At 42.7% G+C, this 68,743-nt stretch overlaps 2 pseudogenes; one reads left to right on the forward strand and one right to left on the reverse strand.

The window, feature by feature from the left end:
• Positions 1-21,568: 21,568 nt before the first annotated feature.
• LOC129472245 (polyubiquitin-like) lies at positions 21,569-22,211 on the reverse strand (annotated as a pseudogene).
• Positions 22,212-25,446: 3,235 nt separating this feature from the next.
• LOC129472176 (tigger transposable element-derived protein 1-like) lies at positions 25,447-45,367 on the forward strand (annotated as a pseudogene).
• Positions 45,368-68,743: the final 23,376 nt, after the last annotated feature.

The following is a 68,743-nucleotide window of genomic DNA, read 5'->3' on the forward strand; positions in this document are numbered from 1 at the left end:
TCCAGGGTGAGTGACTAGGCATGTCCAGTTGTGTTCCAGTGGCAGGTTGCATTGGCTGCTCTTGTGGTGCATGTTTCCTTGTGATCTCCTTGCAGAGAGAGAAACTTCAGAGAAGGCCAGTGTCTGCTGATAGGCCTTGGGGAACTGGGGAGTGCCCACTCCTTCTAACATGAGTGCAGGCACACCATGCTGGGGAGAATGCAGCCATTGCTGATCTCCATATCCTCTCCAAAAAGAGAGAATTGATTCCATAATTGCTTATTCTGGGGCATGATCTGTTCGTCTTCTTTAAGAACTTGCATTTTTATTGGGGATTCATTATGGATTCACATGATCCAGTAAGGATTTTGTAGGGCAGGGGGACTCTGTCAACAGTATTTGGGAATATCAGAGGGCCTGGAACATTCAGAAAAGACCTAGTGAGAAGGATAGGGTTTGAACCAGTCCTGGAAGAATTTAACTAGGCAAGGAGGAAGGAAGAATCCAAGTTCTTTAGCTTTCTAGCATGAGGCCATAATCGGCCTTTTCCAGCCTCAGATCCAGGAAGGCAGCTTAGTGTAGAGAAAGTGAACAGACTGGAGTTGGGAAGACTTAGCGAAAAGTCCTGGACCTGCCACATCCTAGCCTTTGGGACCTAAAACAAGTCACTCAATCTCTTTAAAGCTCTGTTTTTCTGCCTACAAATAGGAATAATTCAACCTATTGAGGGTGATGGTAAAGATATCTGAAAATATATGTGCTTACACATAGTAGGTGCTCAACAAAGGTTGGTTTCCTTCCTTGTCACTGCCCTTTCAGATCCTTTATCAGACCAATCAGGCCTGCAGGCGCAGTCAAGCCAGTTGTTCTCTCATCCTCATCTCATGCCCATCCTAGTCTCTTGAAACCCTCCTTCAAGACACCATTGCTGCCTCCTCCAGGAAGCTTCTCCCTCCCTCCAGCCACAGGAATCTCTTCTTTCTTCACACTCTCTCAGCCACTCCATCAGGCACTCATCCCACTATAATCACTAGCTATTTACTGCTGGAATTCCATCTGCCTTACTGGGGACCAAGTGCCTTGGGAGTATTGATCATGTCATGTTTATCTTTCTAGATCCGTAATGCCTAGCCCAGTGCCGAACCCCAAAATGTGTTCAAGAAATCTTTATTGTATGCCAATCAAAGGGCTGGAAGGAGGAGAGAAGGCAGTTCTGGAAGGGAAGGCACAGCAAGAGCAAAGGCATGGGGACAGGCACACCAGTGTGTCCAGGGAAACAAGGTCAACTTGTAGGAGGGAAAGTTTGTGTTAGGACAGTACCCAACTCGGCAGCTTGGGAGCATCAGGGTCTTTGTCCCTTCTCTACTTGACCACCTCCACCCGCTTCCCTGCTTTTGGGGTTGACTGGATAAACATCTGAGTTTGGTTCACTTAAATTTACTTAACACTCAAGCTGGAAAATCTCTTTCCCACAGAGCTAGTTACATCAGCTCTCTGGAGTCGAGGTGATGATATCTGGGGCACAGTTTTAATGGGGAGGGTCTAGTCTAACAGAAATGCTCTAAAAGAGAGGTTGGCTATGTCTATCTCTGCCAAGAAGGAAGGAGATTCTGGCTGTCTGAAGTCATACACGTCGTGTTTGTTAAGCCCCCAGCAGTGTTCATATTGTAGGCCACTCACTCCTCACCTGTTCATGGAATGAAAACTCAAGAGCAAGGAGCAGAGCTGCCTGAACCTCTGCCAAAGAGTCACATTTCCTCTCCAGAGCCAGGATGCTTTGCAGGGAAAATTCTAAAGTAGCTCTGAGACTACCAGAGTGGGAAAGGGGGAAGAAATGTGGGACGGCAACACTATTTAAATTGAAGCTGAAAGAACTAACTCCAGACGATTAGGTACAGAGGATACTGTTGAGTTGAGCACCACCTTAGCCATACAGAAAGTACTTGGCGATTTTTAATTTTTGTTTGACATTTTTTTTTCTTGAGACAGATTCTCGCTCTGTTGCCAGGCTGGAGTGCAGTGGCACGATCTTGGCTCACTGCAACCTCTACCTCCCGGGTTCAAGAGATTCTCCTGCCTCAGCCTCCCGAGTATCTGGGATTACAGGCATGCACCTCCACGCTTGGCTAATGTTTGTATTTTTAGTAGAGATGGGGTTTCACCATGTTGTCCAGGCTGGTCTCGAACTCCCGACCTCAAGTGATCCACCCGCCTCGGCCTCCCAAAGTGCTGGGGTTATAGGCGTGAGCCACCGTGCCTTTTGTTTGACTTTTCACGGGATCGTGGAATTTTTGGAAGGGACTTTGACAATTATATGCACAGTCTGCTCGAGCACACAACTAGTTGGTGTCAGAACTGAACCTTGTGATGATGTCTTCCACTTGCTTTATGCTTTTTACATTTTTAGAGTCTTTTTACTAATATTTGTACTTCTTGCAACCAGTGATATAGGTTGCTATCCCCATTTTAAAGATGAGACCATTGAGGTTCAGAGTCAGAGTCAGTTAAATGGTAAACCTTCCATTGAGAGCTGCCTTCCCTTTTCTTCTTCCCCTCTTGTTTCAACTTACTGCAGGGAATAAAAATGAAATGAGTGCTAGAACTAAGGACAGGTGTGCGCACAGCTGCTGCTTTGGGGCTCTGCTTACGCGACAGGAGGAGAATGCTTAGGAGTCCCCGACAACCTTGGTGGGGAGGAATGTCACCAGGAGCATCACCGATTCATCACCCCACCCTGGAAATCCCCAAGGCTCTGCAGCCCAGGGGACCGCTGTGCATTCCCCAAGAAGTTCTGACTGCAGCTCTCCCGGCAGGGTATGAAAAACTTCAGGCACATTTTTTCAGACAACCGTTAGCAGGCCACAGAAGTTCCCTAAGACACTTGGTTAACCTTTGTCAAATCTGTTCTGACGTGTGGGTGGCTGAGTTTCATCAAGAGAGTGCTGAAAGCAGCAACCTGGAAGGTCGGAATCTGGACCCAGGAGATCCTCAGGTCTTTGCCCTCTCTCCTCCTTTCTTTGCCACTCCCCGTTTCTGAAATGTAAACTCTGACAAAATACTTACATATTACACATGCTCCTTTATTTGCAAGCTTTGCCAGGATTTATGAGATATTTTCTCTAAATGTGTGTTAAGCTCTAGGTTCTAAAATCCAGCGGAGTTACATGTGAGGGGAAATCCACTGTGGGATCTTTCAGTTCTTAAAACACACACGAAGAGATGCCGTGCTCACCGGGCATTGCCAATGGGTTCAGTCACATTTTGGAATGATTTCTGCAATTAGTACTAAAATGAAGGAAGACCGATTCTAGTTTTGAAAATTAAGGCAGGAGAAACTTGGACAAGAAATCTTTACTTGCTTTATTTCTCATTTATCATCAAGTCCCAGCTTTCCCAGGAAGTTATTGAATCTTGCTGGTTTCACTAACTTAAAAAAAAAAAAAAAAAAAAGCTGCTCTTCTTTTGTCCACAGAGTGAGCTGCTGGTAGCTGAGATCGGGTCGCCAGCATGGTGACTTTCAGAGACTAGCCAGATGGCTTCATAAACAGATTCCCTGAGTGGCGAGGGCAGAGGTGAGGACAGACAATGAAGATGGGGAGTGTAAGCACGAAGCCGGAACATCTCTTGGAGACAGCAATGGGTAACAGGTAAGCAACACATCTGACTTGATGTTTAAGAAATGTTAAGCAATGATGCTACTGGTATCAGACTATTAGTCCCTAGAGAAGACCTCAAGAGATGCGTGTTTAAAGTTTCCATAAACCCCAGATGACAAATCTTCTTGTCTTTCTTCCCAACTTTCAAAAATGGCGCATATTACTCAAGAAAAACCACAACGCTTTGAGCTGGCACTAGTTAGCTCAATTTAAGGTCAGATTTTGCATAGAAGATTCAGAGACAGGAAATTCACTGGCGTAAAAGCCATCAAGAGGGTATTGAAACAATACCATCCTTTCCACAATCTTCACACCAAGATGTGCTGTGTCATCTGTGGGTGTCTTTCTGGATGATTTGCTTGTAAAAATGACTACAGCACCTCTGCATTGCCAGGGAGACTCTGCTGTGAAATTCCATGGAATGAAAGAAAAGGGGAAATTTTGCTGTGTAGCCTGGAGTCTATTCTCGGTTAGGAAGGAGGAGGAGGAAGCTGCTGGTCTGACGGACGAGTCTGTACTGTGACCTCCACAGTTAAACAAAATAAAGTACTGGTTTCTTCTCTCATTAGGAGTGGTGTCAAAGCTGTCCAAAAGAAAACACTGCTATCCTTCCACACACTTTAGTAAACAGATCTTTGGGACAACCTCTTCACAATGTGCCTTTTACAATTTATGCCCTTAAAGCATCATTCATTTCTGACAAGTCAGCCAGGTTGGCTTGTTACATTTTAAACTATTAGATTTTCATAATATTTTTATAAATGAATATACTCCCAACTGGCTGTTACTCCTGGGAAAACTAGGAAGTGATCTGAAAAAGATGATAATTTATGATAATATAAGGCAAGACCAATTGTTCCTCTTTGGATTAACAGTTCACAGTTGAACTGAAGTCCAGGGACTTGAATTTCTAATCAGTATTATCCCCCTGCAATGTTAAAACTTCCTGGGCCAATTTTGCCATTGATAGAACTTTCATTTAATAAATATTAGACTGCATTTCCTAAGAAAGATTAACTGAAATATATTATTCAGCCATTTTACATAAGAATATAACAAACTTAAATTCTTATTTCAGTTTTTTTGGTTTTTAATTATCATGGATACACAATAATTACATTTATGTATGGAGTCGTGTGATATTTTGATCTGCATAAGGCTTCTTATGTTGATGGACCATATTGGCAGGAGTGATTTTCATGAAGAACTAGAATTGCCGCCACACAGCAAGGATAGGAAGGAGAATGTCTTGAACCAAAGCATGTGATCTGTAATGACCAAATCAGGGTAACTGGGATATCCATCACTTCAAGCATTTATTATTTCTTTGTGTTAGGAACATTCTAACTCCCCTCTTTTGGCTATTTTGAAACATGCAACAAATTATTGCTAACTATAGTCACTCTATGGTACTACTAAACACCTTCTTCCTTCTATCTAAAACTTAAATTCTAATAATACATATTAACAGCTATGTTCTCATTTTATATTGATGAGTGTAAGACGCTTTGAAAGATTTTTATATTAAGTCAACATATGTATAAATTAGAACTAATGACATCTGCTTTCTATCAAAAACTTAAATTCTAATATTATGTATTAACAGGTATGTTCTGATTTTATATTGAGGGGTCTAACACACTTTCAAAGATATTTTTATATTAAGTCAACATATGTATAAATTAGAATTAATGACATCATTACAAAAATGGTAAGGTCAAGGTTTATATAAACAAGACTTATTTAAGAATTTTATGGGCTGGGCACGGTGGCCCAACACTTTGGGAGGCCGAGGTGAGTGGATCACCTGAGGTCAGGAGTTTGACACCAGCCTGGCCAACATGGTGAAACCCTGTCTCTACTAAAAATACAAAAATTAGCTGGGTTTGGTGGCACACGCCCGTAATCCCAGCTACTCAGGAGGCTGAGGCAGGAGAATCGATTGAACGTGGGAGGCAGAGGTTGCAGTGAGCCCAGATTGTGCCATTGTACTCCAGCCTGGGCAACAAGAGCTAAACTCTGTCTCAAATGAAAAAAAAAGCAAAAAAAAAAAAAAAAAAGAATTTTATCAATCAAACTGCTGCCCCCAGAAATACTACCAGTCTGAATTGTACATATTACAAGTTACCCACATTTCATGTTAAACACACACACACACAACTTTATGAATTTTTGTAATTGGATTTTAAAATTATAACTTATTTTGTTACCTGTAACTTATTTATTTGTAATTGGCTGTAAGTGCATGGCCATAATTCATGTATAATTTAGAAATTCTTTTGGAGAGAAAAATCTAACCTACAAATTGTTTTCAAATGCGGTTACATTTTTATAAATATTTAATTTAACAATTAGTGTCATGTCACTTTTTATATTTGTAGACACTGAATTAAACATTTGTTTTAATTTTGTGATTTTATTTTTGTGTTATGGAATCAATACGATTTTTTCCAGTGGTCTCTAGAATTTCTGTAGAGTCTCGAGAAACACTGTTCATAGTGCCTGATGTTTATAATGGCCCTGTTTATAAAATCCTTTAAGGTCATAAAATATGATTTAAATGCATAGGACATTGAACAAGTGGTAATGTATTATTGTTGTGTTCTGTCTCTTGTTCCTATAAGCTAGGCTACGCAGGTCTGGGAAGCAAGAGTTAGAAGTTGTATTGGTTCTCCTATGTACACTCCTAGTGACCTACTTGTAAAATTCTTACTCCTTGTCCTTTAACACTTAAGCTCTGCTGGATTGGAAGCCCTGGTTCTTGTGAGAGGGACTGAAGAACTTCCTGCAGGGGATGCAGTAAAGGTACTAGTAATCTATATTTCTATAAATCCGAAGCTGTGACCGCTACCCAATCAGTTTAGGCATCTTATGCTGATGGACCACATTGGCAAGGGTGATGATCATGAAGAACTAGAATTGCTGCCACATAGCAAGGATAGGAAGGAATATGTCTTGAACTAAAGGAATTCCTTGGGTGTCTCTAGGAGCTTCCAAAGCCCAGCATTAACTGTTAATGGACAAGGTCAAGAAGCACAGCCCCAAATCAGTAAAGAAACTGAAGGTTCAGATTCTTTGAGCTTGATGGCTTGGGTTCACTATAGTGTTGGCTGAGGGGGAGGGAAAGCTAAAACATGTGATGCAGAAAGAAGATGAAAAATATCAGATATGGCTTTAGGATCAGCTACATCAGCAGGGACTAGGATCTCTACCACAGAAGCTTGGGTTTTAAGGTTTTGGTAGAGATTTCAGCTGGCCACCACCTTGAAGGTTCTGTGATAGTTTGGACTTAACATAGGGTTTGAGCAAAGCTGGGCAGTGTGAGGGGTGGACTGCACTGGGCAGCTTATGTGCCCTGCTTCATATCATGTTGGACCACCTTTTCTCTCCTTTCCCTTCCCCTTCATTCCATTTCCCTTTTCCTTTCCCTTTCCCTTTCCCTTCCCCTTCCTTCCCTTCTTTCTCTTTTCTTTTCTTTTGGTTTTTTTCTTCCCCCTCCCCTCCCCTCCTCTCCCCTTCCCTCCCCTCCCCTCCCCTCCCGTCCGCTCCCCTCCTCTCCTCTCCTCTCTCCTCTTTCCTCTCCTTTCCTTTCCAGAAGGCATCTCACTCTGTTGCCCAGGCTGGAGTGCAGTGGCACAATAATGGTTCACTGCAACCTCCACCTCCTAGACTCAAGCAATTCTCCCACCTCAGCCTCTGGAGTAGCTGGAACCACAGGTGTGTACCACAATGCTGGGCTAAATTTTTTTTTTTTTTTCATAGAGACAGGACTGTGCCACGTTGTCCAGGCTGTTCTCAAACTCCTGGGCTCAAGCGATACATCTGCTTCGGCCTCCCAAAGTGCCGGGACTATAGGCGTGAGCTACCGCACCCAGCCTTGGCCCACCTTTTTAATTTCAACATTGCTATAGCAACCAGCTCATGCAGGTATATTCTGAGAACACCTTTCTTCAACCATTCCTCACTTCTCTTGCTTTCTGTCCTGGGACTTCTCGGCTTCTGTGATGGGAGATGTCCAGCCATTCTGATACATTAAAAAACCTGGACAGAGGTGGCTCACGCCTGTAATCGCAGCACTTTGGGAGGCCGAGGTAGGTGGATCAGCTGAGATCAGGAGTTCAAGACCAGCCTGACCAACATGGAGGAACTCCGTCTCTACTAAAAATACAAAATTAGCTGGGTGTGGTGGCACATACTTTTAATCCCAGCTACTCAGGAGGCTGAGGCAGGAGAATCGCTTGAACTCAGGAGGTGGAGGTTGCGGTGAGCGGAGATCATGCCATTGCACTCCAGCCTGGGCAACAAGAGCAAAAATTCATCTCAAAACAAAAACATCTGGACATTTGAAGGTATTATTACCCTTCGGGGAAACCCTAGACCAGGGATGACAGAACCCTATGGATAAATGCCCCTATATTCTTTTCTTCAGATGGACATATCTGGATTTTATACAGATCCTTAGAGAATCCCCAGTGGGACTGGTCCTCAAGAATTCATGGAGATCATCAGCTTGAAAATGAATGCCAGTATAGGCTTTCCCTTTCCCTCTGCTCTATTCTTCCTAGTCAATCATGCCTGTTTCCTGGGATCACTTCCTAACATAAACTACCTGTGTGCAAGTCCCTGTCTCGGTCTCTGAATTTGGTAAAACTCAGACAAAGAGAGATAAAAACTGTTCTAATTCCCTATCCTGAATATATTGGCTTTTCCCTCCTGCAAATTATGTGTGCATATAACATAAATTTATAACAATAATTAATAGATTTATAAAATTAATCAACTTTACAGTCAAGGATTGAGAGGCTTTGTTCTCAAATCTGTGTGATCATTGAAATTGCTTAGAGATGCCCTCAAACCTACCATGGCAGAATCTCCAGGGTTTTGGTCCAGAACCTTACATTTTCTTAAAATTCTATGATTCATTCTATACCAGTTGTGTTCCAGAACCACTGATTGGGATGCTCTACGTCTGTTCCAGTGACAGAGGATTAAGAACTCATGAACTCACAGATATTGTCAAACAGGAGGATGATGTGTGAGACCCTAAACTTTCTTTAGGCAGAGAGAGTCAGAGGAAAGGCAGGTGCACACGAGATTTTCAAAAGGCTATGTGCTCTGTCAGATGCCTCAAACATTTCCTGGTGTTACATGGGATGGCTGATATTTTGGTTTGGCTTGATATAAATACTTTTTGAAGTTGCTGGCTTGCTCCAGTTTTGAAATTGTCATGGCATTCATTGCTTCAAAAGCTTCTCTTTTCTCTGTAGATGACTATGCTCTCTTCTGCATCTGAGAGCCCTCTATTTAGTTCTAAAGGCAAGTTTACAACACATGGAGAAAACAACAATCATGCTACATTTTCACTTGTTGAAAGTTCTGAGAATATAAGTTTTTAATGTGTAAATTCTATGACATTTGAAAATTCTTTTTTTTAAAGATATTAGCTTAAGAATCACAAGAGATGGTCTCCCTTGATCCTGACTTAAAGAGGCCTTCAGAGCATTTTATAGACAAGGCCATCTTCCCACTAGGCTATGGGCACAGTGCCAAGGGCCCTCAGGCTTTACAAGGTCTGTGAAAACGGTGCAGGCTGGTGCCCCCTCACTTAGTGCCTTTGTGAAAGGTATGCCCTCTAGGCCCTTTGGGGGAGCACAGTCCTGTGGTGGCTTCTCCCATTTTACATAACAAATCCACTTTGAACATTTCCACTTTTCTGAGCCTTCCATTGCTCTCCTCCATATTCTGCAAGACAGTTTGGTGGATCTCTATTGCATTTTAGTCTCATCATTGTGCCCAAACTTCAAGGAGCCATCCCAGCAGTGTATTAGGACTGGTTCCAGGTGACTGCATCAGGATGTCAAATCGGATCCATGGGACATTGCTCTGATGTCAGTAGAATCCCTCCTTATTCAGTCTTACATTCAACTTCCAAGATCCACTCCCATGTGCTCCCTCAGTCCCCGCCAGCACACATGGGGAGCTCTTGTAGTATGGGTTGTGTATGTTGTTTCCTCCCATGGCAGGGACCTCACTTGGGTTGTGCTTAAACTGACTCTAGTTTTTGGTTTGGAGTGAAGGGAGAGGCAAGGTGTTCTGGAGGAAGATAAGCATCATGGTACAAAGTACCTGACTCAGGTGAGGTCTTATCCTTGTTTCCAGGTGAGAGGAGGCTGGTGTTTTCCAGCCAGGGAAAGGGAATATCTTATTAGTTTAAAGGTTAAGAGGATTCGGAGTTTTCCAAGTTCTCAGGCTCATCTACCCAACCCAAACATCCTCATCCTGGGTCTCTAGATCCCATTCTTTCTGTATTAGGACTCTAACTGCGGCACGGGAAAACATTGAAGCTGTGCATTCAGTCTGTGTGACTCTGCTACCCTTCTTTTCAAATTCAGGGTCTGGATTTCAGCACAGCCTGCTCTCTGGCTATAGGAGACAAGTATTATCTCCCAGCTTCAACACTGCCAAGGAGCCATTTTTACTTTCATAGGATGTCCCGAAGTTGTTAGTTGGATAACTTGAGCCTCTTTTTTCTCTTTTTTTCAAAGTGTCTAAAGCCCTTAACAAAAGCTGGATAACTCCATAATTCTTAAAATTACCATTGCCTGGCTGGGCTTGGTGGCTCACACCTGTAATCCTAGCACTTTGGAAGGCTGAGGTGGGTGGACCACCTGAGGTCAGGAGTTCAAGACCAGCTTGGCCAACAGGGTGAAACCCTGTCTCTACAAAAATACAAAAGATTAGCTGTGTGTGGTGGAAGGCACCTGTAATCTCAGCTACTTTGGGAGGCTGACGCAGGAGAATCGCTTGAACCTGGGAGGTGGAGGTTGCAGTGAGCCGAGATCGTGCCATTGCACTCCAGCCTGAGCAACAATTGTGAAACTCTGTCTCAAAAAAAAAAAAATTACCATTGCCCTTACCACTGAAGGGCTCCCACTGCCACATAAGCCAATGCTTCCCATACCACCCATGCTTCATCCAAGTTCCACCTGTGAGAGTTTTAGTACTCACGATGCAATTGCATGCCAGAGTTAATTACCACCTTACTATTAGCAGTGGAGTCTTTACTGCCCTCTGATCCAATTCCAAAATCCCATCTCAAGGGTCTGCTTTTGAGGCCCGCTTCTGGTATTTTTTGTCTTAACCTGGGTTTTCCCCAAAAGTGTGAGCCTGAGAGAAGTGCCTGCATTCAGGTAGTTAATTTTAGTAAGTGACTCCGAAGAACAGGTGCCAAGGACTGAGGGGAGAGAGGATAATTGGCAAGGAGTGGGAGTCAATCCAAGAGGGCAGTCATTAAGTTCATGAGCCCATCATCCCTTTGGGAGACTGGAGCTTGATCCCAATGGGGTCCGTCTGAAAAGCTGTGCAGCCTGTGCCTCAGGACGGTCTGCTTGGGAGACACAAGAAAGGGGTGTTTACCCAAGTATCCACTTTCTCCCTTTCTCTATTAGTCAAGGGTTGCTCCATGGTGTGCTAATTCCTCATGCTTTCAAGCTTGTGCATGTTTTAAAAATGCATGGTGTCCCGTATGGTGGGACAGAGAGACACCTGGTGTAGCTGCAGCAAGACGTTTTCAGGTTATTCCTGCACTTGACTGTTCCTTGACATCGGCCGGGGTGAAAAGGTGGGCCACGATCACCTGAGGCAGGGCACGGGAGGTATCCTGTCGGGACCCAGCCAAGAACTCATTTGTTAAGTTGAAACCAGGATAGAAAATTAAAAACAAAACACACGCACACACCCCACTAATGTGCGTCTTATGGGTTGTATGTTACTCTCAATTAAAAAAAAAGTATGCATGGAAAAAATCTCATTTCATTTTCTCTCCTTTTATTTTTCTCTAAATGTTTAAACCGTGGAGAAAATAAAATACCCCTATGAGAAAGTCGCTTGTGTATTCCAAAGGAAAAAAAAATAATAGAGTAAAAAATGAAGAAAAAGTGAAAAGCCAGCTGCCCAAAGGACTCAATGGAAGAAAATCTAACCCCAAATGATGCCTGGTTTGTCTTGAAGAAGATACCCCATCCCTCTGCTCCATGCCAACGCCTCCTCAGCCCCAGCACCTCCTCAGCCTTCAAGTCCCAGTTGATTTCTCTGTGGTTTCCAGCTGCTTCCCCCTTCCTCCATTCTGCAGGGCTGGCCCTCCCACAGAGTTACTGGCTCTGTCATCTGTGCCCCTAAAGCCTTTGACACAAACCTCTGTTCTAGCATCTGTCAGCACAGCAGCTCTCTGTTTAACCTTCCTAATATCAGGGCCTCCCTTTTTTTTTTTTAACCATGGGTGCCTTTTCCAGTCCTTTGTATGAGCTCAATTTCTAAGTTTCACTCATTTAGTTATTTAGCAAATGACCTTTCCGGGTCTGCTGTGTGCTGGGCACAGCGAGAGAGTGACACCATTTTATAAGACCCAGGTCCTTGCCTCAGCAGGAGGCAAAGAAATCCACTGGGCAGGTCAGAGAGGTAGCTGATTAAAAGTCCCAGCTCCATTATAAAGCCAGAAATCCTAATTTCAGGTGTTAGATGAATGGTCTTGAGCTGGCAAAACCCATGGGGTGAGCTGGGGAGATAATGATTCCATCAGAGGTGAAGACACAGGGTAGCCGGTGGAGGAGGTGGGTGACCCTCAGCTAGGGACCTGAGCATACACTTCCCACCTCACACAGGCGGGTGCGCAGAGGAAACAGAGCAGCTGTGATGAACCAAGGCCAGCCTGGGCGGGGAAGAGTGGGATCGGGGGATGGGCTGTCAGATCGCTAAATCCAGTTGCATCCAGAAAGGACGAACTTGCTGGGGGCCCTATTAGGACAATAGTTCTGAGGACCAGAAGCAATTTAAGCAAAGCCTGCATAACCTGGCCCAACCCATGTTTCCCCCGCCGCCTTTACTCCCTCCCCACCTGTTGTCCATCTTGGATCAAACTCACCCCTAGAATAAAAGTCAGCATGTGGATGTAACGGGCTGGGGCTGCCCACAAACCGGCCCTGTGAGTGCTTTGGAAAAAAACGCCTTGCCAGGAAAGAATGATTCAGAGACATCACGGCTTCCACTCTCAATCTCAGGTCTCAGGGCAGTTTCAGGTCTAGGTCAAGAGTTGAAACAGCCCAGACAAACCATCCTCAGCTCCCTCAAAGTGAGGCCGCTCTGAACCTGTCTGAGGTTTCTGGTCAGGCCTGTGCAGAAGCTTGACTAGGCCTCACTTTTCCATTGGTGGCATGTTCTGTTAATTTGGAAATTTTCATGAATTATTTTGAAAGCATCCGTGACTGGGGGGAAAGAAGTGGATGCCTGATTTGTCACTTTTATTTTTTCATTATTATTGTTATTTTTTGAGACAGTGTCTAGCTCTGAAGCCGAGTCACTGTCTGGGGTAAATGCCCGAGATTCGTTGTCTCACGGCCATGGAAAACTAGGACGCAGACATACAAAGAGTGAGGTTCAGAGAGGAAGTTTAATAGGCAAAAACCCCATTTTCTTTTTCTTTTCTTTTTTTTTTTTTTGAGATGGAGTCTCGCTCTGTCGCCCAGGCTGGAGTGCAGTGGCGTGATCTCGGCTAACTGCAAGCTTCGCCTCCCGGGTTCATGCCATTCTCCTGCCTCAGCCTCCCAAAGTAGCTGGGACTACAAGTGCCCGCCACCACGGCCGGCTAATTTTTTTTGTATTTTTAGTAGAGAGGGGGTTTCACTGTGTTAGCCAGCATGGTCTCGATCTCCTGACCTCATGATCCGCCTGGCTTGGCCTCCCAAAATGGTGGGATTACAGGCGTGAGCCACTGCACCTAGCGGAAAAAAAAAAAAACGAAAACCTATTTTCGTGGTAAAGGTTAAACTTTACCATGTTACCCAGGCTGGTCTCGAACTCCTGGGCTCAAGTGATCCACTTGCCTCGGCCTCTCAAAGCGCTGGAGTTACAGACATGAGCCACTGCGTCTGGCCATCACTTGAATTTTTTTGTTTAACTGAGGTCAATTTACATGACACAGAACAAAGCATTTTTTTTTTTGAGATGAGTCTCACTCTGTTGTCTTGCTGGAGTGCAGTGGTGTGATCTCGGCTCACTGCAACCTCCGCTTCCTGAGTTCAAGCGACTCTCCTGCCTCAGCCTCCCAAGTAGCTGAGAATACAGGCACGTGCCAACATGCCCAGCTAATTTTTGTATTTTTAGTAGAGATGGGGTTTCACCATGTTGGCCAGGATAGTCTCGATCTTTTGACCTTGTGATCTGCCCACCTTGGCCTCCCAAAGCGCTGGGATTCCAGGCAGGAGCCACTGCACCTGGCCCAAAACTAAGCATTCTCTCTCTTTTTTTTTTTTTTTTTTTTTGAGATGGAGCATCCTTAAGTGTACAAGGCAGTGACATTTAGTACATTCATAGTGTTGGGCGATCTGTATCTAGGTCCAAAACATTTTTGTCACCCCAAAAAGTTATCCCATATCCATCAAGCAGTCCCTCCCATTTCTCCCTCCTACAGCCGCTGGAATCGCCAATCCGCTTTCCATCTCTACAGATTTAACGATTCTGGATATGTCATGTAAACACATCATACAACAAGTGGCCTTATGTGTCTAGTTTCTTTTACTTAGTGTAATATTTTCATGGTTCATCCATATTGAAGCATGGATCAGAACTTTATTCCTTTTTTTCTTTTTTGCGACGGAGTTTTGCTCTGTTGCCCAGGCTGGAGTGCAGTGGTGCTCTATTCATCCATCACTTTTATTTTTTGCCACCTCTTAATATCTTGGATGTTGAGGCATCTGAAGATGAAACTGGGTCACAGAGTCCCTTCTGTGTTCTTCGAAAAGGAAGCAACTTATAAAGGAAGTGAGGACAACCCAAAGTGCAACTCCCTAAATTTGGCACCTTTAGGTTAAACACACATTTAGCTGGTTAGGAAAGTCTCCTTCTGACTCTGCTGTGAAGGAGACAAGAGAAATCTTTGATGTATTTATTTATTTTCTTGCTTAAAATAAAGCACTGAGCTTGAATTCCCTAAGTGGGTCTCTCTTCTCTGATTAGACAGTTTTCTTAATGCTCTAAAGTGGACTTTTTGGGCAGGATAAAAATACGATGGGTGAATTCAGTTCTCCAAATCTTGAAGTATAAATACAGCAGGGCTCGAACAATAAGCTGAGAGACAGACACCTGCCCGTGGGGCCTGGTGTTTGGGTTTGGCTTGTCTCCACCCTTGGGGTTCAGCCTCCACCTTATCACCAGCCCACCATTTGTGCTCACAGAGCTGGGGTCCAATCAAGACAACAGAGCTCCTTTTTCTCTCCTTACCCAGCCACAAATTACAACAGAGGAGATGAGATAAAGAAGAGGAACCTAACAGTGTGTTTGCTGCCCAGTGACAAGAAAGTGGCGTGAGAAGGGCAAACTGATGTACAGTTAGACCTGGCTGGGAGCAGAGAAAGCCCTCTTTCCTTGTGGGGGACTCACAGTGTGAACCTGCTAATGCTGAGGGACCAGCCAGGGCAAGCGCCCCTTTGACTTTATTCCCAGAGGATGGACTCCCAGATATCCAGGCTGAATTTCACTAGCAGATTTTTCTAGAATTTTCCCCAGAGTCCATTTACCTGAATTAGAGTACTTACAGTGAAGCTGGGGTCTGAACCTGTTAATTAAATGCGATTGGTGGAAACAACAGCTTTATGGGGCTATGGCAGAATTGGCGGATGGATTTCTCCATTCTGAATATAACTCTGGGTTTATTCTAGTATTCCTGTCACTCTTAGCTTTGAGCTCCTGTTGGGGTTCTAGCCTTTTTCTGGGACAGCCTATAAGCTTCCAGCATTGCTTTATTTATCCCCAACCTCATACTGAAGTGGTAGAAAAAAGGGAAAACAAGAAGCAGGAAACTCGAATTTTAGATACAGTTCTTGTCATGGGCAAGTCATTACCATCTCAGTATTGTGATCTCTAAAATGAAACAGGGAGGGGAGACGTTTGCCCAGGTGTGTTCTGTATATACCACTTCTGTGTGTCATTGTTTGAAGGATGACCTGGGGGAGGCTTTGGTCCCCACCCCTTTCCAGCCTGCTGATTACTTGGATAGAGGAAGACCTCAGGCAAAGAAATGCAGATAAGTCAGGAAGTGTAAGGCCTGAGGGCATGGCTTACACACATGGCATGAATTTCCCTAGTGTTCTGCATTTAGGATGCTATCAATTTTCACATTAAAAATCACAGTAAAATGGAACAAAACGTTAATTTTTGTGGTTATTGTTGTTTTTTGTTTTTTGAGATGGAGTGTCACTTTATCACCCAGGCTGGAGTGCAGTGGTGCAATCTTGGCTCACCGCTCACCGCAACCTCCGCCTCCCGGGTTCAAGTGATTCTCCTGCCTCAGCCTCCCGAGTAGCTGGGACTACAAACACCTGCCACCATGCCTGGCTAATGTTTTGTATTTTTAGTAGAGACGGGGTTTCACCATGTTAGCCAGGATGGTCTCCATTTCCTGACCTCGTGATCCACCCACCTCAGACTCCCAAAGTGCTGGGATTACAGGCGTGAGCCACTGCACCCGGCCCAAAAAGTTAATTTTTGCTCTTTGTTGTTTTCGTTGTTAGTTACGGTTAGTTGTTAGTTAGTTGTGCTCCCTCACTCCTCCACCCCCACCCTCGGCAAACAGTATAATGACTTAACAAAGAAGGAAGTTCACTTTTATTTCACACAACAGACCAAAGGTAAGTCCAGGGCCTGAGGGGTGACTGTGCCATTGTCCACACCCAGCTTCCACCTCTGGTCTAGGATGGCTGCTCTAGGTCTCCTCAAGACCCAGGCAATAAGGAAGGAAAACGGCAGCAGGAGAATAGGGTCTGGAGGCAGGGAGCATAAGGCCGATTCACGTTGAAGTTCTAGAAATAAATCAAATGGAAACACTTCAGCTATGACAGGAAATATCCTCTGCATTTACATAGGGTGTACACTGAGTAAAGGAGTTTGTAACTTTACTTCATCCTCTTCATTTACATAGGGCGTACATCAAGTCACCAATGAAAACCTCTAGAGGGTATTTAAACCCTAGAGAATTCTGTAATTCCAGAGAATTCCAGAGAATCTCTGAATTCCAGAGAATTCAGCCCCTAATGATCAGACCACTCCCACCCTGTGGAGTGTACTTTCGTTTTCAATAAATCTCTGCTTTTGTTGCTTCATTCTTTCTTGCTTTGTGCATTTTGTCCACTTCTTTGTTCAAGATGCCAAGAACCTGGACACCTTCAACTGGTAACAAAATGGTAAGAGGACACTCACACCTTCCTTAATAGCATATGACCTGGAAGTGGCACATATTCTACTCATGTTTCATTACAAGATTTAGTCACATGGCCACATATGAAGCTGCAGAAAGGCTACAAAGTGTTGTCTGTAGCTTGGCTATGTGCCTAATTAAGATTCAGGGCTTTGTTTTAGAGATGGGGAGAATGACTATTGGTGGACCATGCTAGTCTCTGCCAGTAGGCTCATTATTTTCCAAAATGACTTGTGTCAAAGTTCAGTGCCACTAAAATTGCATGGTCATGCCAGTTTAGCAAGTGTTTATTAGGGATCTTTTATTGTGTAAAACCTGCAGACACCATGGGAATGTTGATATGGAATATGCAGGCAATGGTTAGCACACAAGGAACAACTATAGACAGGGACTAACTTAAATGCTGACTTTCATAGTTCATACCCCACATATTTTGGAAAGGATCAACAAAATCTGGAGTATGCGGGTATTTCCCCGGAGGAGGTGACTCTGGGTGGAACCTGCAGGATGGTGTTTCTCACCAACTCCTGTATCTGCTCATAGGGTCAGGGGTCACTAAAGGAAGTCCTCACTTGACCCCTAATGCCATTCTAACCAACTTGTTAACCTTTTCACTGTATCTTTCCACTGTCAACATTGCAAAATGGTAGGGTTTTGAAACATACTTCCTCTTTCTTTTCACTTCATCTTTACGGACGTATTAATGAGTGGAGTAAAGCACTCAGAAGAACAGCAGGAAAACAGGATTCATGTATGTTAGAGGAGCTGAAGGCTTTTGATAGGTTCAGAGAATGCAGGTCTTCCAGCTGCTGACGGTGTATGCTTCCACCATGCCTCATAGCAATCCCCGAACAAAGTGGGGTCTCTAAAGTTCTATTAACAGGCCCAATTACTAAACACCTTTAACCAGAAAATATTCCCTCTGGGTCCTTTTCCTTTACGTTCCATGAGTTGGAGAAGGGAAGGAATTAGTGTAGTAGTTGAATGAATGGCTGAATGAAATGATACAGTTGATGGTGTAAGATTCTACAAGCAGCAAAAGCCTTGACTATGAAAGATACTTCATTAAAACTGAGAAGAAGATACTCATTTTTGTCCCCCACTCCCTGGATTTTCATCTCTTAGCCATTCTCCGCATTCCTCCAAAATGTGTCCTGTTTGACAGGATCTCATGCTCTATCTTGTTCTACATTTTCTGGAGTCTAAGCCTACCTTCTCTTCTCTCATTCTTCATTCCTCTATCCACCCATCTATCCTGTCATCTACCCATCCAACCATCCATTTGTGAGAAATAAAATTAAAAGCTGTTGGAACCCCAAAAAACACTTTGAGAGATGTGAGTGTGATTTGAGTCACATACAGTTGCTATTTTTGTTTCTCAGATTATAGATTAACTATTTTTCGTATTTTTCTTGTTCTCTATCATGGCTAGAGGCAATTAAATGACCTCAAGGACAAAAACCTCCTGCCTTCTAAATTAATGACCACTGTTACAGACTAATTTCCCCTGTGTTGTGTTGCTTTGCTTAGACCAGATGACAGACAGCCCATGACTATTATACCCTCTGTAAAAGGTGACAAATGCACCCTTTACAAAAAGAAACTCTGCCTATAACCAATCAAGTTGCCGTAACTATGTGCCAACTTTATGAAAAATGCTGTAATCCTGCTAAAAACTCCTCTGTCTCTGCCTATATAAATGAAACCTTAACTTCTGTATTTTAAACTCTGACTCCATTCCTTTGGAATTGGTGTTTCCGGGTAGGCCATCCTTAAACTATACTTGAATAAACTCTCTTGAAAGTTGGGGTTCCGGCTGGGCATGGTGGCTCAAGCCTATAATCCCAGCACTTTGGGAGGCTGAGGTGGGTGGATCACCTGAGGTCAGGAGTTCGAGATCAGCCTGACCAACACAGTGAAGCCCCATTTCTACTAAAAATACAAAAATTAGCCAGGCATGGTGGCAGGTGCCTGTAATCCCAGCTACTCGGGAGGCTGAGGCAGGAGAATCGCTTGAACCTGGGAGGTGGAGGTTGCAGTAAGCCGAGATCATGCCAATGCACTCCATCCTGGGTGACAAGAGCAAAACTCCGTCTCAAAAAAAAAAAAAAAAAAGAGAAAGTTTGGATTCCAACAGCTTTTAAATGTTGTTTTTCACAAATGGGTGGTTCTGACTCTTTAGATTATTTTATCATATTTTATTATAGGTTGACACGTCCATCAATCCTCCCATCCATCTATCCATCCATCCATCCAACCAAACATTCAGGTAAACTAATGTAAACCACAGTGTTATTGGCTTTAAAAATCATAACATTACATTGTTCCCAGTTGAGAGAATTTCTGGCACAATAACAGACTAAAGGGGTAGATATTGAGGGAGAACACAGAGTGGGTTTAACTATCTTATGTTCTCTACTTAATCAATAGCTGGTTAACTTAAATCTGTTATGCCAGGATAAAAGCAAATTTGAAGATGGTTCTGCTCAGTCCACAGTCACTTCTGCCTAGTTGCTATCATTATAGAATGTGAAATAAACTCCAACTGTGGCCACAAAGTCCCTTTTGCTGAGGCTGGGAGGGCCCAGGTTGCAGCAGATGTGGAGGCCTCTGCCAGGCACCTGCCCTGGTCTTGCTGCTGACCTCCTTGCAGGGTTTCGGTGGTGGGGCTCCTCCTGTGGTCACATCACTGGGATTTTGAATACGATCTGTCCTGTCATCACTTTCACTTTGATTAGCTTCATTCTGAAGAAATTTCGACAGCATTCGCAAACATGGGTCAGCATGAGAAAACCGGTTCCTCTGTATAGGACTGATTTAATTTCTTTGTATAGAGGCTGATCTTGGGAAAAAATACATTCCTGTTTACGTCAAACATACAGGACGTGTCAGCCCACAGCTACTCTCAATGCTTCCTGGGTTTTCTTGGTGGGGGCCCCTCTGCATCGCTGGGACAGTGAGTGAAGAGATTGGCCCTGATGCGTCAGTCCCTGCTGGGCTTGGTGCCATTGTCTCTGGGTGTAATCAAACAATCTGTATCTTAGTGGGACATCCTGCTTGCTCTGTGTGACTCAGAGCACTCAGGCAGCTGATTGAAGCTTTGTTTATAGCAGTGCCACCCACTCACTCCACACCCCCGACTCCCTATAAACTACTCCACAGGTGGCCAGACTTTTGGTGCAAATAAAAGTTTGTCAACTGTTGCTCCCTTTCTCCTGTCTTTTTTTTTTTTTTAACTTATCTAAACAAAATTAAGCTGTGGGGAGTTCATTAATAAAAGGTTTCTTTTACAGCATTATTGGCACTCTGCAAGGCGCTTTGGAGGAGAGTGGGAAGATCAATATTACCTAGAGTAAAATAGCAGGGCAGATATTACTCAAGGGAAATCGGTTCTTAATAAGAGAGAGAATATGGATTTCTATCTGAGCAGTCAGTTTGAATATGATGAAACAGCGTGTTAGAGTTGGCGGTCTGGTAATTATTTGAGAAGTCTTAGAGACTATAAATGTGTGTGTGTGTTTTAAAAGAACAAACCAAAAAACCTCTCAGCCAAAGCTTTTCAGAAATAAAAAGCAAGTATTTCCACAGATGACCAGAAACCAAAAAATTAGAACAATGTGAATCCATTAAATGACAAAAGTGCAGAGCATTTGATTACTTTCTGTATGGATCTAAAACCACAGAAATGGTGGATGACTGCCTGCGTTTGCCTCTGGGAGGGAGGCAGAGAACAGGGAGAAATTGCAGGCTTCTAGATGGGACTGCTAATGAGAAGCCATTCCTCTTCTTTAAGCCTGGGTCTTTTACTTGTCTCTTGGACGCTTCGTGAACATGTGAAAACGGGCAGAAAGTGCAGTGGAATGGTACTGAGAGCAGACCAATTTAATGGGGTGCAGGTTACTCTCCATCCTTGTCATGTGAGCCAATTAACCTTCCGGCTGGTGAAATGCAACTGGCAGTTAATTGGGCCATTGTTGAGAACAGTGCAGAGGCCTTAGTACCATTGGCAAATTGCTGAGATAGGAATCTCTGGATGGCTCCTGGGATGAGGGCAAACCAGTTCAGCTGCAGCTATGGTGGAACCTTGGCTCTTAGGCCCAAGGAGTTTCCAGGGGACCCCTGGAAGTCCCAGTGCATTGCAGTCTTAGCACATTGCTCGAGAAGGTGAGGGAGAAGAAGAGAGAAATGAAAGAAAATTTCCAGATGAAGAAAAGACAGGAAAGATGGAGGAAGAAAGGAGAGAGGGAGATTGAATAAAAGAAAGAGGGAGAAGATGAAGAAGGAAAGAGAGAGAGAGAATATATATAATACTTTTAGGTGTTACCTTTGATCAGGGCGATTGACCAAGGTCAGCTTTCTTCAATGTGTATTCAGAGGAGGGCTCGTGTCCTATAAGGTATTAACTGGTGTTTCATGGGGGAAATTTTAAAAAAGTGGGGCAGGGAAATCCACTGGTCCCATCCATTTGGGAAGTGTTTGGTTCAACAGGTTTCTCTGGTGTAGCTTGTCTCAGAGCCTTTCGTAAACTGGAGTGCATTACGGAGCTCCAAGATGGGGCCATAGTATACAATTTCTCCTTACATTATTTTATTGAGATATTGTTTATTCAAGGACAAGCAGTCTGAGAAATGGAGTTTTTGAAATAATGATCCAGGCCTTTCCTGCAACACTGAGCTATCTCTTTCCTTTTCTTTTTTAACCATGCAACAAAACCTTTATTAACATTTTGAACAGGTTCAGCTATTACTGAAACTTGTAATTTCTAAACTTAAGTTGGGGCAAATGGCTGTACTGCAGAGTAATGCCATCACTGGGCGCTGCGAATGCAAGACTGGGGAATTAACAGCCACCCCTCAGGTGCAGGACCAGGTGCAGGGTCGACTCTTTCTGGATGTGGTAGTCAGAAAGAGTGCGGCCATCTTCCAGCTGCTTGCCTGCAAAGATGAGCCTCTGCTGGTCGGGGCTGGGGGTGGGGGAGGCCTTCTTTATCCTGGATCTTGGCCTTCACATTTTCGATGGTGTCACTGGGCTCCACTTCCAGGGTGATGGTCTTGCCAGTCAGGGTCTTCATGAAGATCTGCATACCACTTCTCAGACACAGGACCAGGTGCAGGGTCGACTCTTTCTGGATGTTATAGTCAGAATGAGTGCGGTCATCTTCCACCTGCTTGACTGCAAAGATGAGGCTCTGCTGGTTCGGGGGAGTGCCTTCCTTATCCTGGATCTTGGCCTTCACATTTTTGATGGTGTCCCTGGGCTCCACCTCAAGGGCAATGGTCTGACCGGTAAGGGTCTTCACGAAGATCTGCATTTTGACCTGTTAGCAGATATGACGATGCTCCGAAACATCAATCATGTCCAGCCACAGGGACACCACCACATACTCACCCAACAAAGCCTGTCATCCCTACCACTAAGCTATTTCTATGCGGGTTCTTCCCTTGGCCCTTAAGCTGGGATAAATCCCTGTCTTCATGCAAAGTTAGAGACATGATTAGATACAAGATCTACAATATTTGTGGATAAAAATCAGCCAGTTGCTTAAGAAAACTACAACTATTTTTTTTTGCTGACACCAGAGTGAAATTTCCCCCATTTATCCCCCATCAGCCTTTGGTAGGAGCACAAAAGCTACGTGGCAGGGCACATTCCAGCACCATACCCATGACACCAACCCTCGTTCATTCATTCCTTGACGCATTTACATTCAAACTGCGTCCTCGTTTGCTGCTGTGCTGCTGGTTCTGGCTCCAAGCACTTCTTTCTTTCTTTTTTTTTTTGAGACAAAGTCTCACTGTCACCCAGGCTGGAGTGCAGTGGCGTGATCTCAGTTCACTGCAACCTCCGCCTCCTGGGTTCAAGCAATTCTCCTGTCTCAGCTTCCCGAATAGCTGGGAGTGGGCCACCACACCCGGCTAATTTTTGTATTTTTAGTAGAGACGGAGCCATGTTAGCCAGGCTGGTCTTGAACTCCTAACCTCGGGTGATCCACCCGCCTTGGCCTCCCAAAGTGCTGGGATTACAGGCTTGAGTCATCGCACCTGGCCTCCAAGCACTTCTTACTCTGTCCTCAGACTTACATGCTTATGCCTGACTCCCATATCTTCAAAGCTGAAAATGTCCTGATTTGTTTTCTCGTGTTTTGACAATCAGTACTCTTGCTTTTTTTTTTTGAGACGGAGTCTCGCTCTGTCACCCAGGCTGGAGTGCAGTGGCGTGATTTTGGCTCACTGCAAGCTCCGCCTCCCAGGTTCACGCCATTCTCCTGCCTCAGCCTCCTGAGTAGCTGGGAATTTGAGATGGAGTCCTGCTCTTGTCACACAGGCTGGAGTGCAATGGCTTGATCTCAGCTCATTGCAACCTCCGCCGCCTGGGTTCAAGCAATTCTCCTGCCTCAGCCTCCCGAGTAGCTGGAATTATAGGTGCTTTCCATTATGCCTGGCTAATTTTTGTATTTTTAGTAGAGATGCAGTTTCACCATGTTGGCCAGGCTGGTCTCGAACACCTGACCTCGTGATCCACCCGCCTTGGCCTCCCAAGCTCTTGCAGTTTTTGATACATTCTTTGGCTTTGCCTTCTCCTCTGAACTCAGGGTTTCTAATGTCTTTACAGTCAACCAGTCTCCAGTGCAGCCCCTCACCTTGGATAACCCCACCTGTGGCTCATCTGCAGCTCAGTTCCCTCAGTCAGAATAAGCAACAAGTCTCATCTTCACCTCCTCCTGGGATTCATGTGCCACCTATCCTCTGAGCCTCTTCCAGTGTCTCAACTGTGCCAGGGTCAGGAAGATTTTTCTGGTAGCGACCTAAATGCTTCTGCCAATGGATGAGTCAGTTACTTCCTCCTGTTTCTTCACAAGGGCAATGGAGAATGTAGAACGCTGCAGAGGGGTATACTGGGCGTTGGCGTGTTGGTGCTGAGGTGGGCAGGTCCCTCTCTGCTGCTTGGCAACTCTGCATTCTTCTTCCTGAAAAGGAACAGCTCCCACCCTAGTGTGGCTCTCCAGATGCCCTCTGAGGACCTCCATGGTGTAGAAGGTGCTGGCACAGTTGCCTTAGGTCTGGTTTTCACTGCCAACTCCCTCATGTCATTGAAATGGTGACAACCCCCAGAACCCCCATCCCTGAGAGAACTCCCTCTAGAGATACATTTTCAAGGGTGTGTGTCCAAACTCTGGGTAGGATTGCCCAGTGGACAGAATCCTCTGGGCAGGCTTATGAGATGCTGCCCCAAACGCCCTCCTTCTGTGCAGATTCACTGCTTCCTCTGCAGACTCACAGCGTTCACTGCTCCCCACTGCAGGCATTTACTCCATTTATCTCTCATTTATGAGAGATATATAAATATATGGCAGGAAAATTACCCTTACCCAGAAGCTTAGGGGGAATGAATAAAGGAATCGAAGTACTTAGGCTTCCCTGGCATACCACCCGTGAGCTCTGGGAGGGATTAGAAAGAATAATTAACTACTCTTAGAAGCCTCTTAGATCTACTTTCTCCCACTTTCTACAAATGAGGTTCCAACAAGTTGGGCCAAGGAAGAGCATACAATGTGGGGAAACTTAGGCATCACTCTGTCTCCAAAATTAACAGGAGAAATAGGTAGTGGGAAAGGTGCATGTGGAAGGAATTATGTTTTCAGAAGGTCCAGTTATTTTTCCCCAAGTACAATTATGGTCTGCTCATTATAGACATTTTGGAAAATGCAGAAAAGTAGAAAGAGTAAAAATTTGTCTGTGAAGATAAATGTGGGAAATTTCACTCTGGTGTCAGCAAAAGAAATAGGTGCATTTTTCTTTAGCAACTGTTTGTTTTGTATCCACATTGTAGATCTTGTATCGAATCATGTCTTTAACTTTGCACAAGTTGCTGGAAAACTCTGCAATGTTCATTTGTGAAATAACTAATTATTTTTGAACAATGTTTATTAAATGCCCACCATGTGCCAGGAACTCTGCTAGGCTTTGAGGATGTTTGACTGAGCCAAACAGATGTGTGGTTGCCCATGCATACACACCATTCATAGGCGGTGTGACCTGATGGATGTTGACAGGTGTTAATAGGACTCATGGAGTGTGTAGCTAGCACTGTGTGAGCACTTTGCATCTGTGTCAGGAAAATTTAATTTCTTCATTGTATAAATATTCTTCCAGAATTTTTCCCTTCTCCTCACTCCAAGGGAGCTAGCCCACACGATTGTGCTTTCTCCTATGGGTGAGGTTGCCAGAGGACAGCTCTGCCCTCAGCTTTTGTGGAAGTCTCTTGGCATAATGTCTTGGGCAAGATTGTGGCTGGGGTCCAAGAGGAAGAGGGGAGAGAGGAGCGTAGGATGAGGGAGGAAGGTGGAATCTGAGAGACAACAGCTTCCAAAGACCTGAAAGGCAACAGAGGGGGCTGGCTGAAAGCAGTATGGACCTGTGAGTTTCTCCCTGGGGAGACTCAGAGGGGAAAGGCTGGTAGCAAACCAGGGAGGAAGACTCCAGGCACCTGTGCTCCCAGCAATAGCAGAGGCCATCAGACTCCCCCTCGGGAAGAGAGTAACCCAGCCACCTGACTCAAGGGACCATGGAGACCTTGACAGTGGGCATCTGCTTGCTCACCAGGGTGAGTGATGACAGGGTGTCCCAGTGTTCCAGGATTCTTGAGAACCTTGGGCCTTTGTAGAACTCATCTAAGCTGCTTGGGTCACACACTTAATACATTTTGTGTCGCTATAACAGAATACCTGAGACTGGGTAGTTTATAAAGAATAGAAATTTCTCACAGTTCTGGAGGCTGGGAAGTCCAAGACCAAGGCACTGGCAGGTTCATTGTCTGGTGAGGGTCTGGCCTCTGCTCCACGCTGACACCTTGAATGCCACATCCTCCAGAGGGATGTGCTGTGTCTTCACATGGCAGAGGAAGAAGGGCAAAGAGGAGCAAACTCTGTCAAGTCCTTTTATAAGGGCACCTAATTCCATTCACGAGGGCAGAGCTCTTAAGACTCAGTTACTTTCCAAAGGCTGTGTCTCCCAATATTGTTGCCCTGGGGTCACCTGAATTTTGGAGGGGACACATTCAAACCATAGCACACACCAGTCTTAAGTTCTCTTTGCAACATAACGGTAGCCAACATTAGCTCACTCCCATCAAATGCTGTCCCACAGCACTGAGCTAGCATGTTTTAGCAAGCAGAAAACACACTCTTCCTGCTACCGGCTCTTATATACTCAGAGAGTTCCAGCTGTCTGTCCTCCTAGGTGCTTGGACCACTACCTGCTATGCAAGATTCACTCAATACAGATTTAATATTATACCATAGGCAGGATTTTTGTCCATTTATAGGGACAAAAGCAACTGGATTTTTCCAGACCAATAGCTCAAGCAACTGGAATTTTCCAGACCAATACCTCAGCAAGGGAGTGTTCATAGATTAAGTCTCTGTGCCGTACCTACATGTGCAAGCTGAAGGTCTTTGCTAGATTCTTATACTCAGTGTACGCAAAGATGATGACTATCTCTCAATTGTTTCAATTAGTCTTCATAGTTGACCAGTGAGGGCCCATTTCTAGCATCTTCAGGTGGACTAACACACCATTACTATTATCAATTGTATTAGTTTCCTGTGACTGACATAAGAAATTTCCATAAACTTGGTGGCTTAAAACAACAGACATGTATCCTCTTTCAGCTCTGGAGGCCACAAGTCCAAGATTAAAGTATCAACAGAGCTGTGTTCCTTCCAGAGGCTCTAGGGAAGAATTCGTTCCCTGACTCTTCTAGCTTCTGGTGGCTCCAGGCCTTCCTTGGCTTGCAGCTGCATTGCTCTAACCTCTGCCTGTCTTGACATTGCCTCTTCCTCTTTGGTAGGTGTAATCTGCCACTGCCTCTTTTTTCATAAGGACATTTATCATTAGACTTAGGGTCTACCTGGCTAATCTAGGATAATCTCTTTATCTGAAGATCCTTCATTACATCTGCAAAGAGTCTTTTTCCAAATAAGGTAACACTCATATTCACACTGATAAATAAGACCCCCTAAAATGATGTATCAACAACCTAATCCCTGGAATCTTATTTATCACTGTGAATATGAGTGTTGCCCACACCTGTTTACATAGCATCTGTGTGTGTATGAGTATGCCCTTGCACTGCTGTAAAGAAATACCTGAGACTGGGTAACTTACAACAAAGAGAGGTTTGATTGGCGCGCAGTTCTGCGGGCTGTACAGGAAACATGGTGGCATCTGCTTGGCTTCTGGGGAGGCCTCAGGAAACTTACAATCATGGCAAAGGCAAAAGGGGAGCAAGGCATCTCACATGGTGGGAGCAGGAGCAAGAGAGAGGCGGGGAAAGCGCTGTACACTTTTAAACAACCAGATCTTGTGATAACTCACTCACTGTCATGAGAACAGCACCAAAGGGATGTTGCTAACCCATTGATGAAGGACCACCCTCATGATCTGGCCACCTCCCACCAGGCTCTGCCTTTAGCACTGGGGATTACAATTTGACATATCAGTGTGGTAGAGTGCCTTGTCCTCAATTCTTCACCCCTCCGTTTCCCATTGCCATGTGGGTTTGCAGTTCCTCCTCCTAGAGGCAGAATATTGCCTCATCCCACTGAGATTGGACTTGGCCACATAACTTGCTTTGACCAATTGGATGTTATTAGATATGATGTGAGCAAAAGCTTAACATGTGCTTCAGAATTGAGCCTGTGCTCTCGTGCTTCAGCTATTGCCATGAAAAGAACACAATCCAGCTAGTCCACAGCTCCAAAGTGGTTTAGAGAGGCATGGAGATGGCATGGGTTCAGCCTGCAGTTTCAAATCCAGCCTTGCTAAGCCTAACCTAGATCAGCCAATCGATGGCTAACCTACTGGTACCTAAGTAGGACTCATTGATTGTTGTTTTAGGCCATGCCACTCTATTTTGGAATGGCATATTGCAGCGATGGCTGACTGATACATTCTGCCTCTGTACTTGTCATAGCCACCTCCCCCCATCCACATCCCCACAGTTACTGCTACATTACTATTCAGGGGTACCAGCAGCACTAGCAGGACTTACAGCCCTAGGTGCTAAGGCCATTCCTTGCCATAGGGCTGGGTTCCTGAGGGGCATGCCCAGGCCTTGGGAGAGAGGGAGATGGGTCCTCTTCCTATCTTGCACCATGCTGCAACTGCCCCCTCTTGCAATCTTCCCAGGAGAGACCTAGCATCTGCATATAGCCAGTTTTCTGAAGATGAGCCTGCAGATATAGCCACCCCCTCACATCATCTGTAGGTGTGGCATCTCCCTAGCTGGTTATAGACATGGATATTTGCAACTTGAATTGAACCAGCCAATTTAAATTGACTTCCATCCTTTCTACCTCTCTAACTGCCCACACCCAGGCCTTTGCTTCTAGGAATATTGAGGGGAATGGCATTATGGCAGAGAAGCTTTTTGGAGACACAAAAGGGGACAGCCAATCTAAATTCCTGTGACTTCGATAATTAGCAGCCAGACAGGGTGGCCACCAGTGGTTTTCTCTGAGTAGTAGGATTATGGAGGTTTTAAAAACAGTTCTTTGTTCTGTGGATTTTCTGTCCTCCAAATTGGATATTTTTCTTGAATCTGAGAAACAATAAATGTTAATAAAACCAATGAAACAGCCTCACTGCTTTGAGTGAAGCCCCAAGGGCTGGGACGAGTTGGGAGGCAGGCAGGGTGGCTGTGACAGTAGATGAAACCATAGCCAGGGGAGTCAGCACCCAGCGCCTCTTGCAGCAGCAGCCCACCACTGTGGAGTTCACCTCATCACTTGGTGCTGGCCTCCCCTGAGGGTCGGGGCTTCTAACCTTAGCTGGGCAGCTTGCAAAGAAGGTATGGGGGATACCTGAGGTCTCAGTGAGGGAGTAGGACCAAATCAGACTAAATGCATCAGCACTGTAGGGGTTCCTTGCTTTGTGTGGTAAATGGATTTCTGAAAAATCATGTGAATTAGAATTCTAAATCTAAAACCATTTTACATGTGCCTAGGGAGTTTCCTGAATAAAAGGATCCTACTGTGAAGCCTTGAGTTAAGTGAATAATCCCTTTCCATTTTGTCTTTGGCATAAATCTGGATTTTCACTTAGAGTTTTTTGGGTTTCCATGAAAAGGCAGATGATAGAAGTTCTGGAAAAGCATATCCTGGAACTTCTGCTTAGGGTTTATGGCCAGTGGCATCATCTCTAATTGGATTGTGGCTCCTGTTTAAGTCCCAGTCCTGGACCAAACATACTATGTCCTTTGCATGTCCTGCCTGGAATGCTGTCCACCTAGATATGCCTATGGCTCCCTCCCTCTCATCCTTAAGGCTTGTGCTCAAATGCCACTCATCTTCTTAGTGAAACCTTGCACATCATCCTATTTAAAATTGTAATTCTCCAGTGCCCTATTGCCATTTTGCCTGCTTAGTTTTCCCCATGGTACTTATTACTACTCATTGTACTGTAGGCACACCTGGTTTTATTGTGATTCATTTTATTGCACTTCACAGATACTGTGTTTATTACAAACTGAAGGTTCGCGGCAACTCTGAGTGGAGCAAGTCTATCAGCATCATTTTTCCAACAGCATGTGCTCACGTGGCTCTGTATCATATTTTGGTAATTCTCACATTTCAAACTTTATCATTATTATTATATCTGTTGTGGTGATCTGTGATCAGTGATCTTTGATGTTATGGTTGTAATTGTTTTTGGACACCATGAACTGTGCTCATATAAGATGATGAACTTAACCCATAAATGTCATGTGTGTTCTGACTGCTCCACCGATTGGCCATTCTCCCATCTCTCTCTCTCCTTGGGCCTTCCTATTTCCTCAGAAACAACAATATTAAAATTGACCAATCAATAATTCTACAATATTCTCTAAGTATCCAGGTGACAGGCAGAGTCACACAACTTTCACTATAAATCAAAAGCTAGAAATGATTAGTCTTAGAGAAGAGGGCAGGTAGAAAGCCAAGACTGGCTGAAAGCTAGGCATTTTGTGCCCCTTAGCCAAGTTGTGAATGCAAAGGAAAAGTTCTCGAAGGAAATTAAAAGTGCCACTTCAATGAACGCATGAATGATAAGAAAGCAAAACAGCTCTGTCTGTGATATGGAGAAAGTTCGAGTGGTCTGGTTAGAAGATCAAACCAACCATAACATTCCCTTAAGCCAAAGCCTAATCCAGAGCAAGACCATAACTCTCTCCAATTCTATCAAGGCTGAGAGAGGTGAGGAAGTTGCATAAGAAAAGTTTGAAGATAACAGAGGTTGGTTCATGAAGTTTAAGGAAAGAAACCATCTCCATAACATAAAAGTGCAAGGTGAAGCAGCAGGTGCTGATGGAGAAGCTGCAGCAAGTTATCTAGAAGACCTGAGACAAATAATGAAGGTGGCTACACTAAACAAAAGATTTTCAATGTAGTCAAAATAGCCTTGTGTTGGGAGAAGATGCCATCTAGGACTTACATAACTAGAAAGGAGAAGTCAATGTCTGGCTTCAAAGCTTCAAAGGACAGGCCCACTCTCTTGTTAGGGGTTAATGCACCTGGTGACTTAAAGTTGAATCTAGTGCTGATTTACCATTCCAAAAATCCTAGGGCTTTTAAGAATTATGCTAAATCTTTGACCCATCTTGACTTGATTTTTGTGTAAGGTGAGAGACGAGGATCCAGTTTCATTCTTCTGCTTGTGGCTTGCCAATTGTCCTAGCACCATTTGTTGAATAGGGTGTTCTTTCCCCACTTTTAAGTTTTTGTTTCCTTTGTTGAAGATCAGTTGACTGTAAGTATTTGGCTTTATTTCTGTGTTCTCTATTCTGTTCCATTGGTCTATAGGCCTATTTTTATACTAGTACCATGCTGTTTTGGTGACTACTGGCTTATAGTATAGTTTGAAGTTGGGTAATGTAATGCTTCCAGACTTGTTCTTTTTCCTTAGCCTTGCTTTGGCTATATGGCTGTTTTTTGGTTCTATATAAATTTCAAGATTTTTTTTCTGGTTCTGTGAAGAATGATGGTGGTATTTTGATAGGGTTTGCATTGAATTTGTAGATTGCTTTTGGCAGTATGGTCATTTTTACAATATTGATTCCACTCATCCATGAGCGTGGGATGTTTCCATTTGTTTGTGTCATCTGTGTGACTTCTTTTTTCTTTTTTTTTGAGAAGGAGTCTCGCTCTTTCACCCAGGCTGGAGTGCAGTGGCACGATCTCGGCTCACAGCAGGCTCCTCACCCTGGGGTTCACGCTATTCTCCTGCCTCAGCCTCCCGCATAGCTGGGACTACAGGCACCCGCCACCTTGCCTGGCTAATTTTTTGTTGTATTTTTAGTAGAGACGGGGTTTCACTGTGTTAGCCAGGATGGTCTCGATCTCCTGACCTCATGCTCTGCCCACCTCGGCCTCCCAAAGTGCTGGGATTACAGGCGTGAGCCACCGCACCGGGCCTGTATGATTTCTTTCAGCAGTGTTTTGTAGTTTTCTCTGTAGAGGTCTTTCACCTCCTTTGTTAGGTATATTCCTAAGGCTTTTTTTTTTTTTTTTCAGCTATTATAAGAGGGGTTGAGTTCTTGATTTGATTCTTAGCTTGGTTGCTGTTGGTGTATAGCAGGGCTACTGATTTGTGTACATTAATCTTGTATCCTGAAACTTTGCTAAATTCATTTACCAGTTCTGGGAGCTTTCTGGATGAGTCTTTAGGGTTTTCTAGGTACATGATCATATATCACCAGCAAACAGCAATGGTAAAGACTTCCTCTTTACCGACGTGGATGCCCTTGGTTTATTTCTCTTGTCTGATTGCTCTTCCAGTACTATGTTGAATAGAAGTGGTGAAAGTGGACATCCTTATCTTGTTCCAGTTTTCAGGGGGAATGCTTTGAACTTTTTTCTCTTCAGTATAATGTTGGCCATGGGTTTGTCATAGATGGCTTTTCATCACCTTGAGATATGTCCCTTCTATGCTGATTTTGCTGAGGGTTTTAATCATAAAGGGATGTGGGATTTTGTCACACACACACAAAAAAAGAATTATGTTAAATCTACTCTGCCTATGCTCTATAAAGGGAGAAACAAAACCTGAATGACAGCACATCTGTTTACAGCATGGTTTAGTAAATATTTTAAGCCCACTGTTGAGACCTACTGTTCAGAAAAAGAGTCCTTTTAAAATATTACTGCTCATTGACAACATGTCTAGTCATCCAAGAGCTCTGATGAAGATGTACATGGAGATTAATGTCATTTTCATGCCTATTAACACAATATCCATTCTGCAGCCCATGGGTCAAGGAATAATTTTGACTTTCAAGTCTTATTATTTAAGAAATACAATTCATAAGGGTATAGCGGCCATAGATAATGATTCTTCTGATGGATCTGGGTGAAGTATATTAAAAACCTTCTGGAAAGGATTCACCATTCTAGATGCCATTAAGAATATTCATGATTCATGGGAAGAGGTCAAAATATCAACATTAACAGGAATTTGGAAGAAGTTCATTCCAACCTTCATGGATGACTTTAAAGGGCTCACGACTTCAGTGCAAGAAGTAGCTGAAGTTGTGGTGGAAACAGCAAGAGATTCAGCATTAGAAGTGGAATCTAAAGATGTGACTAACTGGTTGCATTCTCATGATAAAACTCTAACAGATGAGGAGTTGCAAAAGCAAAGAAGGCGATTTCTTGATGATCAAGATCACCACTTCTGGTGATGATTCTATGAATATTGTTGAAATGAATACAAAGGATTTAGAATGTTAAATATTCTAGTTGATATACTTAGTTGATAAAGCAGTAACAGGATTTGAGAGGACTGACTCCAATTTTGAAAGAAGTTCTACTATGAGTAAAATGCTATCAAACAGCATTGCATGCTACAGAGAAATCTTTTGTGAAAGGCAGAGTCAATCGATGTGGGAAACTTTATTGTATTATTTTCAGAAATTGCCACAGTCACCCCTGCCTTCAGCAACCACCACCCTGATCAGTCAAGGTCCTCCACCAGCGAAAGGATTGCAGCTCACTAGAGGCTCAGGTGATTGTTAACATTTTTAGCAATAAAGTATTTTTTGGTCAGGCATGGTGGTAATCCCAGCACTTTGGGAGGCTGAGGCAAAAGAATGGCTTGAACCTGGTAGGTGGAGGTTACAGTGAGCCAAGATCGTGCCACTGCACCCCAGCCTGGGCGACAGAGCAAGACTCTATCTCAAAATAAATAAAAAAATAAAATAAATAAATTTTAAATTAAGGTATGCACATTATATTTTTATACATAATACTATTGCATACTTAATAGACTACAGGATAGTGTAAACATAACTTTTATATGCACTGGGAAACCAAAAAATTCATGAGACTTGCTTTATTATGATATTTGCTTTATTGCAGTAGTCTAGAACTGAACCTGCAGTATCTGTGAGGTCGGCCTGTGTATGTTTTCCTGCTTTTTCTTACTGTCTATGTCTCTCCCTGGACTGAAGACTCCATGGGGCCAGGATTTTGGTTTATTTTGGTCACTGCTATATCCCTGGCATCTTCAATAATGTCTGGCACAGAGTCTATGCCCCACTAAATATCCGCTGAGTGAATTAAATGTATGACGTTGGTATGTGAATTTTTTTATGTGTGCATAAAATATAAATGAGTGAAATGGGCAACTGCCCCCTGGCCTGAGTGTTGGGGGGACGGTAGGTGTTGGTGGAGCTGGGACGACCTGCAGAGAGCAGCTCTCCTTTGTCTGATGGGGCAGACACTCCTCAGCCCTGGCCAACTCTTGTCACAGGGAATCTGGGCTGTATTGTCAGATTGTAAAGTATTTTTTTAAAGAAAAGCTAGAAAATAAAATTTAAATAAAGTAAAATCACCTGATTTTGTTTTGTTTTGTGTCATTTTGTTTTTTTTTGGAAATGGAGTTTCACTTGTTGCCCAGGCTGGAGTGCAGTGGCACAATCTCGGCTTACTGCAACCTCTGCCTCTCCGGTTCAAGAGATTCTCCTGTCTCAGCCTCCCAAGTAGCTGGGATTACAGGTGCCCGCCACCATGCCCGGCTAATTTTTTGTATTTTTAGTAGAGATGTGGTTTTACCATGTTGGCCAGGCTGGTTTTGAACTCCTTCTGACCTTAGGTGATCCACCCGCCTTGGCCTCCCAAAGTGCTGGAATTACAGGCATTAGCCACTGCGCCTGGCCAAATCACCTGATTTTTAAATATTAGTAACCAAGTCATATTTTCACCAAGACCTTGTGTAGGTCAGACAAAAACATCTGTGAGTCAGATGACAGGTGGGTACCCAGGATGAGACCTCTGCAGTAGATATTCCACCTTGAAAATTCTCTTCTGTCCTATTCTAGCCTATTCTAAAATTCTATACTTCCATTAAATTGTTTCCATATGTCCCACTGTAGTGGGAAGCATACTGACTAATCAAACATAAATCAAATTATGCCTTAAATGGTAAAGATGGGGCCAACTTACTTGTCTCCCCGAACTGACAGGGGTAAGTTTGCTCCCTAGGAAACCCAGCTGCCTCTTTAACAGCACAGAGAACGCCGACGTGCAATGTGGACAGATTGGTTCAAGGAGCGAGGTGACGGGACTCCTGTCACATTATTTATCAGGTTTATAGAATGTAGAAGATTTCCTCCATACAAGATAGCAACCCCACTGGGCCCTAGCTCTGTGCTTATTGGGTGGCTTGCAGAAAAATAATCCCTTCTTTTCCACTCGGTCACTCCAAATTTCATTTTGCGCAGTGCATTTTATTCTCACATCATGGTTTCTGCTGCTTGGCTGCTATTAACAATCCTTAATGCATGTATTTTATAACTTGTGAAATGTCCCAGCAGGTCCACTAGGATCTGTAAAGGACTGTGATGAAACCATGGCTGAAACAAACAGGAAAAAGTCCAACAAATGGAATTGCTCTGATGACCTCCAATCCCAGGGCCACCGTGATGAATGACACTCTTTTGCCAATTACATGGGCTGTAATTGGACCCCTTCCTGCTGCAGAACAAGTTATTTTATGACTGTAATATGGTGTATGATATGGAAATATGGGCCTTGGGACGCATCGGGAACTGTAAGTTCCTGGACAGGGTCAGACAATAAGAGGTGAGAGAGAGAGGAGCCAGGAAATGCTGGTATGCACTAATGCAGAGGCAAAAAGAGTGCTGGGGAAAAGAGAGGTAAGAGGCAAGAAAGAGCAGTCATGGCCGGTGGCAAGAATCGCTATGGAGGAGCACAAAGAACTCTGGCTGGAGACTCACAAGACCTCAGTTGAAATATCAGCTCCATTTTTTTTTTTATCAGCTATGTGTGACTAGGCAAGTTCCTAAATCTGAGATTCAGTTCCATCATCTATAACATGGAACTAGTAGAGCCTTTCCTCCCAGGGTTGACATGAAAAGCAAATGAACCAATGCATGTGTGATGCGAGGTGCAGCCTAGAGATCTCAACAGCTCGCCCTCCACCCCAGATCCTGGGCCTCACAATCTTCAGGTATAAAATGGTAACTGAGATTGAGCCAGACCAAGGGTGTAAACTCAAATGCTGACAGGCTTGAGACAGACAACTTTAAGGAGCCAGAGAGAAAACTGCTGCACGCTGATGACCGCTTCAGGCTGAATGGAGCCTGTTAGCCCTGCTGCATGCTCTGAGTTCTTCAGCACTTTCAAGAGAAGCCTCAACCCTGATCTCAAGGTGAGACCTCCTGACTTATAAATGTGGGCACCTAACTCCCCACTCCCTGTTAAAAATGCATTGCCTGGGCCACCAGTGTGTAACAGGCCAAACAAAACTCAGATCATTCCAGCCCATGCACCACCATTTTGCAGCCTCTAAACAGAGGATTTAGAAGGATCGTAGAAGGATTGTTTATCAGGGCCTGGGTAAATAACTCTGGGTTCAGATGACCATAGGGAATGTAATTTTGACTCAGAAACCAAGCTGTGCTTGGAACTCAACAGAAAAGTCAGGAAACTTTGGTGACCCAAATCTGGGATTCAGAGAGGGTCCGTTCTTTGTAGAATATGGGGAGAACCAAAAAAGCCAGACATACATCAAATAAGTGGTTTTTCTACCCCCAACCAATTGCATCAGAATCTCTTGTGGTGATGCTGGGGTATTGGTATTTTTAAAGGCTCCCCAGGCCGGGCATGGTGGCTCATGCCTGTAATCCCAGCACTTTGGGAGGCCGAGGCAGGTGGATTACTTGAGGTCAGGAGTTCGAGACCAGCCTGGCCAACATGGTAAAACCCCGTCTCTACTAAAAAACTACAAAAAAAAATATTAGTTGGGTGTGGTGGTGGGCACCTGTAATCCCAGCTACTCAGGAGGCTGAGGCAGGAGAATCGCATGAACCCAGGAGGCGGAAGTTGCAGTGAGCCGAGATTGTGCCATCGCACTCCAGCCTGGGTGACAGAGTGAGACTCCATCTCAAAAATAAAAGGCTCCCCAAAAGTTCCTTGGGAGACTGAATTATGCAGCCATGATAGTGACAACCGCTATAACATTTTGAAAAGGTAATCTGGACTTACATGGAATAATAATTCTAATTTATCTTGAAATACATATTCTGTGAAATAAACAAGGAAATTTGTTTTCCAAGAACTTTTTCTTTTGTAGTCTCATTCCTCAAATTGCAGAATAATAAAAATATCTGCCCTCTCTGCCTAACCCATCAACATCTTCACCTACATAAATAAATTAACATACACGTACCTATGAGATCAGTATGTACAATAGAAAGTTTTGTTGCTGTTGCTGCTAGAGAATTGCATTTACATTGGCTATCAATTTTTAACTGTGGAGAGTTGCAAGTACATTCAGTGGTAAATTAAACCTGGCCACACGTTATTTGAAGCTCCTTTCCTGAAGGGCTGGAGGCTGTTTCCACACTCCTGGAAGTTGGGCTAGGCTTGTGACTTGCTTTGACCAATAGAGTGTGATGAAAATGATGTGTGACTTCAGAGCTCAGGCTTCGAGGGACTTTGCAGCCTCCATTCTCACGTTCTTGGAACCCATCTGCCATGGGTGGAAGCTGTGCTGTCCTGCTGGAGTGGCCAGAGAGGAGAAGCAAGTTGCTCTCATGGACAGCCCAGCTGTCAGACTCATGAGCAAGGCTGTCTGGGACCAGCCAGCCACCAGCTGACTTGCGAACTGAGATCCGCCAACAGATTGCAAATGCAAAGTTGGCCTGACTGACACCATATGGAGAAGAGATGGGCTGTCTCAGCTGAGCTCAGTTCAAATCAAATTATTGACCCCCAAAATTGTGAGCAAATAAATAATGGTCATTTTAAACCACTCCATTTCAAGGGTGATTTATTACACAGCAAAAGATCACTGATACACCTTGCCTATCTTTTAGGCATTTCTTTAATCATGGGGAAACATTCAGAAAGTTGAGCAAATGTCATTCATTAATATCTGGGAGGCCCAGAAGTTAGCACAGTATTTCAAAAGGAATACTTACTGTTTGGATCTATTTATGTTTTGAATAATGGATAGGCATCTGAAGGAGGGAAGGGAGGTGCTGAGGTCTAGGGAGGATTTACGAATCTCTGGATAGAATTGGATAGTGCTGGCTGGGTGTGGTGGCTCATGCCTGTAATCCCAGCACCTTGGGAGGCCGAGGTGGGAGGGTCCTTTGAGGCCAGGAGTTTAAGACCAGCCTGGGCAACATAGTGAGACCCTGTCTCTATAAAAATTAAAATAAAAATTGCTGGGCGTGGTGGCACACGCCTATAGTTCCAGTGACTTGGGAGGCTGAGGTGGGAAGATTGCTTGAGCCCAGGAGTTCAAAGCTGCAGTGAGCCATGATCACACCACTGCATTCCAGTCTTGGTGATACAGAGATACACTGTCTTTTTTTTTTTTCTTTAAAGAAGAATTAGATAGTGCCCTTTAGTCCATTTGGATGACTATAACAAAATACCATCAGCTGAGTGGCTTATAAACAACAAAAATTTATTTCTGATAGTTCTGGAGGCTGCAATGTCCAAGATCAAGACACCAGTGGATTCTGTATCTGGTGAGGGTCAACTTTATGGTTCATAGATGGTGTCTTCTCACTGCGTCCTCACATGGCAGAAGGAGCAAGGGACCTCGCTAAGGCCTCTTACAAGGGCACTAATCCCATTCATGAAGACTCTTCATGGCCTAATCACCTCCTGAAGCTCCCATTTACTATTACCATCAATTTGGGAGTCAGGATTTCAATACATATTGAAATATATATGTATATATGTGTGTATATACATATATATTTCAATATTTGGATTCCCCAAAGGGGAAGGTGGTGGGAAAGAAGGTTCTACTTTCATGTGGCTCTATTTATAAGAGAAGAAAATTTTTCCTAGGAGTTTCTTAGTGGACTTTTTCTTATGCTTCATTGACCAAAGTGAGATTACTTGGCCACCTTACTGCAAAGGAGGCTGGGAAAGTAGCCATGCGTTGTTTCCAGTCCCTGTTGTGGGAGGTGGGCTCTGCCTTAAGGAAAAAAAGGGTAAAGATGGCTGTTAAAAAGCAACACACAGAGGCTGAGCTGGCCTTTGCCCTCTTCCAGAGGACAAGTGCAGAGAGGAATGGGTGCCTTAGGATTCCAAGGTTGTGTGGTCAAGCAAGGGGTCTATTTGGGTTGCATAACAAACATGATATACAGAACACATAAATATGTCCCCAAATTATCCAAGATCTTAGATCTGTGAAAAGTGACTTAAAAAGGAGAAATGTTTCAATGTTCTGACATCAAGACAGATATTTCATAGCTTTTTGCCTTTTGTATGAAGTGCTTATTTTGAAATTACTCTAACGATAACACAGAAACTTTTTGCTGTTACAGTGAATAGACATTGGGAGTTTGCAGAACTGGCTGACTACATTAGCTGAATGGAAGGTGGTTGTGATGGTCTGAGTGGAAAATTCCCCTTAATCCATTGTGTCTTGGTGGCAGGAAGTCAGAGACAAAGGAGCTTTCTCTGTGGATGCTTTGGGAGGTTGGGTCAAAACTAATTGGTGCCCAAAGTAATCTCTACACCTTAAACTGTTAGAGAGGAACATAATTCTCTGCATCTTTCAAAATAATGCCTGCTTCATGTTACCTGTTAGTGGAGTTGACAGCAGATTTGGAGCCTGAGGGAGGCAGGTAATTGTTGCATTCCTCATTTCTATCAGACCCGATTTAGGCTACCAAGGTGTAGTGGTTTCCCAGGCTGGCTTGAGACTGGACCTTTTCAAACCAACTCTTCTAATTTGCTTCAAACTATTTCTCTGTTCTTTAAAAAAGCAAGTTGGCAAAGCTTCACAAATCACCTATTAGAGTTTTTTTGTTTTTTGTTTTTTACCTATGGTAATTTGTTGACTTTTTTCTTTCCTTCTCCTTTTTTGGGGGGGTGGGGAGGTGTGGGGATGGAGTCTCACTCTGTAGCCCAAGCTGGAGTGCAGTGGTGCGATCTTGGCTCACTGGAACCTCTGCCTCCCAGGTTCAAGCGATTCTCGTGCCTCAGCCTCCTGAGTAGCTGGGATTACAGGCACTAATCTTCTTTTACTTGACTTTTTGGACTCTTCTTGACTGCTTTGTGTGTGACACTCACTATCTGGAATTGTTCTAACGGTTTCCCCAGATAGCATGTAGCTAAGGATCCAAATGTCCAGTCCTGTGGGACATTAGCAGCTCACTGAAGTCCGACTGGGAGCTGCAACCTTAACTACTTTGACCATGCAGTGGCCAATTCAATAGTTTGCTTTAAAAAAATTCTTTCTTCTTAAAATTTAAGAGATATGGACTAGTAAGAAAGTAAAATATAAATAATTTATAATTGTTATCAGAGATAACTCTCCCTTCCATTTTGTTGAATATCCTAATCTTTTTGGGAAAATAGTATATGTGTATACTATACATATATATGCATAAATATTATATATGTATAATTTCCCCTCAAAAAGATATATATGGGAATTTATTATATATAGAGTATTTACAAAATGGAATCACATTGAACATTCTGTTCTATAATGATTTTTTCATTTCATTTTTCATTTAACAATATGTCATGAACATTTCCCATGAGCATTTTTTCTCATGAATGTTTAACTATTCTCTAACAAGATTTTTAAAATTATTATGTCATCATGTATTTAATTAATCTTTCATTTTTAGATATTTACATTGTTTTCATTTTTTCTATTATACGCAATGCTATGATATAAATAGCCATGGGGCTAAATATTCACATAATCATATTTTAGAGTACATTCTTTACAGTGGAGTCAATTGTTTGCTAATAAACTGCCTCCTGGTACTGACCCAGAAGTGCTATGGGGTGGCATGTGTGGGGTGTGGCTAGGTGTCAGTGGTTTCGGGGCATTTGTTGTAGGGTATGCAATGGAGATGCTGGACACAGGGAGACTGCATGGACTCTTCCAATGAGGTCAGTTTGAGAAACTCAACACTTGACAGATAGGGGTTATGTATGTCTCTAAAGTAAATTCTGCTAAATTAATTTCTGTTCAGTGACACAGACCCACTTAGCCTTGGCTTTGGACTGCAGTGACCAGCAGAACAAAGTTATATGGGGTCAAGTATAAATTCCCCTCCCCACCCCCAATAGTCTCAAATGCATGGTTGAAGTCTGAGAAAGAAGAAATTGTGACAGGAGCAAGAGCTGGAAGATTTACTGCTGTAAAGATGACTGGGTGATATGGTTTGGCCCTGTGTCCCCACCCAAATCTCATCTTGAATTGTACTCCCATAATTCCCACGTGTTGTGGGAGGAACCCGGTGGGAGATAATTGAATCATGGGGGCGGTTTCTCCCATACTGTTCTCATGGTAGTGAATACGTCTCACGAGATCTGATGGTTTGATATGGGGAAACACATTTTGCTTGGTTTTCATTCTCTTCTCTTGTCTGCCACCATGTGAGACGTGCCTTTTACCTTCCACAATGATTGTGAGGCCTCCCCAGCCATGTGGAACTGTGAGTCCAATTAAACCTCTTTCTTTTGTAAATTGCCCAGTCTCGGGTATGTCTTTATCAGTGGCGCAAAAACAGACTAATACACTGGGTCATATTTTTGCTTACAAGTCTAGCCTCTGTTTTGTGATTTCAGGATTGTAATCTAGGATCCATGAATTTAAGAAGTGAGTAACTGATAAAATAGAAACTCAGCCAAGATGGTGGTGAATTCTGGTCCTAATTATTACTTTGCTGGAATGTTTATCTTTGGTATCTTCCCAACTTTAACCACTGTTTGCTTTTTGGGCCCTTTTTCTCTGTCATGTGTTCTAATATAATGTATAATTTTGCTGGATAAACACTTGGAGCATTTGATAGAAATTGATAAAATTAAATTAATAATTAGCCCAGTTCTCTGACTACAAGTATGGGTGTGGGAGTTAATAGTAACTTTTAAATTTCTCTTTATACTTTTTCAAATCATATGTATGTATTTGAAAAGTGCACTCCCTCCACCCCTCCTTCTCCTTTTTTTTTGAGCTCTCAGGAGGATTTAAGGTGATGTGAGGTAATGACAGGCTTGTAAACTCCCAAACCAAACTGGCCTGCTGTGGGTCCCACTTTGCTGTCTTCTGGCTACAGCGTCTTGGGTTAGTCATTTAATTCCTCTAATCTTCAGCTTCTTTATCTTAAAATAACTATTTCATTAGTTTCTTTAATATGTGAAACGGACTCTGGTTAGCTTAAGCAAGAAAAAGATTTACAGGAATGATATTGGGAAGCTCATGAAATGGAAGAAAGAGCTGAAGAACAAAATCTTTGTAAGGACTGGGTCAGGGATTCTACCTAGACAGAGCAGACTACAAATGCCCTAAGCCCTGACCTGTCTCCAGCCTCCAGAGGAGGTACCTCATTGGCTGGCATTGAGTCAACACATCCTCCTCGGCCTCTCCTCTCCCTAGAGGGGTATTACTGGGCAGTTTGATTGGCAATTCCACCAGAGTCACAGGAAATACAGAAAGGACACTTCCTTAACACCAAGGAGATTATTACCAGAGGAAGGCACATACGAAACCCAGAATACCACCTCACAGCTCTTAGGAAGATCCAGATACTGTACCTAAGGTACCTCAACAAACAACAGCTATTGTGGTCATTATTTCTATCAGAAGTTAAGCCCAAGGTTACCCATTGGGTTAGTATGAGAGTAAGAAGAGAAATGAAGTGTTTTTCTTTTTTTTTCTTTTGAGGTCAGTACATTCTCTTCACATGACATTTTACTAAGAAGTAGATTGTCTGTGCCCCTTCTCAGGCAGACTGAATCAGAATCTCTTTGGAAGAGGGTCCCGGGACTCCCCCTCTTTAACAAGGAGACCAGGCGAACATTGTGCACACTAGTTTTGAGACCCAGAGCCATTACTGAGTAGGTGGGAGAATTTGACTACCTGCTTAGAAAGCATTTTTGAAGGTGAGATTTTTCTCTACCACTGTAGCTACAGAGGGCCTGTGTTTTGCTTGAAGGAGTAAAACAACCTAATCAGACAGATTGGTCTATAAGCTGTGGCTCACAACACTGGCTGCACATTAGAATCACCTGGGGGGCATTGACAACATACTGGTACCTGGGACCCATCATCAAGAGCCCCCGTGTGACCATTTCCCACCAGCAACCAGATGTTTTCAATGTGCTCCCAGGATGGGAACTACAGAAAGATGCTTTTCAACCCAGTCGGGAAGTCCAGTGGCCTTGTCCTTCTGGGAAATGGCTAAGGATGCTGTGGTTTCAAAGCATGTGCACATCAATGACCTTGTTTTATCCTAGGGCATGTAGTGATCTCCTGCTCCTGATTTTACAGAGGCAGAAACTGACTGCTCTGAAAAGATTCATTGACTGCAGAGCCTAGAAAAGGCAGTGTGAGAACTGTTGTTCCAGCCTGAGGCTCATATTTCCATTCTCTTCCCTCTCAGAGACTGGGGGAGCATCCAGATTTTCCAAACTTTCTTTCCATTACAGGTTCAAGGAAACCTAAACATGAGCCCCTATACCCCTCACGAGAGAGCTTATGTGAGAATTCTTACTCTTCAGGGCCTTCAGCCACTTTCTGGGAGGTCTCCTAAGTCATTTCTATCCCTCATGCTTTGATTTAGCCACCAGTGTCACGAGTGTCCTGCCTTCCGGGAATTAAGGGAGTGCGGCAGCACATGTAATGACATCGTCCCTGCCAACATCGTACTGGCTGGGCTCATCTTCTGAAGGACCATTCCCGAAGGACCCGTGAACTCTGCTGCAAACAGAGCCTGCCTTAGAGTTCTCTTCCTTCCATGCAACACCAGACTGAGCACTAAGCATGGTCAATACTTCATGATTAGACACAGTGGGAATCTTCTCACCCTCTGACCTCTCCCACATCTGCCTTCTTGTGACCACCTTTTAAAGCCTATTTTTTCATTAAAAAATATGTATAGTCACCAAAGGACATACAAAAGTACGTAAAAGGAGAAATAGGAAAAAACCACATGTGATTATAAGTATTTATTACGAACACTATGTATCTACTAAACTTGTCTTCTGTTATCTGTATAACAGCCCTTCACATGAGGAGCTTCAGAACCTGAGTTCTTACCCCCCTCCACTTTCCCTTCCATAGCCACCAGGAAAGCACATGGCCTCTGCTAAGGCGTGGGGTACTTCCTTCTGGACCTCTTTCCTGTTTTCCACCTGTGCAAACCTCTTGTTGTTCCCTGAAGGAGGGAAGAATTGGATATTTCTGGGTCTTTGCTCTGCTAGGCTTGGCATGAAGAATAATTCCCCGTTCTGCCCATCAACTCTGCTATCAAGGCACAGCCCAAAGATAACCTCTCTGTTATGGGCTGAATTATGTCTCCTCCAAAATTTAGGTGTTGGAACTTAATGGTCAATGTGATGATATTGAGAGATGGGGTCTTTAAGAGGTAATTAGGCCAGGTGGGGGTCTTTAAGCTGTAATTAGGCCAGGTGGGGGTGTTTAAGAGGTAATTAGGTCATGATGACTTCTCTCCTCGTGAATGGGATTAGGTGCCATTATAAAAGGGCATGGTGGAGAAAGCGGTTCCTTTTGTCCGTCCTTCTTCTGATATGTAAGGAAGTAGCATTCCTCTGGAGGATGCAGCATTCAAGCTGCCACCTTGGAAGCAGAGACTGGATCCTTACCAGACAAGCAACGTGCCAGGGCCTTGATCTGGGACTTCCCAGCCTTCATAACTGTAAGAAAATAAATTTCTGTTCTTTATAAATTTCTTATTTTGTCATAGCATAATTGAACTAAGATAAGACCTTTAAAGAGTTAAAATAATGCCGTTAGGTTGGGCTCTAATACAACCTGACTGGTGTCCTTTTAAGAAGGGGAAATTTGGACACACAGAGATATCAGGGATGTGCCTGCACAGATGATAGGCTATGTGAGGACACAGCAAGAGGGTGCCTTCTGCAAACCAAGGAGAGCAGTCTCAGAAGAAACCAAACCTACTGACACCTTGACCTTGGACTTCTAAATCTCCAGAAGTCTGAGAAAATAAATTTATGTTGTTTAAGCCACCGAGACTGTGGTATTCTGTTATGGCAGCCTGGGCAAACTAATACACCCTCTGAATCCTTCTAACACCAGGCCCTGCTCCTAGGCAGAGGTGATACCTTTTCCTTGGTGCACTCACTATGTCCCCTTTATTTAACAGTTCTCCCATTTGTGATCCCCTCTCTGCAATAAGCTCTTTGAGGGCCAGGCCTGGCTCGTTTCTGCATTCTCAGCATCTATCACAGCGCTGAGTACATGCCATACTTGGGAAAACATATTTGAATGAATGAGGGAATGAATGAATGAGCAACAGACTGCTTTAAGCTCTTGCCTGGTATCCTGGGCTCCTACAAGGGATCCAACAGCTGCTTGTGGGTAGATGGACTCATGTATGTGGCAGACCTTCAGGGAAGGGCTCAGGGACTCCAGACATGGAGAGAGGTCAGGCAGATGGGCAGGACGCAGGGATGATGGTCCAGCCCCCCACCCACTGCACCCCCTCCTGCTGACTCGCATGCCTAGGAGCAGTCCTGTACTTCACAGCCTGCCAGCTTAGGCCCCGGCTCCCAGCCCTGCCTTCCGCCTCCACCAGCCACTTAATCACATGCAGAAGATGTAAATTCCCTGAGGCCCTGTTGTGTGGTCCTCTCCTCAAAAGCTGTCTCCCCACCCCAGTTTCTGGAAGTCCCTTTGGAGGGTCTGACAGACGGTCTTCCCTTCCCACCCCTCCAGCTGGACAGACTCAGGGAACAGAAGGAGTTTTCTGGGAACAGACAGGGGAGGAGGAGCCAGGAACATTGACAAAGGCACAAGTTGGGGCTTTCTGTGCTCTCTGCTTGCTGTCCAAGCAGGGATCTGAGCTGCCCCCGAAGTGGTCCACGGGCAACAGTGAAAGCAAAGAGATTGCTCATGGTGTAGTGTTTGGCCCACCCTGGGATTCAGCCCTGATGCTAGACAGCCTCTTTGAATAGGAAACCCTCTGGAGGAAACAGTTCTAAGTGAGAAAGAAGCCAGGCAAACAAACCTGGCCTAGGATCAAAGCTATGGGCCTTAGAGGGTGGGCTCAGCTTGAAGACAGGCTGCATCTATCTACAGGGTCAATGCCATGAGCAGGGCTGCAGGGACCAGGCCAGGCTTAGCATGACACAGGGAGAGGGCAGCATCCCCTACTTTCAGAATCTGGCCCGTGGGCACTCTGGGGGCTCCTGCAGTGCTGAGAGGTGTCAAAAAATCTGCAGTGGCAGGATGTGTTGGCTGGCAGAGTCGGATGTGCTCCAGGGAAGGCGGGAGCTTGCCCAGGAGCCCAGACTGACTTCTCTAGCAGTTGCAGTGTCTGGAGCCCATGACACTTGGGCCCATAATAATGCCTTACTTTCTTTTAAAATCGGGAAGGAAAACAACCTGAACTTTTAAGACACACAATGTCTCATATTCTACTTATACGAAATATCCAAATTAGGCAAATGCAAAGAGACAAAGTAGCTTAGTGTCTGCCAGGTGCTGGGAGAAGACAGGTGTGAGGAGTGACTCCTAAGAGGCTTGGGGTGTCTTTCTGGAGGGATGAAAATGTCTGGAATTAGTGGTGAAGGTTGCACAACCTTGTGAATACACTAAAACCCCAGAATTGTACGCTTCAAAAGGGTCAATTTTGTGTGGTTTGGCTTTTCTCAATAAAGCTGTTTCTTTACTTTTGAAAGACGAGATTTGTGGACAGAGGGAAATAGAAGAAAATAAAGAGCAACTGTATAATATGCAATCTTTAACCCAATGAACAAGAAATGTATTTAAACGAACACAAAGATGAGATGGTTAGACAAAATTAAAACTGGGAAAAAGTGTTCATCTGGTGTAGAAACTGTTGGTGGCTTTCTGGAATGCTGAGCTAAAGATAATTTAAGGCTGCATGAGTCTTTTAGACTCAAAAAGAACAAGCTGTGTGATCAATTAGTGATACCTGCCCTGGGTACAGGAGAGGAAGGAGGAGGAGGTACAGGTGACAAGTATTTGCCATCCTTGACTAGATGATCTCTGTGGTCCCTCCCCAAAATCAAGCTCCCTCACCTGAGTCACTCCAACATGAAGTGGGTGGGGAGATGTGGGCCGCAGGGAGTGGGGTTGGAAGAGGAGGGAGGATGGAATAAGGCAGAGGCCTTTTTACATCCAACAGATGAGACAGAGAACTCTCCTTGGAGAAGAGGCAGCAGAGCCAGTGATTTAGAACAACCCCTCCTGGCACAGACACTTATTAAAATACGTGCATCAATAGCACACTTCTTTTTCCAGCGGGGCTTAGCAATTAAGATCCTCTGTCACTTCTCAGTGGGTAAAGAGACTTGCTCTGGGCAGCAAAGAAAAATACATTTGTCATTGGAATGACAGCCACAACTGCCAAAGCCATTTTTATTGGTGGCAGTGGAGCTGGCCTTATCCTTTCTGGGAAAAATAATGAATATTAGAGGTTCTGTTTACAAATATGCACCTTTCACTGGTTTCTCTCATGGCTCAGCAATTTTTCAACGGGACAGCTTTCCCGGAAACACTGTACATGGCCAAAAGATGATAAAATGTGGTAATCAGAGAGATGCCTGGGGCTCTGTTTAACTGGGTAATTGGGCATAGACTTGGAAAGGTCAACCTCCTGCAGCCAAGTTGCCCCAGGTGTTGTTCTAGAAGGAGCCTCTCTGGTTAAGTAATCAGGTCTAAAGTTGTTCCTCCCTCCTTTCACCTGCTTCCCAAAGGGTCACCCTTTTACAAACCCCCTACCAACCTTTATTCAAGCAAATCTTGAGCTCACTTATCTGCATGAACCTTTCCAGAAAGAGCCCAATGTGTGAGAATCATTTCCCCCATCCCTTTGCTGTTTGAAGCTCAATCTGCTTTCTCTCCCGGGCTCACTAATATACTTAAACCCTCGAACTGCTAATGAGATCAGAAAGTGATCAGCTGTCAGTTCCCAAGTGAAATTGATCAGCAATTGTCTCAGGCTAAGGAAAGAAAATGCTTCCCATGACAGCCTGCAGATTTCTCTGATCCTGTTTGTGCTCCTCTTTATCATCTATGAAATTTATTTTAGGGGCTATTGCCTCTACAAGATTATCTGCAGAGCCTCATGGCAGCTGCTGTCCACATGTCCGCTTTAGAAAGCCCAGAACAACTATTATCAAAAACCGAGCTCAGGGACGAAGGCACAACATTCAGAGTTTGTTGCAGCTGTGATTCATTTAGAAACTAAATACTCCTGGCCAGGTGCAGTGGCTCACACCTGTAATTCCAGCACTTTGGGAGGCTGAGGCAGGCGGATCACCTGAGGTCAGAAGTTTGAGACTAGCCTGGCCAACATGGTGAAACCCCATTTCTACTAAAAATACAAAAATTAGCTGGGCGTGGTGGCACGTGCCTGTAGTCTCTGCTTCTCAGGAGACTGAGGCAGGAGAATCACTTGAACTTTTTTTTTTTTTTTTGAGACAGTCTTGCTCTGTCTCCCAAGCTGGAGTGCAGTGGCGCTATTTTGGCTAACTGCAAACTTAGCCTCCCGGGTTCAAGTGATTCTCATGCCTCAGCTTCCTAAGTAGCTGGGATTACAGGTATGTGACATCACACTTGGCTAATTTTTGTATTTTTACTAGAGATGGGGTTTCATCATGTTGGCCAGGCTGGTCTCGAACTCCTTGTCTCAAATGATCCACCTTCCTGGGTCTCCCAAAGTGCTGGGATTACAGGTGTGAGCCATGGGGCCCAGCCAAAACTAACCATTTTAAAGCATGCAATTTAATGGCATTTAGTACATTCAGAATGTTGCTCAGCCATCATCTGTCTAGTTCCAAAACATTTTCCTCACTTCCAAAAAAGATCTTGTCCCCATGAAATAGCCACTCCCCATTCCTTTCACTGAGCATAAGGTTGTCAAGGTTCATCCATGTTTCAGAACTTTATTCCTTTTTGAGCTAAACAATATTCCATGGTAAGGACCTACCACATTTTGTTTATCCATTCATCTCGTGATGGACATTGGATTGTTTCCACTTTTTGACTAGTAGAAGGAATGCTGCTGTGAACATTTGTGTAGAAGTTTCTATCTGGACATTTTTCATTTTTCTTGGATATATACCTAAGGGTGGAATTTCTGGGTCCTGTGGTGACTCTAAGTTTAACTTTTTGAGAAACTGCCAATATTTTCCAAAGGGGCTGCGCCATTTTCCATTCTCACCAGCAGTATATGAGGGTTCGACGTCCACATCCTCTCAACACTTATTATTGTCTGTCTTTTTATTGTAGCCATCTCAGTGGGTGTGAAGTGGCAGTCCTCTCATTTTGAGAATGAATAAGCTGAGGGCAGAGAGGAGCTGTGACCTGTTCAGCATCATTGTCAGAGTCAGGCTCTGGACAGCAAATCTCTGTAACTCCCATATGATGCATGTTCCCATCAGAACAGGCATCCTTTCTCAACACTGAGAGAGGAGCAAAGGCAGAGCAGGAAGTGAGGCTGCATTGAAGCCAGGCTTCCCCCACCAGCTATTATGATAGAACTCAATGGCTCACCATGAGTGGAGGATGGCAGCAGTGGGCCTTGGGGGAGGGGGTTCCCACCCAGGGGGCAGTCTGGCTGGGGTTTGCCCAGGCCCTTGCAGGCCTCACTTTACTTTCTAAACTTTTCTTTGATGGCAGAGAGCTTCAGCAATGACATAAATTGGCTTTACCTACACATGATTGAGAACCTATTCAAAGCTAGTCATAGTTTTACACATTGGAGGCAAGATAAGATGGGAAGTAAATAAGATGGGGCTGAAATTCCACATACAGACATACAGTCTCCATATGATTCTGTCAAGTGTCAACAACAGAAGGTAGAAGTAGGGCACAAAGGGAGCACAGATAAGGGGCTCCAACCCATTCTGGAAAAGGGGAGCAGGAGCTTAAAGTTGAAGGCCTTAGAGTGATAGTGCGAAGCTAGCCAGGCCTGCTCTGCAGACAGAGGTGCTGAGAGGTGGAGTGAGAAAGGCGAGCATGGACTAGCTGAGAAAATAACCCTCACAGCCACGAATCAAGCTCTGTGCTTGAATGTGTACCTTATGGAAAGTATGAGGTATCAGGCTGGCTTTGCTGGTAACTCCTCCCCGACATGCAGCATGACTATTTTTCAGTTATGAAGGAAATATTATATCCCAAACAGCTCTACAAATAAAGCCTACTTTGATTCATCTTTTCCATCTTAGTTTGCATAATGCACCTTTTTTTTTTTTTTTTTTTTTTTTTTAACATCAATGTGGTTTCTGCCCAGGTGGGCCTCAGCAAAAGTGTGAAATAGCTGAGGTTTCTTCCTCAGACCATGTAAGGCTACTATAACTCCACCTCCTCCTGATATACTGTGGAGAGTGATGTATACAGGTGTAATGTGCCCTAGGTGCTTACTGTAAAGTTGAATACATTTTTTATTTTAAACCTTGGTTTTAAACTCTTTACTCTTGCAAGTTGTGTTTCCAGTGCTTTGTGCTTTGTGCTGGTAGAGATATCTGCTGAGTTCGCTTTGAGGGTCTTTTATATGAAAGTCTAAGATCTGTTGACTAGTGACCGTGGCATGCAAACATGAATGTTTGCAGCAAATTTCAGCTGGTATTCAAAGTTATCATTTCTAGTGTAAGAATTCTGGCAGGCTCTAGAATTTATACCTAGGAACATGTAGGAATGGTAATTTTTGAGTCATAAGAGGGTGAGAGAGTAGGAACCTGTCTAAAGCTTTTAAAATAAATTGGTTAGATTATATATTACCAATTGATAAAGAAATATTTCTGAAGACATTTAGTTACATTTTAAATAAGTGAGGAGATGGTAATTGTTCATATCACAGGATGTTATTTTTAAAAATTGGGATTGCTAGGTGGGTGCCCCATGTCTCTAAACTAGTGGTCCCTAACCTTTTTGGCACCAGGGACCAGTTTCATGGAAGAATATTTTTCCACATACTCAGGGAGGCGGGATGGTTTCAGGATGATTCAAGTGCATTACATTTATTGTGCTTGCTTTTCTTTTCTTTTCTTTTTTTTTTTTTTTTTTTTTTGAGACAGGGTTTCACTCTGTCACCCAGGCTGGAGTGCAGCCAATCTCGAGATTGCACCAACCTCCGCTCACTGCAACCTCTGCTTCCCAGGTTCAAGCAATTCTTCCACCTCAGCCTCCCACATAGCTGGGACCACAGGCATGCACCACTATGCTCAGTGAATTTTTGTGCTTTTAGTAGAGACGGGGTTTCACCCCGTTGGCCAGGCTGGTCTCAAACTCCTGTCCTCAAGTGATCTGTCTGCCATGGCCTCCCAAAGTGCTGGGATTACAGGCGTGAGCCACTGCGCCTGGCCTGTGTAAATGAAATAATTATACAACTCACCATCATGTAGAATCAGTGGGAGCCCTAAGCTTGTTTTCCTGCAACTAGATGGTCGTATCTAGGGGTGATGGGAGACAATGACAGATTATCAGGCCTTAGATTCTCATGAGGAAAGTACAACCTAGATCCCTCGTGTGTGCAGCTTCGCACTCCTATGGGAATCTAATGCCGCCTGTGATCTGACAGGAGGCAGGGCTCAGGCAGTAATGCTCACTCACTGGCCACTCACCTCCTCCTGTGTGGCCCGGTTCTTAACAGGTTGCGAACCGGTACTGGTCTGTGGCCTGGGGTTTGAAAACCTCTGCTCTAAACCATCCATAGCACCACAGTTGTGGAAGAGGAAACATTCTTTCTCCTTTAGAGAATGAATGTGACTTTCTTCTGGCTTGGAAGTAAGGCCTACTCTCTAGCCCGTTAGAATATAGACATATAGTATGAACCCTGTCTTCCTCTTTTTTCTTCCATAGTTTGTGGAAGGGTTCTAGAAAGGGCATAGGAATCTTCCTTTCTCTTATTGGTGCTGGGTCCTGGGCAGCATCTGGCAAACCCTGGAGGGAGGGCTGAGAGAAGCCTGAGGGATATGATAGGTCAGGAAGGAGAATTTCCAGGGCTGCATTTTTGGGGGACTCCTGGAGTGAGGGTGAGAAATGAGGGAGTTTTGGAATTTGATGTCTCACCTTCCCTTCTTCCTTCTCTCTCTCCATCCATTCCTTCCCTCAACTTTTTAAATGAGCACCTACTACATGTCAGAGAGTCTATGCTATTGGTGTGTGAGAGGGGCATGAGCCAGGGTTCCCGTGCTCCCAGAGCCTGTGGTGGATCCAGTGGGGGATGTGACACGTGGTCTCGGGGAGAGTATGCAGAGGATGAGTCTCACCCATTGATTTCAGGCAGTGTGGGTGGTTTATGGGTGATGTCTTCACAAGAGCCCTGCAGTGGCTCACACTGCTCTGCTTTCCTGTGATTTAGTTGGCTCCACAAATACCTGCTCGCATTGCGAAATTCAGCTGGAACATCACTTCCTGACACTGGACACAGATTGCAGCACTCCTAATGCCCTGTTTGTCTCTGCCTCCTGCTTCCAGGAGGAGAGGTCCTTGAAGCTTGAGACCATGGTTTACTCAGCTGGTATCCACTGCTCAGGACAAAGAAGATGCTCAGCAATGGTGCTTGAGTGAATGAATGAATGAATCTCAGGACTTGTATTTTGTTTATCAAGCACTACTTGTTGAGGTCATTTTCTTCCCTGCCTGCAGGCTCCTGAGTTACCACACAGCCACCTAATTTAGTCAGGGGCACTATGGAGAGGGCCTGGAAACCAGGTTACACAAGTGTCTGGCCTATTAGTTCTCTATGCCTGCTGTATCAAGTTATCACAAACTTAGTGGCTTAAAGCAGCACAAATGTATTATCTTACAATGCTGGAGGTCAGATGGAGGACACAGGGTTTGAGCTCGCAGGGATGCATTCTTTCTTCAGGCTCTAGGGGAGAACCTATTTCCATGCCTTTTCTAGTTTCTTAGGGCCACCCACATTCCTTGCTCCCAGCCATTTCTTCCTGTTGCTTCTACCAGCAACAGTAGCTTGAGTCCTTCTTATGTCATCATCTCTCCAGTTTTCTCTTCTGTGTCCCTCTTCCACTTATAAAGACCCTGTGATTCCACTGGGACTACTCCAAATCCAGGATAATCTCCTATGTCAAGATCATCTAATTAGCAACCTCAACTCCATCTGCAACTTTAATTCTTCTTTGCCATGTAACCTGACGTGTTCACAGATTCTGTGGAGTAGGTCATGGGCATCTTTGGAGGAGTCCATTATTCTGCTTACCACTGTCTATGATACATTTCACATCCCAGATAGGGAATCTCTTGGTTACCTTCCCATAATTCTCTTCCATTCCTGTGAATAACTGAGAGTTAACTGCTGTAAGACTTGCCTTTCAAGCCAAAGACCAGTGTTTGATCCAGAAAGAACCAGGTGGGTGCTGTGGGTGAACACCTTCCTCTACAAATGGGGGTGAAAGTAAATGAGTCATGTAAGGTGCTGGCTTCTCTTTGGTTCTGAATCATGACCACAAAGATGTACTTGACCACAGATGAACCAATCTTAGGTCGAGATGACTGTTAATAACCTTGTGCCAGGAGCTCTTTTGCATATATCATCTCAATTATCACTGTCACTGCAGGGTAGGTATTATTGTCTCCGTGGTTCAGGTAAGGAAACTGAAGTTGAACAAAATTAAGGTCATGCAATAAGTGGCAGAGCTGAGTTTAGAGCTGGGGCTTATCTGATTTCACTCAATTTATGGTCAGCTCCAGGAATCCATTTCTCTTAAAAGTCCTCCTGAGGCCGGGTGCGATGGCTCATGCCTGTAATCCCAGCACTTTGGGAGGCTGAGGCGTGCGGATCACCTGGCCAACATGGTGAAACCCTGTCTCTACTAAAAATACAAAAATTAGCCTGGTATGGTGGCACATGCCTGTAATCCCAGCTACTTGGGAGACTGAGGCAGGAGAATCGCTTGAACCCAGGAGGTGGAGGTTGCAGTGAGCTGATATTGTGCCATTGTACTCTAGGCTGTGTGACAGAGTGAGACTCTGTCTTAGGGCAGAGGCTGTGCACTTGAATTACCTGGTATGCTTTTAAATAATACCAATGACCTGCAAATCAATTGTAACTGGATCTCTGGGGGTGGGGCTTGGTTGTCTGCATTTTTTTGTTAGTTTCCCTAATTGTAAACTGCGGTTGAGGTTAAGAGGCGCTGCCTTAGGAAGTGCTGTGTGTTCCCTTCAGAACAAGCTTTGTAAGAGCACTTTGTGCTCGTAACCTCAGAGTACCCAGAACTGCCCCCATTGTGTTCTGTGACTAGGGAAGAAAAGTGCAGCAAGCTGGTTTCTCTCTCTTTTGGGACTGCGTGGTCCCCTCTGCACTTCTTGGCAGACTTCTTGCTGAAGTTACATGGGAGCCTCTGCAACTGCCCTTCACCACTTTCTTGACTTAGCCACTACAGGTGGTGCCTTTGCCTGGGTGTCTCGGTCTCCCTAAGTGAACAGGGAAGCAGAGAAACAGCCCCATAGAGTGCAGGAATATATACGTTGCACTTCAGAGGATAAAAGTACTTCATTTTCATTCTCTTCCTCCCCTTCCCCTCATTGATTTTATGTTGGAATAAGTTCTCAGTACCAGCAGAAAATACTAATTTGCAAAGACAGTGATTTAAGTGTCTCTCCAGACTCCTTGTTGGTTTAGTAAATCCACATAACACTTTAGAGTGGAAATAACTTGAATGCTTGCCCAGAATGGCAGACATGTGCTGTTGCCAGAAAGAGCAGTCAACTGGGGTAGAGGGAAACGGACGTTTAGCCATGTTTTTGTGACAAGTTTGCTGTATGGCATCAGGAAGGTAATTAAAACCTCTATGCCTTACACAAAAAAACAGACCCCAGGAGTGTGGTGGGGTACGTTAGGGGATTCCTGACCTTTCTAGGCCACATGTGTTTTAACATATTAAAAGTTCTTATTCATGAAACATTTCAAGAATATAGATTAGAGGAAATAATATAATGCCTATATATCCATTTCAAAATTTAGATAATGGTTATTATTTTGCCAAATTCATTTTAGATTTCTTTTAAAAAGAGAAAAATACATTGATGCTTACCAACCTACTGTCCCTTTTTCTTTTTTCCCTTCCTTCCTCCAATGTGACCATTTACTTGACCTTGATATGTTATTGTCATGCAAGCTTTTCTGTTTTTTTCTGCTTGCGTATGTGTGTTTAATTTTGTATTTTCAAATTAATCATATATTTTCTTCTGTTTGTGATTTGAAAATGCTTTTCTATCCCTAACTCAAAAATATTTTCCCATGTCATATTTTAAAGATTGCTCGATGCCAGGAATTGAAGGCTGAAGTGATCTATGATTGTACCACTGCACTCCTGCTTGGGCAACAGAGTGAGACCCTGTCTCTAATAAATAAAATCGAATCCATATTTGTAAAGTTGTATTGGAGGAACAATTTTTTCCCTATGATTTCAATAGTTCATTCTTTCTCTACTGATTTATGACATCACCTCTATTCCATGTCAGGTCTTTGTATACGTAGATCTTTTTTTATGCTCTGAATTCAGTTCTGTTGGTCTAGGTGTCTATTCCTACAACAATACCACATGGATTTAATTACTGTAACCTCATAAGTTTCTCAGTTAATTTTAAATTGAGATATAATTTGCATACCATAAAATTCACCCCATTAGAGTATAAAATTTGGTATATTTGCAGAGCTGTGCAACCATCATCACTATTTAATTGCAGCACATTTTTAACACTCCCAAAAGAAACCCTGTACCCATACCAGTCGCTCCTCCTTCCGCCTCCCCCTAGCTTCAGGCAACCACCAATCTACTTTCTGTCTCTATATATTTGCCAGTTCTAGTCATTTCATATAAATGGAATCATACAGTATATGCTCTTTTGTGTTTGGCCTCTTTTACTTAGCATTTTTCAAGTTTCATCCATGTTGTAGATTGTATCAATACTACATTCTATTTTATGACTAAATCATATTCCGTTGTATAGATAGTTGCCAAATTTTATCCATCATTGATGGGCATTTGGATTGTCTCCACTTTTTGGCTATTACGAATAAGCCAGTATGTACATTCCTATACCAGTATTAGTGTAAACATATGTTTTCATTACTTTAGGATATATACCTAGGAGTACAATTACTAGATCAAATGGCAACCCTATGTTCAGCATTTTGAGAAAACATCAAACTATTTTTCAAGGTGGCCTACCAGTAATGTATGAGGGTTCCACTTTCTCTACATCCTTACCAATGCTTGTCTGTGTTTTTTATTATAGTCATTCTAGTGGATGTAAAGTCATATTGCATTGCGGTTTTGACTTGTATTCCCTCCTGACTAATGATGTTGGGTGTCTTTTCATGCGCTTATTGTTCATTTGCATACCTTCTTTGGAGAAATGGTTATTTAAATCCTTTGTCTCATTGTCTGTTTTGACATATAGTAGATGGTTCCTTCCTTTTACTTCTTCAAAATGGTCTTGGCTACTCCTGATCCTTCACTCTTTCATATGAAATTTATGAATGGACTTATCTCACACAAAAATTCATTGGGATTTATAATGGAACCTGAGTGTGTAATTTGAGAAAGTTGATTTCTGCAAATGTCTATAAACGTGGTAAATATCATTGGTTTCCCGTTTTAGTACCACCTACCACCAAATTGTCACATGAGAGAGAAAGAGACTAATAGTTTAAACAAACCACTATAATATAGGTCTCTATTATACTTAGTGAAATTCATATCCCAAATAATAAATGATACATTATCTATTTAGATTCATTAAATACACTCAATTAGTTAAAAATTTTGTCCATAAAGACTTTCACATCACTTGTTAGATGTATTTCTATGTTCTTTATATTTTTTGTTGTGATTGTTACATGTATCTTTTTCAAAACCACATGTTCTCTGTTATCCTTAATATATAAGGACATTATTAACTTTGTATACCAGCAACTCTACTAAATTTTCTTAGGACTTCTATCAGTTTGTCTATAGATGTTTTTGACTTTTTTTGTGTTGATTAGCATATATGGGGATTCTGACCTTTTTCTCTTTCAATTCTTATATCTTAAAATGTCTTCTTGTCTTTCTGCATTGACTAACATTGACAGTACAAGCTTCTATAGAAGTAATGATAGCTGGTATCTATGTATTTTTTCCTATTTTAAAGAACAAAACTATGTTCTCACCATTAATGGTTAAGTTTGCTGTTTTGTTTGTTTGAGATGGAGTCTCACTCTGTCTCCCACCTGGAGTGTGGTGGTACAATCTCAGCTCACTGTAACCTCCGCCTCCTGGGTTCAAGCAGTTCTCCTGCCTCAGCCTCCCAAGTAGCTGGGACTATAGGCATGCAACACCATACCTTTCTAATTTTTGTATTTTTAATAGAGATGGGGTTTCACTATATTGGCCAGGCTGGCCTCAAACTCCCGACCTTGAGATCCACCTGCCTCAGCCTCCCAAAGTGCTAGAATTACAGGTGTGAGCCACCATACCTGGCCTTGTTTGTTTTTGATATTCTTCATCTGGTTAAAAATAAATCCCTCTTTTTTTTTTTTTTTTTTTGAGACGGAGTCTTGCTCTGTTGCCCAGGCTGGAGTGCAGTGGCGTGATCTTGGCTCACTGCAAGTTCCGCCTCCCAGGTTCATGCCATTCTCCTGTCTCAGCCTCCTGAGTAACTGGCACTACAGTCCCCTGCCACCACACCCGGCTAATTTTTTGTATTTTTAGTAGAGATGGGGTTTCACCATGTTAGCCAGGATGGTCTCGATCTCCTGACCTTGAGATCCACCCGCCTCGGCCTCCCAAAGTGCTGGGATTACAGGCGTCATCTCTTCTTTCTATTAACAGTTTTTTTTCTGGAAGTGACATTAGTAAGATGGTGAAATAGGAGGTCCCTGGCTGTAGTTCCCCTAACAGAAATGGCCATTAGCAACTAAATATCTAAAGGAAGTATTAACAGAACTGAAAGGAAAAACAAGCAGCAATACAGTAATAGCAGAAGACTTTAATACTCTACTCATCAATAGATAAATCATCCAGACAGAAAATCAATAAGCAAACAGCAGACTTGAACAACACTGTAGACTAAAATGACACACCAGACATATACCTAACATGTCAGCAACAGCAGCAGAATAGACCATCTTCTCAAGCACATATGGAACATTCTGCAGAATGTTAGGTTACTGAACAAGACTTAAAAATTCAAGAGGGTCCGGGCGCAGTGGCTCATGCCTGTAATCTCAGCACTTTGGGAGGCTGAGGTGGGCGGATCATGAGGTCAGGAGATCGAGACCATCCTGGCTAACACGGTGAAACCCCATCTCTACTAAAAATACAAAAAATTAGCTGGGCAAGGTGGCGGCGCCTGTAGTCCCAGCTACGCGGGAGGCTGAGGCAGGAGAATGGCGTGAACCCCGGGGGGCGGAGCCTGCAGTGAGGCGAGATCGTGCCACTGCACTCCAGCCTGGGTGAAAGAGCAAGACTCTGTCTCAAAAAAAAAAAAAAAAAAAAAAAAAAAAAAATTCAAGAGGTATGTATATTTTTCAACCATAATGGTATGAAAATATAAATTGACAACAGAAGGAAATCTGGAAAATTCAAATACATAGAAATTGAACAACACACTCCTGAACAAACAATGGGTCAAATAATCGGGAAATTTTTTAAAAATTTTGAGATAAAGTAAAATGAAAACACAACATACTATATATCATCAGATGCAGCTAAAGCAGTTCTAAGGGGACCATTTATAGCAATAAATGTCTACATGAAGAAAAGATCTAAAATAACCTAACTTTATCTCAGGAACTAGAAAAAGAACAAACTAAGCCCAAAGTTGGCAGAAAGACAAAATAATAAAGATCAGAACAGAAATAAGTGTAACAGGAACTAGAAAACAATTTAAAAAAATGAAACCAAGAATTGGTGTTTTTTTTTCAGATAAACAAATTGACAAACGTTTAGCTAGACTAACTATGAAAAAGAAGTCTCAAACCAAATTGTAAATGCAAAAGATAGTATAACTGATATCACAATAATACAAAGGGTCTATTAACAATACCAACAAATTGGATAATCTAGAAAAATAAATTCCTAGAAACATAGAATCTACCAAGACTAAATCATGAAAAATAAAAAATATAGACACCAATAACAAGGATATTGAATCAGTAATAAAAAATATCAACAAAAAAGTCTAGGACCAGATGGCTTCATGGACAAATTCTATCAAACACTTAAGAATTAATGCCAACCATTATTAAACTCTTCCAAAAAATTGAAGTGGAGGGCACACCTCTAAACTCATTCTATGAGACCAGTATTACCTTGATACAAAAGCCAAACAAGCACACAAGAAAATTACAGGCCAACATCCTTAATAAAGAAAAGGATGTAAAAATCTTCAAAATATTAGCAAATCAAATTCAACTGTATATCAAAGGGATAATACCATACAAGTAGAATTTATTCCTGAGATGCAAGGATGTTGCAACACATATAAATCAATAAATGTGATATATCACATTAATAGAATGAATGATAAAAATCATATCCTCTCAATAGATGCAGAGAAATCATTCAACACCCTTTCATGATATAAACGCTCTGTAAATTGGGCATAGAAAGAATGTACTTCGACATAACAAAGGCCATATGTGACAAGCTTACAGCTAATATATTAAAAGGTGAAAAGCTGGAAAGTCTTCAAAGATCAGGAACCAAAAGTTTCTTCCTCTCATCATTATATTCAACATAGTAGTGCAAGCCCTAGTCAGAGCAACTGGGCAAGAAAAAGATATAAAAGAAATTCAAATCAGAAAAAAAGTACAAGTGCCTGTTTGCTGATATAATCTTATTAACCCTAAAAGAACTAATAAGTGAAATCAGTAAATTTGTAGGTTACAAAATCAACATATAAAAAACCAGTAGCATTTCTATACACTAACAATGATCTGAGTAAGAAATTAAGAAAACAATCCCATTTATAATAGCATAAAAACTAATAAAATACTTAGGATTAAATTTAACCAAGTCAGTGAAAGATCTGTACATTAGAAACTATATGACATTGATGAAAGAAATAGGAAAAAACCACAAATAAATGGAAAGATATCCTATGTTCATCAACTAGAAGAATTAATATTGTTAAAATGTCCATACTAGACTATCTAAAGTGATTTATAGATTCAATACAATCCCTATAAAAACTCCAATAATGTCTTCCACAGAAACAGAAAAAAAAATCCTAAAATTTGTAAAGAACTACAAAAGACCTTAAATAGCCAAAGCTATTTAAGAACAACAGAGAAGAACAAAGCTGGAGGCATTACACTTCCTGATCTCAAGCTAAATTATAAAACAATAGTAATCAAAACAGTATGGCAGTGGCATAAAAACAGACAGAGGCCAATGGAACAGAATAGAGAGGCCAGAAATAAACGTATATAGTCTAACATTTGATGAGGGTGCTAATAATATGAGAAAGGGCAGTCTCTTCAATAAGTGGTATTGGGAAAGCTGGATAGTCACATGCAAAAGAATGAAATTGGACCTCTATCTTATACCACTTACATAAATTAACTCAGAATGAATTACACATTAAATGTAATACTTAGTAAAACTCCTAGAAGAAAACAGGAAAAAAGCTCCTTGACACTGGGCTTGGGCTTGGCAAGGATTTTTTGAATATAACACTAAAAGCACAGGCAACAAAAATGAAAAACAAGTAGAACTACAGCAAACTAAGGTGTCTGGATAGCAACAAACCAATGAACAACACACACACACAAAAAACCCAACAAAATGAAAGGTAACTTATATGGCTTGCATATATTTTCTATTATATATCTGGAAAGAGATTAACATACTAAATATGTAAGAAGCCCATACAACTCAATAGCAAGGAAACCAAAAAATCCAATTAAAAACTCAACAAAAGACCTAAATAAACATATTTCCAAAGAAGACATACAAATGACCAGCAGGTATCTGGAAAGGTGCTCACCATCACTAACCATCAGGGAAATGCAAATCAAAACCATAAAGAGATATCACTTCACACCTTCTAAGATGGCTATTATCAAAAAGATAAGAGAGAAGTGTTGGTGAGGATGGGGAGAAAGGGAACCCCTTGTGCCACTGTTGCTGGGCATCCAAATTGATTCAGCCATTATGGAAAACGGTATGGAGGTTCCTCAAAAAATTAAAAATAGAACTACCATATAATCTAGCAATTCCGCTTTTGGGTATATATCCAAAGGAAACAAAATAAGACCTCTTGAAGAGATACCTGTACTCCTGTGTTCATTAGTTACAGTAATCAAGACACAGAAACAATCTAAATAAAGAGAATATGGTCTATTACAATGCAGTATTATTCAGCCTTAAAGAGGGAAATTCTTCCATTTGTGACAACATGCATGAGCTTGACGGCTTTGTTCTAAGTGAAATAAGTCAGACAAAGGCGGATACTGCATGATTACATTTATATATGGAATCTAAAAAAGTTGAACTCATAGGAACAGACTGATAGTTGTCATGGGGTAGGGAGAGGGGAGAAGGAAATGGGGAGATGTCTGTCAAAAGATACAAACTTTCAGTTACATGATAAAATTCTGGGGATCTAAGGTGTAGCATGATGACTAGAGTTAATACTATATTGTATACTTAAAATTTGCTGACAGATCTTAAGTGTTTTCACTATTTATAAAAAATATGGTAACTATGTGAAGTGATGGATATGTTAACTTGATTGTGGTGATCATTTCACAATGTATGCTTAATATCAAAACATCATAATATACTACTTAAAGATATACAATTTTATTTGTGAATTATACCTCAGTAAAACCGGAAAGAAAAACCTCAAGAATGAGAGTTTAATTTCATCAAATGCTTTTCTTTGCTTCTATATATATTTTTTAAAAATTTATTGTACAGATTATATGAATAGATTTCCTAGCAATAAACCTTTCTAGGATAAAACCTACAGTCGGGATTTTTTGGTACATTGCTTAACTTATTTTGTGAATCGTTTATGAAGTTTTTGTGTGTTCCTGTGTTTGTGAGATTGGCCTATGGTTTTCGATTTTTATACCATCCTGTCCGGTTTGGCATCAAGGATATATTGCTCTCATAAAATGAGTGGGGAGCATTCTCTTTTTCTGTTCTTTGAAGCAATTTGAATGAGATTGAAGATATGTATTTTTTTAAGTTTGTTAGAATGTACCCATGGAATCATTTGTTTGGGTTTTTTGATGAGTATATTTGTGGGTTTGTGTGCATGTGAGCCTCTCTGCTTGTATGTGAATATAGTTTAAAGTACTGTTTCACTTCCTTTAATGATAGGTCTATCTAAATTTCATACATATTCTTGGACAGTTTTGATAGCATATTTTTCTAGAATATTGTATCTTTTCTGGAATATTGTACCTTCAATCTAAATGTTCAAATGTTCATAATATTGTTATTCATAGTATTTTCTTATAATTTCTGAAGATCTTCACTGCATTTGAAATTAGGTTCTTATATTTCTTCATTGGTGGTGGTGTGTGTGTATAATTTTTAAATTGATCTTAATCTTTGTCAGAAGTTTGTGAAATTTACTTAGCTTTTTTCCAAATAAATGCTTTTGGTTTTATTGACTTTTTCTGTTTCTCTTTTCTCTTTTATTATTAATTTCTCTATTCATCTTTATAATTTCGTCTATTCATTTTTTGATGGGTGGGGGGTTTACTTTGTTCTTTTCTCAACTTTTTGAGTTGGATACTTAGCTCACTAATTCTCGGACTTTCTTCAGTTATATATGCATTCTATACAATTTCCTCTAAGTGATGCCTATGCTCTATTACCTGAAGTTTGACATATGCTATTTTTATTTCCTTTCAATGCAAATTATTTTCTAATCATTAAAATTTATTGACTCATAAATTATTTCCAAACACATGGGAGTTTGGAGGGTTACCTTTTTTGTAGTATATTTTAATTTTTATTGCGTTATGATCAGAAAGCATGGCTGTGTGATATTTGTTGTTGGACATTTGTTAAGTTGACTGAATTGTAATACTGTGTATTCTCTAATTCTTAGGTACAGGGATTTTGATATATCTATTAGATCAACTGTGTTAATCATGGTCTTCAAAATTTCTACAGGCTGTCTGTTATTGTATTTTCCTACAGCTTTCTTTTTATTAGCTATTTAATTATTTTAACCATTACCAAGTTTCAGTTTGTAATTCTATTACCTCAAGTTGTTGAGAGTCTAATCTTGAATTTATAGTGTATTCTACCTTTTGTCTATGGTAGATTTCTCCTCGTGGATTTTGAAATTTTTAATTGTGAGGTTAACATTTTTCTTCCATGAATTTCTTTTGGCATTAATGGTTTTGCTTTTTCTAGCTGATCAGAATTATCACTGGCTTAGGACAAATTTTTATGCTAATCTCTCAATGAGGAGTTCCTAAAAAAGGTGAGTAAATTTGAACCCCAGGTCATTTGGAGGTTTCTAATTCCCAAGGGAGACATTTTTGCTCATCTAGATCACAGGCAGAGACAGATAAGTCTCCTTGTTTATCTGTGCTGACAGATTTTGTTCTAGTCTGTCTTTTCTGAGAGGGTATCACTTTTTGAGAGTTTCAGCTTGAGTGTTCTCAATTCCAACTCTCCTCCTTGCATTGGCCCAGTATCTTGTCTCTTATACTTTTAAAAACCAAGTCGTCGTATTATTTCCCTTCTGGTAACTATATTATCAGCTCCTAAGTTGCCATTCTGGTTTTATGCTTCTCTTTGGCACCTGGAAATTTCTACTTTCTTTTTCTTGTGAGCCTAATCATATATTTAAAATATTTTTAAAGTTATATTTTGTGAAGAATTCTTGGTTTTAGGAGCAAGAACTTTCACAGTTGTCATTGGTCTTCATCTCAGTGTTCCATGTTTCAGGAACTGGAATTCATCCTTAGAGTCTTTTAATTGTGAAAGATGAATGTTTCAGGACATCACAAGGCAAACACCTGTCAAAACGTTTTGACTGTTCATTTTCTACTGAATACAACATCTCAACAGTATTTAAATAGGTGCTTCATTGCTGTCAGCCAGAATGAGCCAGAATCGTTCCTGGGTTAGTGCTTGGTAGAAGACCCTGGTGGGGGTTAGCAGCCTGTAGTGGGGCCACTGGAGGGAAACTGAGCTGTGGTTCTCATATATGGAAAAGACATCTTATCTTCTTCTTTTTTTTTTTTTTTTTTGGAGACGGAGTTTCGCTCTTGTCACCCAGGCTGGAGTGCCATGGCATGGTCTAGGTTCAGTGCAACCTCTGCCTTCCGGGTTCAAGAGACTCTCCTGCCTCAGCCTCCTGAGTAGCTGGGGTTACAGGCGCCTTGCCACCATGCCTGGCTATTTTTGTAATTTTAGTAGAGATGCAGCTTCACCATGTTGGCCAGGCTGGTCTTGAACTCCTGACCTCAGGTGATTCACCTGCCTCGGCCTTCCAAAGTGCTGGGATTACAGGCATGAGCCACTGTGCCCGGCCTATCACCTTCTTAAAACCCCTTTCCCGGGGCAAAAATAGCAGGCCTATGGTGAAATTTGCTTGGATTTGTTTCGTGGAGAAGTCCTCTTTGATTTCTGCTTATGGGGAGACCCTGTTATAAGATTTTTCTTTGCTTATTCCAGAAACAAAGGGCTCTCCCTGATCAAAAGAAAAAACAGGCAGAATTTCCAAATGGAGTGCCTCCAGGAGAGGATTTTTCTATGTTATTCATTTTCCCTCTGTGTAAATACAGAGATATATTATGGGGAAATATACAGAGGCCTTAGTAGGTGTTCCTTGCTTAAGAAAAATGGTCACAATGATTACAACCCTCTATTCCCATATAAAGGAACAATTATTACACAGCAATGCCAGGAGGTTCAGGCCCCATGTGGAGGTTTCTTTGTGGCCTTCCCATAGTAGCCAGGAGCAATAATGCAGCCAGAAGAACTATAATTTCAGCGTCTTCTAAGTGCTAAGCCATGGTGTTGGGAATACAAAGATAGAGGAATCTTGTGGTCTTTACCCTGGAGGAGCTCACAGACAAGTGGTGTGTTAGAAGCCACTAGAGAATTAAGAGTGATAACAATCTGTAAAAGAGAATGTTGAGGAATTGAACTTCATCACAATTAAAAACTTTTATTCTTTAAAATACACTGCTAAGAGAATAAAAAGACAACCCACGGACTGGGAGAAAATATTTGTAAACTACATAGCTCATAAAGGACTTGTGTCAAAAATATATAAAGAACTCTCAAAACTTAAAAAACAAATACCCAATTAAAAAATAGGAAAAAGATTTGAAGAGTCATTTCACCAAAGAAGATATATAGATGGCTAATAGGCACATTAAAAAGATGTTCAACATTCATCATTAGGAAAATGTAACTTAAAACCACAATAAAATATCACCACTGATCTATTCGAATAGCTAAAATTAAAAAGATTGATCATATCAAGGGTTGGCTAGGATGTGGAGAAACTGCAGCCCTCATGCATTGTTGGTGGCAATGTAAAATGGAACAATCACTTGGTAAAAACAGTTTGGCAGTTTCTTAAAAAATTAAGCACACTCCTAGCATATATCCACCCACTTCACTCCTAAATATGTGCCCAAGAGAAAAGGAGATATATAACCACAAAGAGACTTGTACATGAATATTCATAGATGCTTCATTTGTAATAGCTGCAAACTGGAAACAGCCCAAATGTCCACCAACAGGTGAATAAATAAACCAAACGGGGCCCATCCATATACCAGAATACCCCACTCGACAGTAAAAAAGAATTGAACATTGACACACAGACAGATGGATGAATGTCAAAATAATTATGCTGAATATGAAAGAAGACAGACCAAAAAAAAAGTACATGCTACATGATTTCATTAAATACAAATCTAGAAATTGCAACCTAATCTAGAATGAGGGAAAGCCGATGAGATATATGGGGATGTCGTTGAGGGAGGTGAGGGGAAGCATTACAAAGAGTCATACAGAAACTTTCAGGGGGGATGGGTTTTTTACTATCTTGATTGTGGTGATGGTTTCATGGGTGTATACCTATGTGAAAACTTACCAAATTGTTCAGTTAAAGTATATGCAGTTTACTGCAGGCCAATGATACTTCAAGAAGGCTACTTAAAAATAGGGTGATAGCACGTTAGAAAAGGCATGTTCAGACTGACAGTACATGGGAGTCTCTCTTGACTCAAACTAACCAGGGGTCAGGGAGAGGGGAGGACGGATCTGAGATTTGAAATTTGAATGCAGGTTATTCAAGGAAAAAGGAGTGAGGAAGGGCAGGAAGGGTGGAGGCCTCTCCATGTTGGGGCTATAACAAATGCCAAGGTCCAAGCGTGTCAGAGTGTGGTGTGTTCAGAGACCTGCCAGTGGCTTGGCATGATGGAAACATAGGATGCCCACGAGCAGGAGAGAAGAGAAGAGGAAAGGAGAAGAGAGAAGAGGGGATAGGCAGGAAATGACTCTCTCAGATCTCTTTCCATCTCTGGGTTTATGAAATTCTCTTTATATGTCACTTACTTGTGTCATCAACTTGTCCAGGCATGCCCAGCCCTGCATATGAGATCAGAACTCCATTTATGTACAAATTACAATGGTACCACTTTCTAACTCCCTTCCTGCCCAAAGTATCCCCTAGTTACTTGGCAAAATCCCCGAATGGGGCCTCATATGTTCAGGAAACAGTTTGCCATGTTCTGTTCTTCCTTCTCAGCTCATACTTTTTGCTATCTACTCCTCAGGAAGCTGACTGACAGAGCTGCAATGATTTTCCTGTTCAAAGTACCCACTGGGAGTACTCCAGAGTTCATGCCAAGATGCATGAAATGCTGGGTGGGCCCAAAGCTTCCAGTTTCAGGTACCGGAGCATGGAGACAATCTTGTCGCAGATCTGCATTGTGTTAGGCTAGCTAAGCGAGGACTACCCTTTGGAGAATTCCCTTTTCTCTATGGGTCCAGGATAGCATTGCTCACAAGAGAGATTTTGCGTGAGATCTGTAATGCGGGAGTAAAGCAGCAATAGTGTTTTTTCACTCTGCTGATCAGTGTAGGTGCCATGGCAGCCTGCCCACGTTTGTCGCTGATCAGCTGTGTCGCTGGGGTGACTCTCACCAACCTCCTGCTTTTTTGAGTCCTTGGCCAGGTGTGTGTTCAGCTTTGTGGTGAAGGGGCTGGCATCCTGCAGCTCAGCCAGGGCATCGCATTGAGGCTGGAGGTGATAGACAGATGCAAGTCCCACTTCATCCTTGTGGGCTTCAGTTTGTCCTTGCTCTTGTCGACAACCAGCTTTGCTTTGTGACTGCCAATCCAGCTGACCTACAGCAAGTCAACACTAGACACAGAGGGACCAGGCTGCACAGAAGGGTCTCTCACCTCCCCCAATATAATAAATCCCTTATTTTATATCACTCACAGTGGTTCCTCTTCCCTGAACCCTAACTAGTTCAGGTTTCCTGCTCACCTTTGTGCCACCTGGACCTAGGAGCAGCTCTGCTTCCCTAAAACATTTGTAAAAGCTTCTCATGAAAGCCAAATCTCCGAGGTCGGACAACCACCCTTCCACACAGACTCAAACCCCAGGGCTGGTTGTGGGGAGGTGCCAATACAAACCTTGCAATTTACTCACTTTTCCCAAACCCACCCCAACCAAATGCCTTCCTCCTCTTTCAGTTAATAAAAACAAAAGCTCGCTGCACTTCCACGGGTGTGAACAGATGTTCTGTGTGGGCGTGAGTGCTGGTCCCCACCAGCTGCCTCAGGGCCCTGCTGCCCCAACAGCCCCCAGTGCCCTCCGAGACGTGATTAACTCCTCCCTGAGTCTTTGATTCTTCCGTTCAAAGAGTTCTGGCAACTTGACCCTTTGCTCATATGTCTTTGTTTTCACTCATTTCCTTTCCCTGCTGCTTTGCCAGGACTCTGGGATGGATTACAAGGCCTCGGTGAGGATCTATCTGACTGGAGTAGTGCACAGCGACAGACAGGAATATCGTGGCCTTTGTCTGCCATGCAATCCCATATCTGGTAAATGTGATTTACAAGGCCTACAGAAAATGAGAAAATGCTTTTTATTATTGTTTTAGAGACGAGATCTTTGCTCTGCCACCCAGGCTGAAGTGCAGTGGCGTGATCATAGCTCACTACAGCCTCAACCTCCTGAGCTCAAGGAATCCTCCTGCCTCAGCCTTCTGAGTAGCTAGGACTACAGGTGTACACTACTACATCTGGCAAAACATTTTTTTTTAAACGACAGGATCTTGCTATGTTGCGTAATCTGGTGCTGGTCTTGAACTCTTGGCCTCAAGCCATCTTCCTGGCTGAGCCTCCCAAAACATTGGGATTACAGGCATGGGAGCCACTGAGCCCAGCTGAAAGTGAGAAAATTCTAAAGGCTAGAACAGGATGAACTAGTAATAGAGGACTTAAGTGTGAATCTGCCTGTATGAGTCTCTCAGACTGTGGGCAAGTCTCTTGCTGTCCCTTCTCTGTAAAGAAGAGTCTGGAGAGTTTTAAGATTTCCTTCCTACTGCTCCCATGGGACATTCTGAATATGATGAGAAAGTGCTCTGAGGTCTGAAGAGCAGTGTTCCCTAGTGCAGCTGTTTCTAAACCTCACTGGAACCCCTCAGTTGGGTTACTATTCCTACACATATGCTAGAAACCAACACCACTTTCTAGCTCTGCCACCTCCTTTCCAAAATGTTAAAATCACTAGGTGGAAGGTGATATGGCATCTGTACTTTAAAAACCAAAATAAGACCGTAGGTGATTCTGTTGATCAGCTGAGTGTGGAAACAACTGGTCTAGTGAACAGGAGATGAAGAAAAGGGTCTTACAAAGTTTAGGGTTCTGTCTATAAGGCCAAGGAAAACAGAAGCAATTATTCAGATAATCTCAGCACAAAACCACAGTTTCACTGGAATTGCAGGAATGATGAGTATCTGTTTCTGAGATATTTGGGTGGAAAGTGTGTGGGTGGAGCCCAAATCTTACATATTTAAATTCAGATCAAGCCTGTAGTAAAGATGACAGCGGTGGGAGATTGAGCAGAGCGGGGAGAATGGCACTTTTGAATTCTCATGGTGTTGGGATCCCCTTCATTTCACAGATGCTTATTGCTAGTAAGTACTCTTGTAGCTCACAAACCATGAGTCGCCACTTTTGACATGGGAAAATGATGCTTGCTATTTATTTATAATACAACATGTTTTGACTAACCATCAGAGAATATATTTTGAGACAACTTTCCACTTTGCTTAGGATATAACATTTTTAATGCATCTTTCAATGGATATCTATTTTTAGGTCACCATTAGTTGC

Source organism: Symphalangus syndactylus, chromosome 22, assembly GCF_028878055.3.
Source record: "Symphalangus syndactylus isolate Jambi chromosome 22, NHGRI_mSymSyn1-v2.1_pri, whole genome shotgun sequence".
In the NCBI taxonomy this organism is placed as follows: Eukaryota; Metazoa; Chordata; class Mammalia; order Primates; family Hylobatidae; genus Symphalangus; species Symphalangus syndactylus.